Source organism: Nuphar pumila, chromosome 2 (genome assembly GCF_984573655.1).
Source record: "Nuphar pumila chromosome 2, dmNupPumi1.hap1.1, whole genome shotgun sequence".
Taxonomy (NCBI): domain Eukaryota; kingdom Viridiplantae; phylum Streptophyta; class Magnoliopsida; order Nymphaeales; family Nymphaeaceae; genus Nuphar; species Nuphar pumila.
This window is the reverse complement of record NC_143250.1, coordinates 27,753,234-27,825,322: the sequence shown is the minus strand read 5'-3', so window position 1 is coordinate 27,825,322 and position 72,089 is coordinate 27,753,234. Positions and strand designations below refer to the sequence as shown.

The following is a 72,089-nucleotide window of genomic DNA, read 5'->3' as shown; positions in this document are numbered from 1 at the left end:
TCACTGTTGATTAGATCTCTCCATCAATGTAGCTTTTCTGATGTCTCACAACTAAGATTTTTTAGTTTTATGACAACTAAACTGAGTTTCGCTATTTCAATGTATAGGCAAATCTCATAACAAATTTTGCTGAAATTGTAAGTTTCAATAAAACTGTATAGGCGAATCTCAGTTTTGCTAGCAACGAGTTTCGGTGAAATGGTGAGTTTCACTAAAATTATATAAGCTAATCTCAGTTTGGCTGAAATAATGAATTTTGCTAAATTGTATATGTGAATCTCAGTTTCACTAAAATGGTGAGTTTTCATTGTTTCATGTTTTAGTGAAGGGTAAATCGTTATAAATGCTCTCATATTCAGCCAAAATCAAGCGGATGGGTATTACGGTAATATTGTGATATCTTGGGGTTATTATGCCAAATAACATTATTCTTAGGGGTCGTAGGGTTATTTTTACAAAAATAAACAAAAGAAAGGAAAGGAATCTAAGACGTGTCTCCCTTCTGTTTCAAACCTACCAGTGGAGTAAGGATACCATACATTCAATCATGAGTGTTAGGATGGCAGATCAGGTGCAATCACATTGCGCTGCTGTTGCACTTGATCCGCCATTCATCTTTTGTAGCCCACAGCTGACATGCTGTATCCTAGAGATGGAGCGTGCTCAGGTGGAGCGGCACATTCAAAGTGTGCAATGTGATTGCACCATATCCGCCCTTGAGTGTTGGAGAGGTTGGATCTGGAGCAGTCACGTTACACACTTTGAGTTTGTCGCTGCACCTGACTGCCCTCCATCTCTGTGGTACAGCCTGGCAGCTGTGGGGGGGGCACAGAAGATGTAGGGCAGATCAGGTGCAGCAGAACGCTAAAGTGTGCAATGTGATTGCACCTGATCTGCCGTCAGTGTTGGATGCACCCTTTCCTGATTCTTGGATTCATCCAAATCCAAGTGCTCCGCTGGTGTAAAAATAAGAGATCCCTAGCAACCAACGACACCGCAATATGAAAACAATGACCTTCCAATCCACACACACACACACACACACACACACACACACACATATATATATATATATATATATATATATATATATATATATATATAGAGAGAGAGAGAGAGAGAGAGAGAGAGATGTTGCTGTCTTGTTGATCTTCTTAAGGATCAGAATGGCCAGAACCTGCTCCCTGCACAGAACATGAACAAAGAACAGAATATCCATCCGTCAAGAAAAGGTACCGACGAACCTCCAGCTAAGATTTCTTGCTGAAATGAGTATCCATACGCAGAGAGTCGATCTTGATCGTCCAACAGCGCGCGGATGGAATACTCATTTGAGCAAGAAAACTTAGAGCAGGAGTGGAGACTTCTGCAACCCTCCTCTGCCACATGCATGGTGATGAAACTCTCTCTCTCTCTAAATAGCTCTTCTGAAGGCTTCTACGGGGAGAGTCCAGATCCAGTTTATCTGATGTGTCCAAAGCTACCTCCTTTGACTTTTCGGTAGTGTTTTTTTTTCTTTTTTTTCCACTCTCTCTCCAGGAGTTATCCCCCAGCTTGAATATAAAAAATAGTAGTAAACACACACACAAAAAAAAGCAGGGATCCATATATGGACTTGATACAGATTTGTCAGGTCCGCAATCAATTTTTTGCGACTAAAAATTGAGAAAATATTCGGGTATCTACCCTAGTACAAACACATCTTGATGCAATTGGATCCAGATCCTTGCACTCCTGCAATCAAAAGGTACCTTTTTAGTTGTGCCCGGAACAACCCATTTTAGTCCAATATTCACAGTTCAATAATATCTTTCAAGAAGGTTCTCAAATGACGGGCCCATATCACAACCTGTCCATAATTCAAAATTTCAACTGGACAAGTATGTCTGGCCCTGAGCCTAAGTGGAACCCAACCTTCATTTTCAACTTGCTGCATGCACTTCAATTTGATCCTCAAGCACGTCAACCTAACGCCACAGAGGTAATGTCTAGGGGCATTTTCATGATTTGCTGATGCACCATAACTTGTCATGGACTAAGTAGTAACAAGTTTGCTTCCAGTCGTAAAGGCCAATTTCTGGGGGGACATTTTGGGCCTTATGTCCATGAAAGAATCGTCAGTCGAACTCGTGGTAGAAGGCCACAAAGGTAGCTAGCATGAGACATTGAGCTAACTGGGACAAACAAAACCCAATGTGGCCTTCAATTTTAGTAATCAATGACCACTTTTTTAGCTTTGGCCTTTTATGAAAGACAAAAATGTTTATAATAAGCTAGTAAATAAGGAGAAAGATATACTTGAATTAAAAAAAAAATACTAATATAACAAGGAAAATGTACTCACAAGTTCCTTAATCAAAATCTTGCCAATCAGGTTAAACCACTCAATATGTTACCACTCCACATGGCGCTGCTTGAATTTAGTTTGAGTTTTCCCAACTACTTGTACTTTTGGCTACATCTTTGAAAACGTGGGCTTCTACCAACCAACTACCAACAGCCATATGTTATCTAAGGGACTGTGAAAAGTGTTAGGTGTAAGAAGGAAGGGAAGAGAGAATTCAAATATGAAACTGGGTTGTTTTAGAGAAAGTGGTTTTGATGACGTGGAATAGTCCCATATTGATTGTGTTTGAGTTTGTTGTGGGCTTTATAAGCCACATGTAAACTCTTACACTTGTTCCTAAGAACAAGAGGGTGGGATGTCTACCACACACACACACACTCGTGCGCACTCGCCGTGTCGTGCCGAGCTGGGCCAGGCCGGCTCGGGTTCGGGTAATTGGCCCTTTAGGGCCATATCCAATGAAGACCAAAGTACCTTTTTGCCCAAAGTTTCTGTGGATATTTGGATTCTTTAACGGGTTATGAGAAATGATAACGGGTCATGACTCCTCGTAGTCTGTGCCCGTTATGGCTCTTCGAATTCCTGTAATGGATCTCGACTCTTCGATTTCCATTAATGGGTCACGTCTCCTCGGATTCCGTAACGGGTTTCTTCCACGCTTTGTAACTGTTCGTGGGTTATAAAAGCGTGGTTAGGGATGGGGTTACAACAGAACTGAGACGCTCTAATTTCTGAAGAAGAGGCTGCAGATTTCTCTTTCATTGTTGCTCTCTCTCTCTCTCCTGAGTTATCCCGAAAGGGGTTTTTCTGCAACTTCAGTTCGTAGAGGTTGTTTTCAAAGGACGATCCGTCGGAATGCATCGGTCTGATCGTTGTGGCTATTGTATCCTGGGGGAAGGACGTCGAACCCTGTTTTGCACTGTATGTGGAGGCGAATCTTCTCTAAGGGGAGTACTTTCGTACGCCTTAGCTTTTTACATAATCTAAACATGTCTTTGTTGTTTATATTATGTTCCTTGCATATGTTTATCTATTTGCTTGTGTCTGGATTTTGGTGTTATGCGGAACCCGACATGCCTGCTCCCTGTTTATGTTTCGATCTCCTGAAAATCATGATTTGTATTCTGCTGCATATTATGATTTCTATCATGTTTTATATCATGATTATGATTATGAAACTGTGTGATCCGAAAAACGATCCAACAGTCTTAGAGAAGATTCTAAGCATGTCGAGTTCTTTCGCTTTTGTACCAAAAGTGGACATGTCAGGGATGCCAGAAAATTTTGCCAGTCAGAATTTCAAGTGTTGGCAGCAACGCATGAAAATCTGGTTTACAATGATACAGCTGTTGTCTGTTCTGGAACTCGACTGCCCTTCAGTTTTTTATACTGACCCTGACCCTGACCCTGCTGCGGTCACTGCGGCGGTAGAGTGGAAAGAAAATGATAGTATATGTCGTGGATGCATACTGTTGGCTCTATCCAACACATTGTTCGATGCGTACTGTTTCTCGTCTACCACTGCTAAAGGCCTATGAGATCAACTTGACAAGAAGTACAATACTGAAGACCAAGGTCTTGAAAAGTACTCTGTTGTCAAGTTTCTGAAATATCAGATGGTAGAAGGCAAGTCGGTCACTGAGCAGGCACACAAGTTTCTGTTGTTGCTCCATAGTTTGGCTGATGTTGAAATGAAACTTCCTGAGAAGTTTTAAGTTATGACCATCGTGGAAAAATTTTCTAAGTCTTAGGTAGACTTTGGTATGTCTCTCAAGCACCGTAGAGGAAAGATTTCCCTGGATGATCTTATGGTAGCCATAGCCATTAAAAAAGAGCATAGAAGCCAGAAACATATCGTAATGCCAACCGAACAACCTAAGGTGAACATGATGACCGGATCTTTTAAGGGAAAGGGACAAAAACCGAAATCTGCAATGAAAAATCAGTTTAAACCTAAGGCCAAAATCCAGAAAATGGCAAAGAAAAAACCTTGCTGAAACTGTGGGCAGGTTGGGCACTAGGCTAAGGAATGTCCTTCCAAGAAGGCCAAAGCTCATGGGACCACAAAGGGAACACCTCAAGGCAACATGGTGACTGGGGTCGTTGGGACCAGTACTCGGTATGTTTCTGTTAACCTGCAAATCTATCACATTTATGAGCCAACTGAGTGGTTGGTTGACACTGGGGCTAATGTGCACGTTTGTGCTGATAAGTTTGTCTTTGTCTCATACCAGGCTGTTGTAGGTAGATCTGTGACTATGGGCAATTCAACGGCTGCAAAGGTGTTAGGGATTGGACGCGTGGATCTGAAGTTTCCTTCAGGACGAGTTCTATCTTTACACAAAGTGCACCATGTGCCTATAGTTAGAATGAACATTCTAAGTGGTTCATGTCTTGTTAGAGAGGGTTATGAATTTAACTTTAAATATAATAAAGTTGTTATTTTGTATTCTAGAACCTTTATTGGCAAGGGGTATTTAGATGATGGTTTGTTTAAACTTCGTGTTGAACATGTTTGTAGTGATAAATTAGAAAATGATGTTTCTTTTGATTCATTGTCTAATGTTGCATATAACATAGAATCATCTGATCTGTGGCATAATAGATTAGGTCATGTAAATTTCAATTATGTGAAACGCATAATGAACTTGAAAATGATTCCTGAGCATTCCATTGATAAAACTAAGAAATGTGAAATATTAGATCTGGTGCACACAAATATCTGTGAGTTTAATAGAGTGTTAACCAGAAATCATAAAAAGTATTTTATCACTTTTATAGATGATGGCACTAAATATTGTTATGTGTATTTGCTAAAATCAAAAGATGAAGCTTTTGATAAGTTTCTTATTTTTAAGAATGAAGCAGAAACACAAACTGATAGAAAACTTAAAAGATTGAGGTCTGATAGAGGGGGAGAATATATATCTAATAAACTTGATGAATATTGCAAGTCTGTTGGCATAGTTCATGAGTTTATTGCTCCATATTCTCCTCAATCTAATGGGATTGCAGAAAGGAAGAATAGAACCCTAACTGACATGATAAATACTCTACTTGGGAGTTCTGGATTACCTACCTATATATGGGGGGATGCTTTGAATACGGCTTGCCATATTCTGAATAGAGTTCCTCAGAAGCATAAGAATAGTAGCCCTTTTGAAGTCTGGAGAAATAGGAAATCTAGCTTGAAATACCTTAAAGTGGAGGGGTGTCTTGCAAAGGTACTTGTCCCATAGCACAATAGGAAGAAGCTGGGTCCTAAAATAGTAGATGTTGTCTTTTTGGGTTATGTAGAGAACAACTATGCCTACAAGTTCTTAGTAATTAAGTCTAAGATATCTAGCTAGGTCTGACCCAGTCTTTGTCGATTTATCTCTCTCTTTCTCACTCTTTTTGTGAGCTAAGTGTGTGAGGGTGCACATCACGAGTCGGTGCCACCTCCACCATTCTTGCTTCTCTTTCCTACTTGCTTTTACATGAACTAGCCTTGTCGTGACTGTACCAGACGAGGTTACTTGTCGGCCACAACCCAGGAGCGGCCTTACGTTCAAGCTTAACCTCGTCTACGAACAACGAGGTAGGATTGTATGTTGAAGACATCAATATTAATGTGTTAAAATTCATGCTTCGTATATAGTATGGTTACCCTCCATATGCCTTTCTAACTTCACGTGTGCACAAGTATGCTCACTTATGCCCTTGTCTAGCCTCCTTGTGCGAAGTGAACACGCTCTTAGACAACAGAGTGTTGATGCCACCTGCGTGTTGCTATGCTCGACATCAAACACAGAAATTGGGTCCCAACTCTTGGTTCACGTCATCTAGGCCATTGTGAAAGCTTGTATCGATGTCCACTTGTGTTTTCTTGTGACTATAACCTCGCTTATCTAATACATATACTATGTACTTTTTTCTGCAATTTATTTAGGTAGGCATGCTATTTCACACCCAGGCCATGCATTTATGCATTTGTTTGGTTGTGTATGCATTTGTTTGGTTGTGTATGCACTTTTTATATATTGCCATGCTTATTCTACGATTATGTCCATATCTATTTGGGCGTGTACACATTTTCCATACACTGCCATGCTTATTTTATGATTATGTGCGCATCTATTTGAGTGTGTATGCATTTCTCGTACATTTTCATGCTTATTCTACGATTATATGTGCATCTATTTAAGCATATATGCATTTTCGTACATTGCCATGCTTTTATGTAATACTTGTGTGTTATATGCGTAAACATAGTATATATTATATGCATTTATTTGGCACATACACATTTAGCGTACTTGCTCTGTTAGTAAATATAATTGCACAATAGTAGCATATATGTATAGGGTATACGTATGTGATTGATTCTAAGTGCTCAAGCACTTCAAATATTCCAATCCTACGCAAAATTATGTTTGGCGAAGAAATTCCTATTGAAGGGCTTTAATTTTTTCACGTAATCACTTAAGTCACCAGCCCGAGGCCTAATTAAGGCCAAGGCTTTCGATAAACCATGAAAGATGCAACATAAGCACAATGGTGTGAATCTCTCTAACAAACGTAAAATATTTTTTTTTTCGTTAAGGCATTACGATACCAAATTTTTTACCTCAATTGGTGAAGTGCTCGCATGAGCTAAGGATGCTCGAGCAAAGATAGCATGATTATGCCTTTGTATGAACATATGTTTTTGAAACTCAGCCCTAGATGGCTTGGTCTAATCCGCCTCAAATAAGCATGATACTCATAAGTGCCGTAGTGTCAGAGTAGTTAATCTGCCTTGAGCAGGCAAAGTACTCATAAGTGTTGTTGTGCCAGAGTAGTTGTTGCGTTTCTTTAGGCTGGTGCTCGTAAAGGTTGATAACGCCTGAGCAGTCGATTAAAGATGATCACATCATATGCATGCTTCTATGATTTGTCGTCTTAGGAGAGGTACTTGTAAATACCATTGTACCAGAGTAAGTTATCCACCTGAATGGGTGAGGCACTTGTAAAGGTTGAAGGTGTCAAGAGTGATGTATGCATGCATATAAACAAACGTAATGATGCTTGCGGCATTAAAAAAATAAGTCTGAAATTTTTGACAAGTTTTGGTTCTGAAAATCTAGGGCGTTACAAAAACAAAGGTGATGTGTGAGTGGATGATGGAACAACAAGTAGAACAAAGTGACAAATAGAACCTTCCAACCCAGTCTAGCCCACCATGGTAGTTGACCACTCGTCCAATCCAATTAATATTAATCCAATTGATAGCAGAATACAACATTAAGTATATACAACCCACCAAAGGAAACATAGTAGAGTAGGAAGGCCAATTCAATTATTGTGTTGCAATACAGATTATTATGCAGTATTTTTCAATTTTCAAGAGAAATAATAGAAATGAAAATTAGATTACAGTCCTACGATTGCCAATCCATTCCAAAGATCAACCATGCCATTTGTTGCATACTCTGTCAGTCACAGCCCATCTTAGTGATTCTAGAATTGCAGCATAATCACCTTGCTCACCCTTGAAAATATGATTATTACACTCACCCCATATCAACTTCCATGTTGTGAGGATCCAGAATCTCCAAACAAATTTTTAGCATTTACCATGAGAGTTCAAGTGTGCTGCACTCAACTCATCCCTAGGAAAAACAAAGTTATCCTAGTCTAAGCTCAGGTCCCCCCATGCTTGATCAAGCATGCATCGAATACTGCTACACTTTTAGAAGAGATGAGGGGCGGGCTCCTCTTCGCAATGACATAGAGAGCAACAACTCGACAAGTGTAGGCCATGTTGTTTTAGCCTTACTTTCTTATTAACTTTCCCAACCATAATTTACCACCCCCATAGAGAACCCCTACATGGTAGGTCCTCAACTCACAATGACTTCTTTGGGAGCCATTGCATCGAAGGGCAACCCAAATCACGATAAAACAATGAAGCCATGAAGTCACCATCACCAGCTAGTGTGCACAATCTGCCATCCTCTCGTTGCACCAATGATTTTTGTGATAAGTGTTGACCATTGATAAACCACAATGGTCATTGGATCTCTGTGCAATACAATGTCTCATGCACCTTCTTGAGCCACCTACATCTGTTGCACCGGTGAGAACTTACCTCTCGATGTCTCATACAAGTCAAGATAGGCATCACGAAGCCTACCATTGGCCCATAATCAATCTTGCCAAAATGAGGTGGAGCGGCATTAATCACCGACCTCCACTCAAATGAAAATATAAGAATCATCAAGCACCATCAACCCCTTCTAAACACCTGAACCCCTCTTCCATCGCTGATTTTCCAGCCAGTTCCAAGGCTAACCAATCAAATCATACTTTTGTGAGAAAATGATTGTGACCTGACCTTCCTTCTTACAAATTTTCTATAACCAATTATTTAAGAGTGCCTTGTTATATAAGTGTAGATTTAGAAACCCCAAGCCTCGACAATCAAGAGGATGAGCAATAAAAAATCAACTAGCCAAAGAGTTGGATCTACCCTCTACCTTACCTGACCAAATAAAACTCTATAAATGACAATGAAGTGTTTTTCAACCCTCTTTGACAACCTGAAAATTTGCAAAAAAATTGTAACACCATAGGGATCAGTGGCGTAGCTAGGATTCATGTGAGGGGAGGCAAACAGGGGTGTAGCAAAAAAATTTTGGTGTGATAGTTGGGGGTTCGGGGGCAACGGCCCCAGAAAATTTTTTTTTTGAGATAAAATAAAAAATGGCTACAATTATTAATAAAAATCCATTTCATATGGACAAATCAAACTGTTTGCTGCAGTCAGGGTTGGGCTAGTACTGGACTAGGCAAAAAAAATGGATAAAAATCTATTTCATATGGAATTAGGGATGGGCTAGGACTGGGCTTTAAAAAAAAAATATTGTTTCGGGAGGCATGACTAGGCTACAGCTCAGTCCTGCCCCTCCCCCCACCCGCCATATGTGATGCCATTAGCTCTTCGCCTTGAAGAGGCTCTCATGTGAAAATATTTGGTGTTGAGTTCCTCGGATTTCAACCAATGAGCCTTTGCTCGCTGCCAACATCTAATACATTTTCATGTGCTCCATTCGCTAATGTCGAGCACCAACCTTGGGGGCTCTCTTTTCAAAAAAAGTGCCTCAAAAACCTCAATACCTCCTTTCTTCTTATCTTGTAGCATCCGTAATTCAGATTCCCATGACTTGATATCTTTGAATTTTGCAAACATTTATTTTTATTCTAATTTATGAGCCTTCTCCTCACAAAAGCCATTTTAGATAGTTGCTTAAGTGCAGCCCACCTACCTATGCGTGCATGGAGCCCCACACCACCATTCATGCAAAAAATCAAGGAGTCCCGCCTCACTTAACCACCAAAGCTCAAAAAAAATATAACCCCATCCCCCAATTTAACTATATGTGGCATGATCAGAAATCGAAATCATATCAACAATGGCATGCATACCATGAAATTGTGGTAGCATAGACAAAGAAACCAAGTACATGTCCAAATGGTGCATGACAGGTGGCACTCTCTTATTGGACCAAGTGAAGTGAGCCTCATGCATTGTGAGGCCCGAGAGTTTGCAATCGTCAATGAAACTAGAAAATCTCCTCATATTATAGGAATATGCCTAATTTGAGTTTGAACCCTTCATTCTAAAATGGAATTTAAATCCCCTTCAATGCACCAATAATTTGTTAGAGCTAGAACAAAATCATTTCTCACTCTCTTGAGCTTTTTCCAAAAATCCTTTTTGAGAGAGCTTGAGCAGAGACATAAGCAGTTATAAGCAAAATAGGGGTAACTTACTTCTTGCTGGTCTAAAAGCAAACCCACAATCCTTCCAAATCTGATTCATGATAGTCCTATCAATCAAATTTTCTTAATACATGCCTGGCTTCTTTTGGTCAATGACACTCTATAGAAAGAGTTGTTTATCGCAACCACAAAGGCTGCTTACATTCCAAGAACCTTATTATAAAATATTGTGTCCCATGTGATCATAGACCCTGATTAGACCTCTTGTGGCTACGAGCACAACCTGCCCCTCTTCATACTCATCTCGGTTGTTAGAAACTAGTATGGTTATGCAGTGATAAGCACAATATGCAGAAACATAAAGAAGAACAAAAACTTTATGTGGTTCAGCATATCACTTACATCCATGGGGGAAAGGATTTTTAATATTCCTCATTTTTTATATTTTGTTCACTCTTTTGGTTACAAACACTCAGATAAATACAACAGTCTTGATATTTCAAGATAGCAACAGATCAAGAGAATGAAAGCCTTACCAAAGATAACTATGGTAAGTAACTAGGATAAGGATACAAGAAATCACAATATCCTAAACATAAGCAATAGTTCTTAAACTTAAGCAAGGTGAATTCTATCCAAAACTGCCAACAGTCTCCCCCTCAAGTTGGTAGGCAGATGTCAGTCTACCCTAACTTGCTTATGATATCATGATGCTTTTCTTTTCCCAAGGCTTTAGTGAATACATTGGCAAGTTGATCTTGACTCTTAACATGAGGAGTTTTAATAATTTGAGACTGAATTTTTTCATGAACAAAGTGACAATCAAGCTTAATATGTTTTGTCCATTCGTGAAATACTGGATTAGCTCCAATATAGATGGTGGCTTGATTATCGCACATTAGATCTATGGATTCATCAACTTTGATTCACATATATGATAACAGAGACTTAATCCATATCAGTTCACATGTTCCAAGGGCCATAGAGCGGTATTCAGCTTCAACACTAGATTGAGTAACAATATTTTGCTTCTTACTATACCAAGTTACCAAATTGCCCTCAACAAACACACAATATCCAGATGTGGATCTCCTATCATTTGGTTCTCCAGCCCAATCATCTTTGGTATACCCAACAACATTTAAATGATCATTTCTTTTCATCAAGATTCTCTTTCTTGTCGACCCTTTTATATATTTGAGAATTTTGTAAGCTACCTCGAGATGTGGTTCTTTGGGTTCATGCATAAATTGACTTATCAAATTTACAGCATATGTTATATCTGATCGAGTAACTGTGAGGTAGATAAGTCGACCAACAAGTCTTTGGAACTTTCCAACATCCACCACCGGTTTTCCATCATCTTTCCTTAGCTTGCTACTGGAGTCAACAGGAGTGTCTATAGGCTTGGTGCCAAGCATCCCAGCATCCTTAAGAAGATCAAGTATATACTTCCTTTGGCAAATAAAGATTCTTTTGCTTAAGTGGGCAACCTCTAAACCCAGAAAATATTTAAGAGTTTTCAGGTCTTTGATCTCGGATTTGTGATGAAGTCTCTTTTCACTTGCTCAATCAAAACTTCATCATTTTCTGACATGATTATGTCATCAACATATACAAGGATGATAGCAGTCTTGGATTTCTAAATAGAAACAAACATTGAGTGGTCAGCAAAACTATTTTTAAAACCCATTTCAAAAAGAGCCATACTCAACTTAGTGAATCAGGCTTGTGAAGACTACTTGAACCCATAAAGAGCCTTTTTTTAGTTTGCAAGCTACCCTTTCATGATTTTGAACATGATAACCTAGAGGTAATTCCATGTATATTTCTTTCTCTAGATCTCCTTGAAGAAAAGCATTTTTTACATCAGATTGAAACATTTTTCAATTCTTATTTGCAACCACATATAATAGAACTCTTATGGAATTCATTTTAGCTACATGAGCAAAAGTTTTATTATAGTCAATTCCTTTTATTTGAGTGTAGCCTTTTGCAACCAATCTGGCTTTATACCTTTCAATGGAGCCGTTGTTGTTATACTTGATCTTGTAAACCCATTGGCATCCTAAAAGTTTTTTTCTTTCAGGTCAAAAGACGATTTCTCAAGTACTATTTTTTTTAGAGCCTAAATTTCCTCGGCCATCGCTTTTCTTCAATTTGGGTCAAGGTTGGCTTCTTGAAAGGTGTGTGGTTCATAATGAGAGTAAACACTTAGGGCATAGGATGTGTAAGATGAAGATGGGCTTTTGGGTGAAAAATAATCTTGGATGGGATGAGAGGTGGAATATGTAGGTGAGATTGAAGAAAAATAGGTATAGAAGTCATTCAGTCATTCTGGTAATCTAGAAATGTGAGTGGATCTTCTAGTAGGAGCAACTATAGGGACATAGTTGACTTCATTGGTGTTTGGTTCATCAACAATGTTTGGGTTTGGATTAAGTGGACTTAAGAGATTTGTGGCAAAAATTTTATCATTGTTTTGAACATTAGGAAGAACCAGTTGGATAGATTTTTCTGAAGAAGTTTTTTCACACATTCCAATCTCCCCTTGCTGATGAACCTCATCAAAGAAGGTAACTATTTAATGAAAAAAACATTGATGTTCAAAGAAATGTACGTCTCTCGAGATGTAAAATTTGTTATGTTTTGGGTTAAAACATTGGTAGCCCTTTTTAACTATAGAATAACAAAAAAAATACATTTTACTGATCTGGGTTCAAGTTTATCTCTGCTTTTGGCTTGGAGATGAACAAACACTTTGCATTCAAATACTCGCAAGTGTGAAATGAAGATGGGTTTATTATAGACTATTTTTAAGGGCACACGTCCCTCAATCAAGGAGCTAGGAAGCCGATTTATAATGTAGCATGTTGTCCCAATCAGTATTCTTTGGGAATGTTTTTTTTAAACATAATTGCCCTGGCAACATTAAGTAACAACCAATTTTTGTGCTCTGTGACTCTATTTTGTTGTGGAGTCCCAGCGCAAGAATTTTGAGGTAAAATTCTATGTTGAGTAAAAAAACATCAATGGTGTCATTGACAAACTCATGTCCATTGTCGAAACGGAAGGCTATGATTTTCTTATCGAATTGAGTAAAGACAAGCTAATAAAATTCCTTAAAAACTCTTGAAACTTCACTTTTATTTTTAAGAAAATAAATCCAAGTTGCTCGCAAGTGGTCATCAATAAACGTAACAAAATAATTGTATCCCAAATGTGATGTCACTGGGGCGGGTCCCGAGACATCTGAGTGTATCAACTGAAGCATAAACTCAAACCTAATATGAGAATGGTGAAAAGGCAATCGAGTTGTCTTTGCATACTCGCAAGCATCACAAGCAACTGAAATAGAAGGTAAATGCGACAATAACATATTTTGAACTCTTTGCGAAGGATGGCCTAATCTTGTGTGCCACAACATGCTTAACTCTTTGGGGTTGTAGGCAACAAGAGCTTTATCACTATTATCCAAAAAATATAGGCCATCATGCTTTGTCTGTGTCCTTTGATCCTAAAAAACTACATTGTCAGACGAGAAAATAGCCAAGCAGTCATGACTTTTGATTATGCGACTAATTGATAGTAAAATGGCAAAAAACTTGGAATGTAAAAAACTTTTGAAGCAGCATATTCATCAAAAAATGAATTCTACTAATTCCCTTTACAGGAACCTTGCTCCCATCGGCAATGCATACGGATTTCTCCTTTGAGTACTGAATATCATACAGCTGAGATGCTTGACCAGTCATGTGGTCAGAAGCCCAAGTGTCAATAATCCATTTTTCAGACAAAGTCTTAGAAGCAAAACAGAAAATATTACCTTTGTATCTTCATGAGATGGGTCAGCTAGTTGACTGACAGCAAGATGGGCTTTATTAAGTTGTTGCAAGGCATTTGTGAGATCAATAATAGAGACTAAATTTTCCATAGAGGAGTCCTTTTTTTGATTGGCAAAACTAGTAGGCTTGGCTTTACATGTTTGGCCATGAAGATCCCAACATCTGTCCTTTGTATGACTAACCTTCTTACAGTAGTTGCAACACAATTTTGGTCTTTTTTAATTGTCTTTCTGATCAGTGACGGCGGTTGCAGTAGGGAGTTGATGTCTATGGCCATGATTAGCATTAAACACCATTTTCTTGAACACAAAATCAGTGGGTTATGAGGAGGGATTCATCACCTTGTGTCTAGTCTCCTCATGTTGAATAATCGAACATACATTATTGATGGTTGGTAATGGCGTTGATATGAGAATTTGACTTCTGAGGGAGTCAAACTCAAGCCTAAGTCCTACCAACATTTTAAAAAAATTATCCTTCTCTATACATTTTTTATGATCTCAGGATCGGCAGTGGAGGGACGGTACTGAGCAAGCTCGTCCCATAGACCTCGAAGGGCACCGATATAAGTATAAAACGGTTTTTCTTGCTGGTTGTAGAGAGCAATTTCTTGTTGAATTTGATAAATTTGAGCAAGATTATTTTATGCCCCATATGCATCGTGAATATTTTTTTATATCTCTTGGGCGGTCTCTAAAAAAAGAAAACTTTTAGTGATACTTGGATTCATTGAATTAAGAAGCCAAGACATCACTAAATGGTTTGAGAATTCTCATTCATCACAAGCAGCATCAGTTTTATCTGGACGAAGGATTTTTCCAGTTACATAACCCAACTTTCCTTTGCCATTAAGAAACAAGCTGGTTGTCTTAGACCAACTGAGATAATTTATTATATTTAATGAAACTGTGGTAATCTTAAGGGTGGGGTTTTGTTTTTGAACCATCATTTTTGCATTTGAAGAGTTTTGTGAGGTGACATTGGTAGAAGTCCCAGAGCTATCAACCATAACAGAAACAATAATTCAGAGCGGTACCTTGCGAATGGGCTGATGCAAAACAAGAATATGATCTTACAGAGAAGTTAGCTGAATACAAATTGCAATATGAGGAGAAGCCATCGCAGTAAACAATCATACGCTATAGAGGAACGAAGAGAGGAGCTTTGATACCATGTTAGAAACCAATATGGTTCATGCTGTGATAAGCACAATATGCAAAAACATAAAGAAGAACATAAACTTTACGTGGTTCAGCATATCACTTACATCCAGGGAGGAAAGGATTTTTAATATTTTTCATTTTTTACATTTTTTTCACTCTTTTGGTTACAATCACCCACACAAATATAGCAGTCGGGATCTTTCAAGATAGGAACAGATCAAGAGAATGAAAGCCTTACCAAAGATAACTATGGTAAGTAACTAGGATAAGGATACAAGAAATCACAATCTCCTAAACTTAAGCAATAGTTCCTAAACTTAAGCATGGTGTATCCTATCCAAAACCACCAACATCGGTGACAATGGCTTCACATGAAGAAGTTGGCAACTTGTGTTTGATGGCTTGTAAATCCCGTCAGAGCATAGATCAATCTTCAGACGGCTCGTCAGCTCATTCGGTGGCCATCAAATCTTCAGCCCGAGGCAACTCCACGTTCAGCTGGGCAGACCAACGCCAAGTGGGCAGGTGCACACACCAAGATCTGGCACGGGTAGCTGCAGCACCTCGTTCCGCCCTTCCACTCGTCCAAGTAGCTTTTAGACCGGCTAGGGGAAGGAGGCACTTAGGTCGCCGACCAGGGGTTCCAGCACACAGGTGGCGCCTTGCTGCTGTACCGTAACCGGATCCGGGTCCTGATAGATTTTGTTGTTAATTAACCTTCAACCGTGGCCAAGCTGTGATCAATCCCTAAATGGTGCAAGCGACTTAATTAATTAACCCTTGCAGGCATGCTTGATCTGGGATGCTAATCTTCCACTGTAGCCATACCAAATTTATACTTATTTTCATACTGGAAAATAAGAAATCCAGACTCATGTGACAAGCCAAGGACCTGAAAGCTAGGCTGAAATTTGGCCATACATGGCCGGAGCATGGCCTGGGTTCTGTCTGCGCCGGGTCCTATCGGGTTGGAACCACCAGATCGAGTCCTGCACATCTGAGACCCGGTTGACATCCACGTGTAAATGTTTCTTGTTAGTTTAATTTTTTTTTTTTGGGTCTATAACAAAAACCCAAAGGGTCATTTGTCCTTAATTGAGAACTCTAGGGTAGTTTTGGAATCGGTATTTGTTTATTTATTTTGATAGCAATTCTGAGACCAACAGGAAGGAATTGTAGGTGAGACCTGGAATGGTAGGTTGGTTGATTCAATCCAACGGCCACAATCACCTTAATTGTCAGATGAAGTAATTCTGATGTCATGATAATGCATTTATATGACGTCCTTTTTAATCAGATGAAGTAATTGTGATGCCATGATGATGTATGTACCTTTTATATGTGACTCGGCTGCTGATGACCATCCATCTCAACATTTCTGGATATGGACACCAGACCCATACGGAGAAATGCCAATATGAGTGGTTGTCAAGAAGGTCGCTGTATGCCTATCATGCAGCGACGCAGCATATAATATGTTCACTATATTTTTTACTCGTAGCAAACTTGATGATTGTGAATTACGCAGCAGTAATAGAATAGCTGCCTTTTGTTAAAATTAAATGACAGAAAAAAAAGGTCAAGGATCACAACCACAGAACCGGAAGTGTTATAGACGAGTCGATGTTGGAGTGCCCCAGGTCCAGGTCCAGGTCCGACCTGCACTGGGTCTGGTGCAGCTAGGTGATCGGGACCTGGTCATGGCCTCACTAGGTCTGACTTTCGTTTGACCTTACTGGGTCAAACAATTTTTGCTGAACCATGGCCATAGAACTGGCAAATAGGCATTAATGGGATGGGCACGGGTGGGTCCAGCTCTTTGTCCAACTTTTAAGAATCTTCAATGGATCTGGTATAGCTCGACCTAGCCCTGCTCATGTCCTCACTAGATATGATCATATATGAATCATGTCTAAGCTTATTGGTCTAAGGCAATGTCACGAATCTCGTTATCGAGGCTTTCTCAGTGAAAGAAAATAATAATTCGCGTCTGAGCTTGGTTCGGCTCATCATGACCTCATCATTTATGGCACATACAGCTGGTGAGCTGAGCCATGAGCAACTCGTTCAGCTTAAATGAGTCGAGAGCGTAAACACAAGGTGTTCAGCTCAACTCAGATGAGCTCGTATACATAAAAAAAGTGTATGTTTTTTTATGTGAAGAATACGATGTATAAAGAGAATGATGCATGAAAAATATACATGTAACATGTGAACTAAGTTGAATATATAAAACATATATTTTTTAAGTGTAATATATAGAAAATATATATTCTATGGAAAATGAAATTATCCGTACAGTACAGTCATTTTTCATATATTCTATATATAAATAACATGATTTTTTTTTTGCACGAGCCACCTCGTGTTCAGTCACCCTTGTTTAGGGATGAGCCAAGCTTGAGCTCAGCTCGGCTAAATACAAACAAGAGCCGAGGAAGAAGCTCAGTTGACTGGTAAATGAGCTAAGCCGAACAAGACTTGTTTGGTTCGTTCCGTTTGGTTACCAGCACTACCCTCTATCAAGGGGTGTAGCTAGTGTTCTTTTCAGACATAAAAAATAAACCTCATGGACTGCATACAGTTATTGGATTTGGATAGTTTCAACTGAATCATGATCCAATGACAAAGTGTCCGGCACTGCTGTATATTCACTTGTGAATTCTGACCCAGAGCAGGTGAGACATTGATGAGCCCGTGAATTTGATTCGTTCTGGTCATAGCACTGTAAATTTTTTACCTTCATTCATAAGCCCTTTTCTCTGCCATTGGGGCCTACTCTTTGCAGTCTTCAGGGAATCAGCTGGTCGACATCTGAACCAGAGTTGTTCATGGCCCAAAATTTATAATAAATTTCAATACTTTATCTCACAATCAAAATTCAATCTCCATTATGGCTCAATTTCAATCATCAATCTTTACCTCCGAACAGAAATGTTCAACTCTTTGTTTCTGCCAGGGGTTCGGGATTCCAAATCTCTCATCCAGGGTTTGCCTTTTGCATCTCATTTCATAGTATTTTGCATCATTTTGTAGCGTTGCATGCCATTTCATGACATTCCATCACATTGCATGTCAGTGTATCTCATTTTTGAGATCCAGCACTCCTGTTTTTTAAAAATATTTAATCCAGATTTGATTTTAAAACTTTTTTTTCAAAATCAATTCCAAATAGTTGGGTTTTAAATAGACATTTTGCCATTTGTTAACCCCCAGGATCTTATATTCTTTTATTCCAAAATATTTTCTTTACAAAACAATTTGAATTCATTTTAAAATCAATTTTTAACTGATCTCAGTTCTCAGATGAGACACATCTAGGTGGTGTCGCTTCTGGATTCCTTCATTCTTCAAATTTCTCAAATTTTCAAAGTCTTAGTCAGATCAGGACTCTACCTTTTTACTTTTTAAAGCTTTTTCAAAATTCTATTTTGTTTTTAAATCAGATGTAGTCTTGTCCATTGTCCATTCCTATCATTTTGGCCAAAATCTCAGAGTTTCAGTCAGATTAAGACTCTTTTCCAGAGTTTCAGTCTGATCAGGACTCTACTTTTTACCTCTATTTTTATCTCTTTTCAAGAAAACCTTTTAAAACTCTTTATTTTGGCCAAAATTTTAGAGTTTTGGTTGAATTAAGACTCTGCCCCAAAATCCTAATCAAATCAGAACTCTACCCTGATTTCATTTTCTTATTTCATTTTCACTTGTTTTCAAAAGTCTTTTTTAAAATCTCGTCATTTGCTTCTCAGAAAACCAAAAATTCTTAGAGTTCTAGTCGAATTGGGGCTCTTTCTCAGAGTCCTAGTCGGATCGGGACTCTGAACCTGACTTCAATTTCTATCTTTTTTTCACCTATTTTCTAAAATTCTCTCATTTGTTTTCTATAAAACCCTAAATTTTAAGAGTTTTAGTCGAATTAGAACTCTGTCCTAGAATTCCAATTGGATCAGGACTCCAACTTTGATTTCAGTTTTCACCTTGTTTTCATCTATTTTTACGAAAAAGCTTCTAAAATCTTCTTGTTTGTTCAAAATTCTGAGAGTTTTAGTCGAATTAGGACTTTGTCCCAGAGTCCCAGTTGGATCACGACTCTAGTTCTTATTTCAGTTTTCACTTATTTTCGCGAAAAGCTCTCACAATCTTCATGTCTGTTTTCAGAAAAAAAAAAATTAGAGTTTTAGTTGAATTAGGACTCTGTCTTAGAGTCCTGTTCTGATTTTTGTTTTGACTCCCATTTTCACTTGCTTTTAAAACCTCTTAGCCTGTTTTTTGAAAAAAAAATAATTTTGTAGAGTTTTAGTCAACTTAAGACTCTATTTTAAGAGTTTCAGTTGAACTAGGACTCTGACCCTAACTTCATTTTTCAGCTCATTTTATCAAATCCTGAGAAAACCTTTTTAAAAAAAAACTCATTTATTCATCTTTCAAAAATAGCAAAATTCTAGAGTTCTAGTCGAACTAGGACTCTGTCCCCGGAGTTTCGATTGGGTCAGAACTTTATTCTGATTCCACTGTTTGTCGCCATTTTCACTTGTTTTCGAAAATCCTTTCATCTGTTTTCTAAAAGAAGCAAAATTCTAGAGTTTCAGTCGAATCAGGACTTTGTCCCAGAGTCTCAATTGGTTCAAAACTCTACCATGATTTTATCTGTTACCTTTATTTTGCTTGTTTTTCGAAAGCAAACCCTAAATTTTAGAGTTTCAGTTGAACCAGGACTCTGTCTTAGAGTTTTAGTTGGATTAGGACTATAATCCTGATTTCAAATTTCATCCTATTTCCATCGATTTTTTAAAAAACTCTCTCAATTATTGTCAGAAAAACAAAAAAAAATCTAGAGTTTCAGTCTGATCTGGACTCTGTCCCAGAGTCTTAATCCGGTTAGGACTCCATTCTGATTGTTGTTTCTACTTCCATTCTCACCTCCTTCACTTATTTTTCAAAAATTAGTTCATTTTATAGAGTTTTAGTTGATTTAGGACTCTATTTTAGAGTTTCGGTTAAGTTAGGACTCTAACCCTGACTGCTTTTTCTGACTTATTTTCACTCATTTTGATAAAATCTTTCAAAAACTTCTTGATTTGGCTTTCAAAAACCTAAATTTTAGAGTTTTAGTTGGTTTAAGACTCTACTCTAGAGTTTCAATTAGCTTAGTACTCTATTTTCAAAACTTTTGATCTTCATTCGATGATTTTAACTCTATTTTAAAACCATTTCCAATCTTTATCTCAACTTTTTCAAAACTTTGATGTGGGGCCCACTCAATTAGGACTCTGGTTGATTAAAAACTTTCAATTTCAAAACCAATTCTAAATCTCTTTCTGAAATTTTTCATTTTCAAGCTTTAAAAAACGTTTTTGAAAATCAAGTGAGGCCCACTCTGGGTGGAACCACATTTGAAAGAGTCAAGGTTAGATTAGGGTTAGTCAGTGTCCTAATTAGGTTAGGAGTTTGAAAAGGTCCAAATTGATTTTTAAAACTTCATTTTAATTTAGTATTTTTAAAACACATTTTTAACTTTTGAATTTAAGCCTTTAAAGAACCAAATGTGGGCCCAAAGGGGTTGGCACCATATTTGAATTGATTTAGGGTTTAATTAGGACTTAGGTAGAGTTTGGGTTAGGTTAGGAGTTTTCAAAAAATCCCCCCCCCCCCCCCCCTTGTTGGTTTTAGATAAGATTTTGAAAAAGTCAAAGAGGGCATTAATTTGCCCTAATTAAGTGGGATTTCAAGAGGCTATAAAACGGGACCCAAAGAGGGTTGTTTTTTATAAGTTATTTCACTCACTCTCTCCCAAAAATTCATGCTCACCTCAATCCTTCGCCTCCTCCTCCATTGGAACCACTCCAAGGTAAGGTTTTCTTCTTTTTCTTTTATTTTTTTAGTGTTTTTCATGATTATTTCATGTATTTCACCATTATTTCACTATCTAAGCATGCTTTTCTTTATTTTTTTGGATTAAACCATGTGCTCCATGATCCAAGAATCTGATTTAATAATGTATTAGAGTGTTTTCATATTTTTAATGCATTAGAATAGATTAGAATCATATTTTTTATGGTTATGCCAAAGAAAAGAGAAGATTCGACGCCTCTATGGATTGAACCCCTCTTTCAAGGGCCAAATCAAAATTTATTTCATGCTTCCTGTTTTTTTTTTTTTTTCAAGCATGTGCATGCATATTTCCATGATTTGATACATTGAATCATGCCTAATAGCCTTAGCTTCAATTTTTTAGTTATTTATCATGCTTAAATTGAATTTATTCCATGTAATGCAATGTTAGTTGTCTATCTTGATTTCAAGCCGTATGTTTCTCTATTTTTTTCATCTATTTATGTTCATCATAAAAATTTAATTTTTTTATGTTATAACCATCCATTTGTCTTATATTTTCAATAAAAAAATTGGGTTTTTTAACGTTCAGTAACCCTGTTAAAAAAAATATAAGTTGAGAGTCTATCTTTGCAGGCTATCAAACTGGACACAAAATTAGGGTCGACGTGTCCCTATTATACCTCCTAAACGGGAACCATTTTACAAAACCCACAAAAACCAAAGTTGTTTTTATATATGTCTAATATTTACCCTGAATTTTTCATAATTTTTGCAGTACGTATGAACCGCTTTTCTGATTTAATAACGAGACTGATACAGAACCCAGGTTCTGTAACAGGTCTGTTTTCAAAAATAAAACTCTGACTTCCCGAAGTCACTCAGCCCTAACCCCAAGTTTTTTTTTAATGTTTTAAGTTTTGATAGAACCATTGAGATGTCTAAAAACTTTTCCCAAAATTTGGGAAAATATTGAAGAATTTTAGAGTTTGAAACATCAAAAATACCAGAATCTGTTCAAAAAGCCTATTTCCTGTTTTGAAAATTTTTATCTTCAATGTTTCAGTCATAAATCAAGTTTTATAAAAAAAATTCAAGTTTGTAAATTCCATCTGATTCCTAGGGATGTCAGGGATCTGTAGCTTCAATCTGAGCTCCATTTGAGCTCTTTTTTTAACCGCTTTTAGCCAAAACACTAAAACTGGTTTTTCTCCTTTATTTATTTTTATCAATAATTTAATTATTTTCATAAAATATCTTATTTTCTTAATTTTCCCCAAAAGTTTGCATAATTTCTAGATTCTATGATGTTCCTAAGGCTATTAGGAGTCTTCAAACCAGTTTTGAGATTTTTCTAAAATTGTTTTACATGTCAATTATGTATTTTATTAAAACTATTTCTTTGAAAACCTTAAAAACAAGGGCAAAATCATCATTTTCATTTGATATTTTCAGTTTTGGGTAATATTTTAATATTTCAAACATGTTATCAAACATGTCAACTACCTTTACAAATAATTTTATCAATTTTGAATGCCCCAAATTAAAGATATTTCAAATTTGTCTTAGAAAAACCCTGATTTCAAGGCCACAGTTTTGTTTTCAAGGGTATTTTGGTCATTTTTTCCCAATTTCAAAATTTAATCTTTCAAATAAAGTTTATTTTCATATCTTATTCAATCATACATGCATCCAACACTGTATTTCATAAATTTTCATTTAAGGAAGCTTTGAAAAGGCTTATATCCGGATAAATCCATCAATTTCTAGATATTGTTGGATAAATCTGAAAAAATTGACATTTTTGCTACTAACAAGTTTGCTAGTTTTGCAGGGACATTCAAGAGTGAATTTTATTTTATTTGTTTTTTCCTTTTTATGTAAATTGTAATTGTAAACATTGGAATAAGAGTTTATTTTTCCTACTTAGAATAGGATTGCATTGCATATAGTTTTATTTTTCAATAATGTTAATGTGTGATGGATGATGATTCATGCATATTCAAACTCACCATGGTCTACATGAATGGCACGTGCACTAGCTTCTAAGGAGTTGATAAACTCGATGGGTTTCGTATTTATGACCATAGTTAGAATACGAACGAAACTCAAATTTATCATCTTTTTTCTAAGCCATAATCGGCTTACACTCTTAGGCTATCTTCAAAAACCATTATATATTTCAAAGTTTTTTAACCATTTTTCTCTTTTTAGAATCAAAGAAACTATATTTAATACATATTCGTGACCATAGTCAGGGATATGTAAAGAATTTATTTCATCAAAGTTCTATAAGGCACAAAAATCTCTTTTTCAAATGATTTTCATAAATTCTTCAGAAAATATTTTTGCAAATTGCATTCATTCATTCATCTAGGATAGATTGCATCATAAAAATATTTCATAGAGCCACACACCCCTCCTTTTGATCAAATCAAGAATCTCATTTCAAAAAAATTGATTTCTCAAAGTTATCATGAAATTTCTTCAGAAATTAATTTTTTTCAAAACATTAAAGTTTCCTTTTCAAAAAAACGATTTTCAAGGGATTTCCAAGTGCTTTTCTAAATCCCAAAATTGATTTTTCAAGTTTTAATAACTTCTCAAAGTTCAGAATTCAAAGAAAATATTTTTTCTCAAATTTGTTAGATTTTCCTCAGAAACCAATTTTCTCAAGACCCCTTTATTTTTCAAAAAAAATTTTAAATACTTTTCTAAGTTCAAATCACGATTTTCCAAGTTATAATATTCTCAATTTCAAAGTTCAAAATCAGAGAAATCAATTTTCTCTAAGTCATTTTGAGTTCTCTCAGAAATCGATTTTTCTAAAACATCAAGATTTCCTCAGAAATCGATTCTTCAGAAATATTTTTTAAATGTTATTCACTATTTCTAATCACCCCTTTTCCAAGAATTCTCTCACGTTTGAAGCAAACATTACGTTTTTTAATTTGCATTTTCAGAAATTCATAACACATGTTTGATTCTTTGTGCATTTAGGAAATAAAACATCGATTTAGACAAGTTGAGCAAAGCAAAACACTAGATTCGTCCTTAGTTCAATTATCCTTAGTTATGGTGCCAGGAACGGTTAAACCTCGTACCGACAGGCGAGTCTCATTCTTCAGAATTATCCTGCATTTTAAAACGGAGGTGAGTTGTTTTCAAAAACTTCTTCAAAGGTCAGTTTGACTTGCAAAAGTAAAATTTTGAGATGATAACAAGCATCGTGTGTGAAAAAGGGCAGGCCTTGGACAAATAGTACACCATGTGGCACAATCATCAAATGCTTTCAATTACGGCCTCATCAAGAAATTGTTGCAGACTTATGGTATGCATGAATTAACCAAAACTCTCACCCACAGCGTCTCTTGCTGTGAGGTAGAAGCTGACAGAGTGACCTCAAGGGGTTTTACCAATCGAAGGCCAGCCAATGTGTGGTCTCTTGAATTATCAAAAGAAATTAACAAGGATCTTGTTTTTGAGAGGGAGATGCAAGGGTAGTTGTAGAGATATGAATACATACCTTTCAGTTTGTTGCGGAAGCGAAAAGAACAGCGGATCGATGATGCTTGCTTTGCTCAACGAGTTCGTGCTCTCACTTGGAGAGGACGATTATCCACAGACCAAATGCCCACTGATTCACTATCACCGTTGCTTCTTCTTTCTTCTATTATGCACATTTAACTACTGTGTACACACACAACAAATGTGCACAGTCGTTTTCCCTCTTTTGCACTTCAAATGTGCACAGCACTTTCCTCTTTTGCACAGCCAAATGTGCACAGCGCTCTTCCTCTTTTGCACAGCCAAATGTGCACAGCACTTTCTCTCTTTTGCACACAGCAAATGTGAACAGCACTTTCTCTTCTTTTGCACAGCAAAATGTGCACAGCCGTTTCCCTCTTTTTGCACTTCTTCTCTGTGTATTCAAAATGAGAGAGAGAGCCCAAAAAAAAAAGAAGGGAGGCATTGGTTTCTAAAACCGTCCCCTCCTTAAGTGGTGGGCCGGGTTCGGATCTCGCCCATCATGGGCGAACCCGGTACCCAACCCAACATTCTCCCGCTCGCACATGATGGAAAGAGATATAAGAAGAAAGAACACCAAAAGTGTTCATATGGTGAATAACATCAGGTATTCATACTGGCAAATGGACCGTGCGACCCGTGAGCTTAGGAAGTGGAGACATATTATGTACCGGTTAGTGTAACATAATAGTCTAAACCTGCAAACAATAAGATAACACAAGGTATACCTGCATAAGCCAAGTAAGAAGCTCACTGTGTCCTAGATCAAATACATTTTTCATATTCTAGCATACTGAATCCCTCTGCACATATAATAGTGCTAAGCTATGCTAGACAAGGCCTTTCATTTATGCCACATGTTTCATCATAAACCCAAAACATCCCCAGGATGCGGAAAAATAAGCTAGCTTTTAACATGTGCATAATCTGAAAATGTCAAATGATCTTCCTTTCCAACTCTTATTCTTTGAATCAAGATAAGTTGCTTTCTCAGACATGTTCTTTTAGACCGAATCATACATGGCTTTAAGCAACATGCTAAAGTAGCAACACTCATCTTTCCCCTTAAAATAAGGTTAAAAGTCAATAAGGACATCAAAATATATATATATATATATATATATATATATATATATATATATATATATATATATATATATATAAGGACTCACACAATGAAGAAGCAGGGACCATTCTTCATTTCCTTTTATGGTCGACTTATAGTCATGGTGTGACATACGTGGTATGACTCACGTATTACGGCAAGACTTTCTCACTCCAGTGAGTGTATGCATACACCATAAATTCTTTGTCGTACAGATTTTTATTAGTTCAGTTCCTCCCCGAGAAACTAACTTGAGTCCTTCAGGATGCACATTCTCATGCAATGTCTATCCAAGTCCTCAGATCTGGTCAACCAGGTTACCCTTGATATTTAGATATCAAGGTCGGTCTCTCCATATAGTTAAATATACACAAGACCTCATCCTAACCCGGTTAGGGCGATGCATCCCATATACGTATATATGGCGGATATCATAACTCATTGTACTCCTACTCTTTTGAGTTATAATCACATGATATCCCCAAAATCCGACATGCTTCTTAATTCAGCAATCCTGGATTTTGTTACATCTCATCTCAGCCCGTCCACAAGCAGCGTCTGAGGCGATAAATCCGTGTGAGGAGATTTATCTCAAACCTGGTAGCATACTCATATAGATGTGCAACATGCTATACAATGATCATAGAAAGAAAATATGAATAACATTAGCATATCAAATCTTACAAATACCCATAGATTTTACATGTTTAACATAAGAATCCCTATTGATTGGCTTAGTAAAGGGATCTGCCACCATATCTTGGGTATTAACATATGCCAAGGCAACCTTGCCTTTAGATACAATATCGCGCATATACTTGCATCTCGTATCAATATGTTTGGTTCTATTTTAAACTTGGGATCCTTAGCAAACGCAATTGCCGCTTGATTATCACAAAATAAAGTTACTGGCAGATTTGCTTCAGAAGAGAGTCCCAAATGTTTGATGAATCTCCTTAACCAAACACATTCCTGCACTGCGAACGATCCTGCAACAAATTCAGCTTCCATTGTGGACAAGGCTACACACGTCTGCTTCTTGCTACACCAAGATATAGCTCCATTGTTCATCAAGAACACATAGCCAGACGTAGACTTACGCTCATCAGGGTCCCCACCCCAATCTGCGTCAGTATAGCCTACCACACGCATGTTACCACCATGGTAACAAAGAACTGAATCTGATGTGCCTTTAAGATATCTCATAATCCTCTTGACAGCCTTCCAATGGGCTTGTCCTGGATTAACTTGATATCTACTCACGAACCCTACTGCATAACATATGTCAGGTCGGGTGCACATCATAAGGTACATAAGGCTGCCTACTGCACTGGAGTAAGGGACTTTGGACATAGCTTCTATTTCTTTAGATTCCTTTGGACACATCTTAAGACTTAAATCATTCTCTTTTGCAACAGGAGTATCTATGGGTTTACAATCTTGCATATGAAATCGTTCTAAGACCTTCTTTATATATGACTCTTGTGAAAGAGAAAGAAGTCTTTTTGAATGGTCTCTTTTTATCTCTATGCCCAACATAAAGCATGCTTCACCCATGTCTTTCATTTCAAAATGAATGGACAACCATTCTTTAATGGTTTTTAGAAACTCCAAATGATTACTAGCCAATAAAATATCATCCACATATAGAGTTAGAATCACAAATTTTGGACCTTGATGCTTAAGATAAACACAGTGGTCCTCATCAATCATAGCAAAGTTATTGCTCATGATAGTTTCATGAAACCTTAAATACCACTGTCTGGATGACTGCTTTAATCCATAAATGGATCGTTTGAGCTTGCACACTTTGCGCTCAAAACCAGCAGTAACAAACCCCTCGGGTTGTTCCATATATATTTCTTCATCCAGTTTTCCATTAAGGAATGCAGTTTTAACGTCCATCTGATGTAATTCTAAATCCATATGTGACACTATGGCTAACAAAAGGCGAATAGAGGTCAATTTGACCACAGGTGAGAATGTTTCATCATAGTCTATCCCTGTCATCTGTGTGTATCCTTTAGCAACCAAACGAGCTTTATATCGTTCGATAGATCCATCAGCATTTCTTTTAATATTGAGAACCCATTTGCTCCCAATAGGTTTTCTTCCTTTTGGAAGATTAACAAGATCCCAGACCTCGTTAGATGCCATGGATTTCATTTCCTCTTCCATTGCCTTGTGCCATTCATTCCTTTTAGGACAAGATAGAGCATCTCTAACACTCTTAGGTATATTATCATCTTGAGGCAAAACCACAAAGGCTTCCCCTTCGATTTGGAATCTCCGACGAGGAATTCTCTTTCTCGGACTCTTTCGAGTTGTCAGATCTTCATCAAAATCAATATCCACTTGAGTGTTACTCCCACTATCCAATAGTGGTATAGACACATCCTCTTGTGTCTCTAAAACATGATGATCAATCTCTTTAGATTGATCTTCATCATCCAATTCATAGAACTGGAAGTGACGCTCTATCTCTCCCCTTTTAAGAAATTCACTTTCAATAAATGTGGCATCTCTAGAATCTATTTCAGAAATACTCCCATCAGTATTCTCTCCTAAGAATACATATCCTTTTGAATGTTCATAGTATCTTATAAAGATACACTTCTTTCCCCTAGGACCCAATTTTTCATATTGATGGGAAAGATTATGGACATATGCAGCAGACCCCCAGGGTCTGAGATAAGCCAATTCTGGCTTTCTGCCTTTCCACAATTCATAGGGAGTTGAAGAAATAGATTTAGATGGTACACGATTTAATACATGAGCGGCAGTTAATAAGCAATCACCCCAAAAGGAAATAGGTAAATTTGCCTGCGCCATCATGGACCTGACCATCTCTAAGAGGGTCCTATTCCTCCTTTCTGCAACACCATTTTGTTGCGGAGTTCAAGGAGTAGTTAATTGTCTATCTATCCCTTTATCATCACACAATCCCTTGAATTGTTCGAATAGATATTCACGTCCACGATCTGTTCTCAAAGCCTTGATCCTACGATCAAGTTGATTCTCTACCATGTTCATAAAAGATCTAAAGCAATCCAATGCTTCAGATTTATGCGTAATTAAATACACATGGCTAAATCATGCATAATCATCAATAAAAGTGATGAAATATAAAGCTCCATGCCTCGTTGCCACATTCATTGGCCCACATATATCTGAATGAATTAATTGAAGAGGATAGGTTGCTCTAATTGCCTTTCCAAAAGGTAATCGAGTTGCTTTTCCAGCAAGACAATGCTCACATATAGGCATTTCAATCTTCGCATGGGATCCCAAAAGACCCTCTCGTGCGAACCTATCCATTCTCTTTTGCCCTATATGTCCAAGCCGAGCATGCCATACAGATACATCCACATCCATATTATTAGCAGTTGAAACAAGTAAAAAACATTCATCATTAACATTCAAATTAATAAGTTATGTGTCCAACACATAGAAACCATTCATCAAGAAACCAGAAGCAACTGAAGTTTGTCCACAAATGATGTCAACATTGACATCCCCAAACACAAGTTTATAGTTTAACATAGACAAAGCAGAAACTGAAATTAAATTTCGTCGAATCTCTGGAACATGCAGAACATCATATAATAATAGAGATCGTCTTCCTCGCAAATCCAATTTGCAAGTCCTGATTCCCTTGACTTCTGCTCTAGTGTTATTCCCCAGGAACAACCACTTCGAACCAGATGGCATCTTCCTATATTCGACGAAGTTTGTGCGGTCTTTGGTCACATGGTCAGTGGCTCCTGAGTCTACAATCCACATATGATTAGATTCAATAATTAGTGCACAACTACAAACATTTGCACAAAAAATAGGAGTCATAAGAAAATATACCTTCTCCTGCTCATGACATTCACGAGCATAGTGACCCAAATTTCCACACTTAAAGCATTTTGCATTTGCCTTATTTTTCTTGCTTCCACGCTTCCCAGAGCGCTGATAAGGCTTCTTTTCTTGCTCTTTGTCTTGTCCCTTCTTATTACCCTTCTTGAACCTTCTTGGTCCATAGAATTTCTTCTTAAAAGATTTTTGCTTTTTCGAACTTTCTGCCACATATGCCCTCATGCCAGATTGTTGAGTCGCTTCAAGGCGATCATTTTCCAGTTCTACATGACGGGCGATATCATCGAAAGTCTTAATACTTTCGTTATGAGTCATATTAATTTTCATATGTTCCCAACTGTGTGGCAGAGAACGAATCATAGCCTGGACCTGTTGTTCATCTGTAAGGGTATGCCCTGCACTATTGAGCTCTCTTATCATGTTTGTCATCTCCCTGAGATGCTGGCTCATAGTGTGCTGAGGGGACTTTCTGTATGAATCGAACCTGATGGTCAGCCTCCTTAGTTTTGTGGCTGATGTTCCCCCAAACTTATCTTTAAGGGCCATCCACATCTGTTGAGCAGTCTTATAATGCTCAAATTGGCACATGATGTCATCCTGCATAGAACATAGCATGGTGACACGCGCAACAGTATTCATGCGCTTCCATTTCTCATAGGTTTCCATATCCTTACGAGATTGTGCCCCAGTACCAATTTCAGGTCGTTCCACAGTATAGTTGAGAGCCTCCAAGGCCTCAGCCTCCTCCAGTGTAAACTGAATCTTTCTATGCCATATATCATAATTATCACCATTCAGTTTTTCAATTCGTGCCAAGTCCATTATTGATTTACTTGGTGCAGCCATGTCCTTTTAGATAAGAATAAAGAAATGCTCAAAAAAAATGTTATTCAAGCATGTTATGATCTCATCATTAGCACATCTATATGCAGTTATAATCACACGATTAGATAACATATAATTTTTCATAGGGTGTGGAATCGAAAGATCACTACGTTCACAATCATCTCCCACTTTCCCTAAGATAATTATATTCATCTAAACTGTATTATGACTGTTTGAATAAGATATTAATTTATGGAATAAGTACTTCCAAAGTACTTAAAAATTCATCGTATAATCAATATGATTATGTCATATTCATTCACATACATGAATAAAATATATAATAAATAAATAAAAAAATGGATTCATGAATGCCCGACTCATTCGTGGCTCCAACCATTTAGCTAAAATGCCTCGACCCACAAGGACCCTGGCCCTTCTAAGGTTCAAAAAAAATTTCCAGCCCGCATTGTAGTTCCAAGAACTCGGCCTGCGGCCTTTGCCGCAAGGCCGGTCATGCCGGGCTAAGCCGGCGGCCTATGCCGCAGGGCCAGGAGCAAACAAGTCTGCGGTTTGACCCGCAAAACCGGGTCAGGTTGGATGAGAAAGCTTGCGGCCTGTGCCACAGGGCCGGGTAAGGCTGGACTGAGCCTGTGGCATATGCTGCAGGCTGAGAAAAAATTGCAGCCATTGTCGCCACAGGTCCTGGGCAGGCCTGCGGCCTGTGCTGCAGCATTTAGCAGCCCTTCTGGCTGCAAGTTAGACCCATCATATTGGGTTGGCTCATGCCCAGCCCATGCCTCTATTGTTCCTCTTCATGAATCAACAAAAAAATAAATTCGCAAGCAAAAACGAACATCTAAAACCCGTTGCTTTGATACCAATGTAGAGATATGAATACATACCTTTCAGTTTGTTGCGGAAGCGAAAAGAACAGCGGATCGATGATGCTTGCTTTGCTCAACGAGTTCGTGCTCTCACTTGGAGAGGACGATTATCCACAGACCAAATGCCCACTGATTCACTATCACCGTTGCTTCTTCTTTCTTCTATTATGCACATTTAACTACTGTGTACACACACAACAAATGTGCACAGCCGTTTTCCCTTTTTTGCACTTCAAATGTGCACAGCACTTTCCTCTTTTGCACAGCCAAATGTGTACAGCGCTCTTCCTCTTTTGCACAGCCAAATGTGCACAGCACTTTCTCTCTTTTGCACACAGCAAATGTGAACAGCACTTTCTCTTCTTTTGCACAGCAAAATTTGCACAGCCGTTTCCCTCTTTTTGCACTTCTTCTCTGTGTATTCAAAATGAGAGAGAGAGCCCAAAAAAAAAAAAGGGAGGCATCGGTTTCTAAAACCGTCCCCTCCTTAAGTGGTGGGCCGGGTTCGGATCTCGCCCATCATGGGCGGACCCGGTACCCAACCCAACAGTAGTTGTATCTTTTTACATGTTCTGGTGGTTGTTGCTTATGTGACAGACTGTGCCCAAGTGGCTATGCCAATTTTCCTTGGATCTGCTTTTAGCTGTTTTACACGTGCTCTGCATCATAAAGAAGTCACAAGTTTCAATGCAAAAGGAAGCTGGGTTGACGGTCTAGTTGACAAAAATGCTTTGTAATCTGTCAAGATGCCATTAGTGGAAAGCATGTCTACTTACAGTGTCTTGTCCTATCCTATAGACCTCTTGCATGAAGAATTAGAAGCCAGAGAAGTTAGCCAACTAGACTTGTAAATGTGGCAAAGCTTGTGATAAGGACCATCACTTGAATGAGGGCGCTGTCAGCTTAAGGGATTAAAGCTAATGGATTAGAACAGATATATATACACCACACAGAGAGAGATTTTAGAAGAAAACAAGCACACAATGACATATGATTGCGTGGTTCGGCAAATGACTTACGTCCACAGGCGGCGGAGGAGCAGAGATTTTTATTATGTCAAAAGGGATTACAAATGTAGATGACAGCTCTCTTTTACAGAAAACCTAAAGCTGCACAGAACACTCAAACACAAATAAAGTTAAGTAAAAAAACCCTAAAAAAGTATTTATAAGACCTTGTTACAAACTGATTGGCCCAGTCCCTCAGCTACCACCAGACTTCCAAAAAATTCTTCATTATGGTTTCCTTCAATGACATGTGGCAAGGTTGTAACATGAAGTTCAAAGCACGTCTCAACAGACAAGCTGTAATAGAAGGTAACAAATAGTAACTTTGTGACTGGTGACCGATAGTAACTTTAGTAACGCCCTCAAGTTAGAGATTGGAGATCCCTAATCCCCAACACAAGGTGACGGGCACTGGCTGCTCCTACCAGACAAGTGGAGCTCCCATTGGTAATAGTAGTTTGTTTTTTAGTCTTCCATGAGATAGGGATATTACACAGAGAAAAGTGAAATACCTTAGGATGGATCTACAGGTCATGAGACAACTGGCCCATTTGGATTATAATATCCAATCAAACAAATGTCACTATTGGTAAAAATGCATAATTCCTTTGTTAGGAAAGGACTTTAGGTAATAAATCACGTGTATATGGTTGCACCATAGTTTGGTCTTGGTAATTGCTGCATCAATTAGCTAACATGTGAACTGAATGAGTGATCAGGTTGAGTAACCATCAAATAAATAAGACACCCAAAGGGCAGTTGATTTCGAGTTGGGTCATCAAGAAGTTCCCCTTGATATGAAAATTATGAGTTTGTGATTCTGTAGGTCTTGCTCCAAGTAAACCAATATCTAATAAAATATCTGAAGTATATACTGACAATGTTGGGAAGGAGATCATGCTACTTCAATACCCAAAAATACTTTACATGTCATAGATTTTTTAGGTGGAATAAGGTGCAGAAACTTTTTTAAATAAAAATCGTAGTCATTGTCGGCAATTATAATTATAATGTAACCGATATATACAAGGATGATAGTAAGACTGGATCAAACCCATCAGGTAAAGAGATTGAACATACCTAATGGTTAATTTGTTGAAACGATTGTGGGAGGATTGTTTCAAGCCATAAATAAATGGACTTGTAAAGCTTAGATGCTTGTTGCTTCAGCTTACTATGAAATTTTGGAGGAAGTTGCATCTAAACTTCCTCATGCAAATCATTGTGAAAGAATGCATTATTGATGCCAAGTTGGTAAAGATACCAACCATTTAATAATGATAGAACTAATAAACATCTCATGGTGATAAATTTTGGTGTCAAGTGTTGCCCTTGCTGCCAAAACCATGGAAATGCCATTTACGCACCTTTTTCGATGCTACGCTCAATGGCATTTCCTTGGCCTCTTTGTATGTGGGCCTTTGATGTCATAGGACCCATACATCTTTTGCATCCAATGGGCACAAATACATTCTTGCAGCTAACGAGTATTTTACCAAACTTGTTAGCTAGGGTTAGAGGGTAACATGTGACGTTATTCATTCACAAAAATCTTGTGTGATAATTTGTTGTTTCAAAAGACCTAGTTTTTTATGACACTCATTTAAAAAATGAGAATGTATTTAAAATTTGCAAAAAAAAAATGGCATTATTCATTATTTTTCTAGTCCTTATTACCCTTAAGAGAATTGAGCAACAGAAGCCACAAATAAAACAATCATTCGTATCATTGAGCAGACTACTGAGAAAGGTTGCAATTGACACTAGAAGTTGCATAATGGGCTTTGGGCTTACCAAACTACAATTCATAATGTGTTTCGATGGGACCTAGGTTCAGTTTTTAGGACTTAGGTAGGCTTGAGTTAGGTTTAGTGAAGTTGAAGGTCAAGTTTTGTTTTGGGTTCAGGTTTGGTTCTAAGAGGCTTTAAAAAAAACGGATTATCCTAAAATACAGCTCAATAAATGTTGCAAATTTAGGAAGTGGCTTAGGACACTCGGGAAGCTTAGGTTAAAATATTAAGTTTAGGAGATTCAGAGTTTAAGAGATAAAATTCTGCAATATTCTGGGTTTGTTTTGGATCTGGATTCTGTTAAGTTTCTAACCAGCCCTGAGAGAGTGAATTATTTCCTTCAGAATAAACATTAAAAAGAATCTCAAAATTTAGGATTAGGCTAGGGACAAGTTAGGAAATGTCTGAGTAAAATTTGCAAGTCTGAGTCTTTATGGTTGGAGAATTAAATTCAGGCAATTCAAGGCACAAGTTTGGATCAGGTCTATTTTTGGAATGGGTTTTGGGCAGAACAGGTTTCAATTTTAGATTTAATTCTCATTAATGGTGAAGAATTAGGTTTCGATTTTGGAGGGTAAGTTGAGGACACATAGAGGTAACTAAGATTAATTTTGGGGGTCTTGACTAGGTACATATTCGAACATATGTTATTTTTAAGTTGGATTATTTTCTTAAAATCACAGTAAACATAATATTATTTTCATATTTTGGTTTAGGAGAGGTTTAGGCTTAGAGTGGGGTTTAGAGAATTAGAGAATGGCTCTAAGGACTTATACAACTTGGGAAAGATGTCCTAAGATTGGAAAGAGGTCTGGTTCATCTTAGAATACTCAGGAACTACGTTTTGAATCTATCGCAAGTTGATGTAGTTCGCATGAGAACTAAGTAGATCTTGGATTCTACTTAGCAATTGAGAAGCTTCATACCTTTAGAGGGTTGAGACCATCTTAGTAACTGAGAAAGGAGCCCTAAGATAGGGTAAACGAATCATGAGATAGGGATTCCCCGGGGTAAGGAAGGATGGAAGAGTGCCTAGGGGCAAAGAGGGTAGAAGAGAAAGAGAAAGAAAGTCGACCTCCAAGAGGGGGATGATTTCTTAAGAGAGAGAGAACGAGGGCTAGCTTGATTCAATCTCATATCATATCTCAAAACACAAAAGCCAACTCCTTTTATTGGCTAAAAGAAGCTTCATAATAGTAAATACAAAATCCCAAGCACCCACACATCTAACAAAGCAATATTAACTGCCTAATCTAACTTAAGTGAAACTTTTTCCTCAAGGCACTTAAGAGGCCCAGCTCACAAGACCATTTTGCGCTTACCAAGGCCTATTAAAGAGGGCACCTTAAGGGCCACACGACTTTCATGGAGAGGCCTTGATGGTCCTTGGAGGGTGCCTATAGGGTGGGGCCCACATGCTCTCTTTAGACCTTTCTAGAGGGGACGCCCCATGTGAATCTCACTCATATTCAATGTTGCCCCTAGGGTGCGTCAAGGGTGAGTTCCACTTGTTGAGGTAGCTTGTATCCTTTGGATCTTGAACAACGGATTCTGATTGGCACATTTGGATCCAATTGAGAGTTAGAAACCTCTAAAGCTAGATCAGGGTCGCCCAAGACCCAATTATTTGGATCAGGAGCTAGGTCCGCAGAAATTAGGACCACATCAATTCATACACCCCAACCAATGTTATGCCTAAGGGAGTAACTGGGTTGGATATACTCGATTTGATTGACATCCTAAACCGACTAAACCCGACCTGACCTGGTTTTAATATGCCCATAGGTTCGGGTCGGATCCAAAATATGAACCCGTAAAAAAGCAAAAAACGGGTTGCGACTTGGATATTATAAATGAAGACCCAAAATCATTTGGACCTAACCCAAACAGTTCCACATAATGTAATACAAAACTAACCCAAACTCAAACCAATTATGCAGCCAAACATGTTCTACAATTGAACTGAACCAAACCCAAACCTGCTATGTATCCAACCGACCCGAACCCGAACTAATTATGTACCCAAACCCATTTTATACGTGAACCAACTCGAACTGAACCCGTTCAAACCTGACCTACCATTATTTAGAATAGTTAATAAGCTTCTCATTTGTTAACATATAATTTTCTTAATGAATAGCTAATTTCATTAATTTACGTATCTTTGATTGACGAATAATTAGGTCCAGAATACCAATCATATCGAGACGGAAGTTGAAACCTAAACCCATTAAGACACTACAAGAAAAGGGGGCTTTACTGGCGCAGCCATTGCGCTAGTGCAAGCCTTTACTAGCAAAACAGGCACCAAAAGTTGTGCCAGTAAAAGTCCTGCCACTGACTACTGAAAATACGGTCGCCAGTAAACTATTTTTACTGATGCAAATCTGTGCTAGCACAACATTGTGCCAGTGAAACAATTTCACTTGCAGAAACCTGCGCCATTGAAAAACCGTTTACTGGAGCAAACTTGCGCTGGTGAAACGATTTTAACTAGCACAAATCTACACCAATAAAACGATTTTCACTGGCAGTAAACTGCACCAGTGAAACCTGTTCTATGGGCCCAAACCAGTGCCAACGAAGCTGTTTCTACTGGCATAGAGCTGCACCAATGAATCCATTTTTAATATGCAATGTTGTGACAGTGTATAGTAGTTTTTTTCAGCCTTATTATTTGTCACAAATAATGAGGACTTCAATTAACAATTTAATTGAATGGAATCTTGAAGTTCACAAATAATGTGCACAAAAATTAATAGAATCCTCAACAATTTCATTGAATGGAATAATTAATGTCATAAATAATGTGAAAAAAATTTAGCAATTTCTTTGAATGGAATAATTAATGTCAAAGTCTACAAATACAAACTTCATGAATGTTGTAATTCATAACTTTGGATCCTTGAACTGTAGATCAAGATACTCAAGATATGTAAATAAAAATGGAACTTGTTTCTTGAATGCATCAGTCAACTGGGATACTTCAACAAGCACAAATGGCAATTCCATGATATCAGCCTCTTTACCATTAAGCTCAGAAGGCTTTTTCATACAAAGGCTGCAAACTAACTCAGATGAGTCTTCGACAGGCACCAACTTGCATCTTTCTCATTTTGCAACTGGGAAATTATTGCAAAAGCACTGGCTACTTCATTACACAGTCTATTGTTGTACTGCTTGCACCCTTTTGTGAGCCTATCACGAAGTTTAGCAATCTGCTCTACAGAACAGGGAAAAGAAAAAATCAGCAATGCATTGATAGGGATACATTGCAACTGGCAGATCTAGAAACTGATATTCTCATGATTTCAAGAAAAACAGAACATAGAAAAGTTAAAAAGAGGGAAAAAATGGGTCAATTTGAAAATTAGACAAACTTATTTCAGTTGTTGAACAAATATTATAAAATGCTGAAAATATGAAGTGCATTCAGTTGTTGAACAAAAATATTGAAAATATTAAAAATCTCAAGTGAAGAGGCTGTAACTTCCATTCAAGAGATACAAGCTATTATGGTTGCCAACAGCTTGTACCACAGGCACCCAATTATGAGAAGTAGAGGCCTCTTACTTGATTGCACACATCATAAATGAAGAAAGATACGGTTGATGTTTTCAAGATATGTATATCCTGGATTTAACCAAATAAAAATGATTAGAATTTTTTTGTCAACATACAGATTCACAGTTAGTCTATAACTTCAAAGGAAAACAAAAAAGTATGAAAAATCATATTGCTACTTGTTAATAGAAAAAGGATATCGATGCTTACTTGTCAATGAGGTTGTGTGCTTCATGACTCATCTCCTCAGGTATTTCTGGCCAAGGAATTCTGCGATTGAGTATGTTGTCAAAAAAAATCTGCAAAATAATAGTAACAGTTAACTCCAAAAGACCAGCAATAGGTAGTATAATCAAACATCTAAGAAACATTCACTTGCTGATGGTATTCTTGGCAGCAATTCTTTTGAAGAACTTGAAGATTCAAAGAACACTAGGGGAACGGATTTTCAAAATGAGAGAGAGAAATGCCTTTAACAAATACAGTTTCTCTTGTAGGCTTCTCATATCCGTGATGGATAATGACAAACAGCTAACAAGATCATGAATGGAACAATCCAAGCTTGTTCAGGTGTCAAAATTTGCTGATTTATATAAATTTAGTTTAATAGGAAATATGTAATGCTAAAACGTGAAAGACTGACAAGGCATAAGAAAATGAATTCAGGAAAACAACCTAAAACCAAAAAAAGGCTGCACATGAGAAAAAACAGGTGAGAAAGCGTCAGTAAAAGAGTAATAACAGAAGTAGACATTTCTCAATTTCTGGTCAGCCATGGGAGGTCACCAGAAGAAATCACGCCAGCTTCACACTCACTGACACATCTTGACCAAACAAAAGTAACCACTTTATTGCGTCTGATTCCACATGTTTGGATCAAATACTAAAAGTATTCTTGCATGTTGATTCTGGATTTATCAAGTCAGTGATGGGTCCAGCTCCAGCAAGGTCAATATAACAGTTAAAACCACCATTCAATTACTCCAACAAATTCAGTTCTAACAATATATAAAGAAATCATACTGCAGTTTTATCTTTTTTTAGGCCAAGTTCTTCTAAGTTACATGTTGCTAAGTGGCATGTCACAGATTAGAGAAAGGGCTGCTTCATTCTGGAATATTTATAAAAAATCCCATAATCCATAAAATATGAAATGAAAATGCCAAAACTGTTGTAAAGCTGGAAGTAAATAGAATATTTATATTTGCATTGAAGATAAATATTGAATATTGACATATCAGATTGTGCACATGATTCATATGGGATACCCTTTGGAGCTGAAAGAGTGGTACTTAATGCTCTTAAAAGGATATATGATGAGCGCTTTTGATCATCTTTTGCTTAGAGTAGAAGAGAATAGTTCACAGTTATATCACTGACCTGGAATCATCATCCAACAAGAAAGAATTGCTCACAACATTGTTTGAATCCTCAGTCATCATGACCCTCATGTTAGAAATAACCTGAAATAAGTCACCAAAGCAGAAAGTCATCCACACAGATCACCATGTATCAACATGTATTATATTTTATATTTCAAAGCAGTAGAATCTTATTTGTTGGCATAAATACCTGTCTTTTTTAATCCAACTTCTATCGTCCATGGTGACTAGTTGTTTCCTTCTTTCGATCACTAGCTTAAAAATTATACAAACAAAAGTCAAGATAAAAGATAAAAAAATCTTATTATACATATGTATAATATATTGATATATATAACTTATATAATATATATGTAACTTATATTAATATATACATCCAACTCTTGTGTTGATTGTGCAGAAATTGTGACACTTTTTCCTATAACATTTACAACTAGATTAGCAAAGATTCACATTTACTGATACAAGAATCAGTGTGTTTGTGAACTGCTTCCTTCTTAACCCCATTCTCAAACCCTATAGTTTAACAATTAAGGTTCCTCTCCTATGAAATATATCTTAACCCCATTCTCAAACAAGTTCTTATTGCCTAGATCAGCATGAAGCTACCAATTGAGAACGAAGACACACCTCATGTCCCCAGCTAAGTGAAAGGCAGACCACATCTAGCTATTGACTAATCAATTTTGACAATAAGAGGGAAAATCTATTATCAAATAAAATTTTGATCAACAGAGAAGAATAATTGGGTGGGGCTACCAAGTGAGACTAGTGTGAAATTGTCTACGAAGAGACAATACATAAACAAGCATAAAAACCTTATAAAAGAAGTGCACGAAAGCACTCTCACAACACTTGAACAAAATACACAAAAAGTGTATAAATAATAAACATGCAATAATGCATGTATTTCAATATATAAAAGCAAATGCTTGAGACTCTCAAGCTTAAGAAAATACAAAGGGGGAACACCCCTATTTATACAAGAAGGAAGGAGGCAAGAGGGGGCTCCCCAAAGGAGTCGTTGGGGAGCTCCCAACGGTCACAATTGTGACCGTTGGGGGCTCCCCAACGACTCTATTGGGGAGACCCCCAATGCACTTTTTGAGAGTGCAAAAAAGAAAAAAATAAAAATTAAAAGAATTACAAAAATAATGGAAAAAAATACAGCATATTCCAAATGGAATATGCGCAAAATGTAAAATGACAAAAATACCCTTTCGGGTAAAAAAAGATAAAAATGTATAAATATATATACTTATATATAGAGATACGTATACATATAAAATATGTATACGTATCTCTATGTATATAAGTATATATATTTATACTTACAATATTGATTTTGAGTGTACATTTTAACACCCCCCCTCAAACTTACGGTGTGATAACCGCAAGTTTGTCCAGAAGGAAATGAAATCTAGGCGAACAAAGAGCTTTTGTGAAGAAGTCCGCAAGTTGATACTCAGACGTCACGTATGGTAGATCAATGACCTTCTTCAAGTATTCTTCTCTGACATAATGGCAGTCCATCTCTATATGCTTTGTTCGCTCGTGAAAGGTGTGATTTTTGGCAATATAGATTGCACTTTTATTGTCACAACACAGCTTTGTTGGTTCTCGGATAGGTACTCCCATATCTTCCAAAAGTTGTCGAATCCATACAATTTCCATGGTAGTGGATGCCATGGCTCTGTATTCGGCTTCAGTGGATGACAAAGAGACTTTCTGTTGCTTTTTACATCGCCATGAAATCAAAGATTCACCTAGAAAAACACAAAAACCAGTGGTGGAGTGACGGTTACTAGGGTCACCTCCCCAATCTGAGTCAGTATAAGCAAGTAATTTTAAATCAGAAGAAGAAGATAGAAATACTCCCTTATTTATTGTGCCCTTCAAGTATCTGACGATGCGAAGAACAGCACTCATATGAACGGTTGTGAGAGCGTGCTGAAACTGACTGGCGATGTGTATAGCATGTGATAAGTCAGGTCTAGTAATACTAAGATACATTAACGAACCTACCAGCTGCCTGTAAGGGGTAGGATCGGTTAAAGGAACACCATCGTCAATTTTCATTTTTGCTCCCACAACTTCAGGAGTTTCGCATACTTTGTCATCAGAAATCCCGGATCTGTCAATAATCTCACAAGCAAGTTTAGACTGAGATAAAAAATAACCACGTTGCGAATAAGCAACCTCAATTCCAAGAAAATATGTCAGAAAACCCAAGTCTGACATCTCAAATTTTAAAGTCAAGACGGACTTAATACCCTTGACTCCTTGAACATCATCACCTGTAATTAACATATCATCAACATAGAGCAATAATATTACAATCCCTGCTTTAGATTTCTTAGTAAATAGAGCAGTGTCAGTATAGCATGAGAAGAAACCATTTTCCAACATTACACTGGTAAATCTATCATACCAGGCTTTGGGAGCCTGTTTCAATCCATAAAGAGCCTTTCGAAGCCGAAGAACTTTATTTTCAGGAATCTTCATGCCTGGTGGGGCATCCATATATACTTCTTCGTTAAGATCACCATTTAAAAAAGCATTTTTCACATCCATTTGAAAAATGTTCCAATTTTTAATAGATGCAATAGTAATGAGACATCTAACTGTAACCATTCGGGCTACAGGAGCAAAAGTTTCTTCATAATCAATTCCATACTCTTGCCCATACCCTTTTGCAACTAAGCGAGCTTTATACCTTTCAAGGGATCCGTCACTCTTAGTTTTAACCTTAAAAACCCATCGACAACCTATAGTTTTCTTTCCTATGGGTAGAGTTTCGAAATCCCAAGTTTCAGCCCTTTTAAGAGCATTAAGTTCATTTTGCATAGCTTCTTGCCATTCTATACATTTTTTAGCTTCTTCAAAGTTTCTAGGTTCAAAATAAGAATGAATGGCACTAAGACAAGTCCTATATCGGGGTGAAAAGGAATCAAAGGAGACAAAACGAGTTGGAGGTCTCCTATTTCTCTCAGATCTACGGTGATCGAGAACAGGAACAAGTTCACTATATTGATCAATAGCACTTCTAAAGGTGTCTTGGTTTCTACGTGAGTATGTTATTGGATCACTTGAACTCCTGCCTTCTTGTTGGTTATGCTCTTCGACATTACCCTCAATGTCCTCATCATGGTTTGATGATACATCATCATCACTAGATACATCATCATTACTAGACAATAAGTCAAAAAGGAAGGAATAATCAAAATTTTCTTGTTGCAAAACATTTTTTTCAAATCCACTTTCATTTTCCAAAAAAGTTACATTTCTAGAGACATATAACTTATCTTCTCGAAGATCATAACACCGAAATCCCTTTTGAGTTTCAGAATAGCCAAGAAAAGCGCAGGGGATAGCCTTGGGAGAGAGTTTGTCATTCTTATCCGTAAGTATGAAACACTTACACCCGAAGACTCGTAATCTATTATAATCTGGTTCAAGTTTATATAAAATCTCAAAAGGGGATATTTTTCCTAATAATCTAGAAGGCAAACGATTTATCAGATAAACAGAAGCAAGAGCAGCTTCAGCCCAAAAATTTTTTGGTATGTTTTGGGAAATAAGAAGGGTTCTAGTGGTCTCAATAATATGTCTGTGTTTTCTTTCGGCCAACCCATTCTGTTGGGGGGTTTTAGGACAAGATCTTTGGTGAATGATTCCTTGATCTTCAAGATATATTTTAAATTGGTTGGAGAGATATTCTCCTCCAGAATCACTTCTAAAAATCTTTATGTTACTATTAAATTGATTCTTGATCATCGAATGGAAAGTTCTAAAGCATGAAAAGACTTCATGTTTGAATTTAAGAAAAAAGATCCATGAATATCTAGAGAAATCATCCACAAAAATAACATAATAAGAAAAACCTCCTTTTGAGACAACAGGTGCCGGTCCCCAAACATCGGAATGAACAATTTCAAAGGGTTTTGATGAGAACATAGTTCTTTGCTCAAAAGGTAAACTTTTCATTTTTCCGAGAATACAGTCATTACAAGAAAAGGAACTTTTACATAGGTCTTTTGCAAAATGTAAGTAAGACAACTTGGTGATATTAGGATGACCAAGTCTTTTGTGCCACATGTTTATATCTTTGTTTCGGGCAACATTACAAAAAGATTTTGGAACTCGAAGAGATTCCATGTAGTATAAATCGCCTTTTCTAAAGCCTTCCCCAATCAATTTCCCGGACAGGCGATCCTGTATTAAACATTTATCACATGAAAATTTAATATCACAACCATGATCCGAGAGTTGAGAAACAGAAAGAAGATTTAAATTAAGTTTAGGTATAAATCTAATTTTTGGAATAAAAAAGTCTTGAGTTTCAAAATTACCTATTCCTTTAATTTCAAGAGAAGTTCCATCCGCAGTGGAAACAAAGGATGGAGAAGCATTTTTTGAATAATCGGAAAGTGAAAACATGTTTGGGGACATATGAAAGGATGCACCTGAGTCCAAAAGCCAAGGGACTTTACCTGGAATGGAAGAAGTAGACACGGCGGCACCGGATGTAGCTCCCTTGAGAAGAGGTTGAAGGGCTTCCATTATTTGGTTCAACGAGAGTGACCCACTTGATGATGCCTCTTCCTTTTGTGGTGCGCCGGTGGTGGCCATAGCTAGGAGCTTCTTCCATTTGGGACATACCGGCTTGATATGCCCCGGTTCTTTACAAAAGTGACATATAGTCTTGCTATAGTCCCGCTTCCCTCTTGGTCCACCATCTCCTCCTTGATTTTGGAATTTAAAGTGAGGAGGACGATAGGTCTTTACATTATTTCCGGGTCTTGATACGGCATTAACCTCATTATTTTCTTCATAATTACAAGGAACCATAAGAACACTTGGTCCTTGTTTACATAAATTCATACGAGTCTCCTCACCACTTAATTTGGTGAGAACATCTTCAAGAGAGGGAGGAGTAAATGAGGATAGAAGTGATGACCTTATTTGCTCAAATTCCGGTCTCAACCCATTTAAAAAATTGAAGAAACGATCTTCTTCAAGTTGCTTGTGGCGGAGTTCAATTGCCTCTCCACTCCATTTTGGTTCAAGCATAGAGAGCTCATCCCAAATAGAGGAAAGATCGGCAAAATATTCCCTAATAGACATTTCACCTTGAGTAAGGGAGAGGGCCTTCTTTTGAAGGTAATACTTATGAGATAGGTCTCTTGATGTATACATCTTCTCGAGATAATGCCAAGCTTCCGATGCCTTTTTGAATTTGATAATGTTGGCATTAATCTTCGTTTCTACGGATGCGAAGAACCAAGAAAGAATCTTGAAATTCTTCATTTCCCATTCGTCGTGTTTCTTTGAGTATTCTTCAAGAGCTTTGATCCTTTCCTCTCCCTCAAGAATCTTGATTTCACTTCCGTCCATTATGGTTATCTTGGGTTCCGGTTCCGGAATTGTTCCTTGCACATAACCCCACAATCCTTTTCCTTTTATGTGGGCCTCCATATTCCCGGCCCAAATATGATAGTTGGACCCATTCAACTTGAAGCCAAGGGCAAAGTGAGACTCTTTCTCACCCATTAAGACGTAGAGAGAAGAAGAAAAAAGGCGTACCAATACGATGTTTCCACTTCTTCTTAGCACAAGATCCTTCTAAAATATTTGAGAAGCAAGATCCACCACTTCAATCTCAAAAAATCCGAAGGCACGGTTTTCGAGGCACTCGAACAAAGGCGGATCTCACGATCTCCAATCAACAACCGAGCTCTGATACCATGTGAAATTGTCTACGAAGAGACAATACATAAACAAGCATAAAAACCTTATAAAAGAAGTGCACGAAAGCACTCTCACAACACTTGAACAAAATACACAAAAAGTGTATAAATAATAAACATGCAATAATGCATGTATTTCAATATATAAAAGCAAATGCTTGAGACTCTCAAGCTTAAGAAAATACAAAGGGGGAACACCCCTATTTATACAAGAAGGAAGGAGGCAAGAGGGGGCTCCCCAAAGGAGTCGTTGGGGAGCTCCCAACGGTCACAATTGTGACCGTTGGGGGCTCCCCAACGACTCTATTGGGGAGACCCCCAATGCACTTTTTGAGAGTGCAAAAAAGAAAAAAATAAAAATTAAAAGAATTACAAAAATAATGGAAAAAAATACAGCATATTCCAAATGGAATATGCGCAAAATGTAAAATGACAAAAATACCCTTTCGGGTAAAAAAAGATAAAAATGTATAAATATATATACTTATATATAGAGATACGTATACATATAAAATATGTATACGTATCTCTATGTATATAAGTATATATATTTATACTTACAATATTGATTTTGAGTGTACATTTTAACAACTAGCAGCTTGTGGCTCTACTCAGCTCAGACTCATCAAAAGCTTATTAAGGCTCATAATTTGACTTTCACAAGCTGAGCATGAAAGCAAGGTGTTAGATTCAGCTATGCTCGCATAGGCTTGCTTTTGTTATATATATATATATATATATATATATATATATATATATATATATATATATATATATATATATATATATATATATATATATATATATATGAGTTATGAGAACGTACAAAAAATACAAAATGAAACGTGTAAAATAAAGCTTTTGGGGGTATCTTTAATCATTTTTCTAAATTTGGACCATACAAATGTAATTTACATACATGATTTCATAAGGACTAACTCTTAGATCATTCTGTATAAGCAATGAAAAAATCTATTTTTCTAATTCCATCAATGCTAACTACATGCCCTATGCATAGGAAGAATGGCTCTAATCCTTGATAAGGCAGACATTAATATAAAGGGGATAAGAAAAAAAAAATCACATGAACATGATTGACCAAATAAAAAATAAAATTAAAACAAACAAAAAATCATTCCTAAACAAATTAATTGGTGAGCGACTTTCCACAAAAATCATGCTTATATAGAGACTCCTAAAAGTGTTCATCCATGAATTCTCTGAGCATGCTACACTTTGGTTTCCAGATCTAATTCTAAAACAAAATCTCAAGGAGGAAGAATACCTCTTCAAAATTCCCTTCATGAGATTCAATGGCAGAATAGGCCTAACTTAAAAGGTCTCTCACTCTGGCTCTGGTTGCACACTCAAAAGTTATTTCTGAACTGCAAGGGCCAACAAAACACTTATTACAGTAAGATCACAAAATGCATAAAATCATAAAAACAGGCACAACAAGCACAAAACAGAGGTTGGATCTGATGGTTGGATTATGGTTGGTTGGATTATGGCCATGTCAGATGCCATAGCCTTCAGTGATAACACTACCACAGTGGACAATCTAGCAGTTAAGAGGCACTACAATTGGAAATCCTATCTTAGCACAAAATAGGCTTCAAAAATTTTTAAAACTTTAGTGATTGGAACTTAGAACCTGAAAGGAAATACTGACAGTTTTTGACAGAAAGAATGAGACAAAGAATACAGTAAATCACCCTCACACAAAAATGAGAAAAATACTTTTGCTGATTTGCTTGTGAAACTGATAAGGAAGAAATTGTGTTTTCTATCAAGCTATACACATAGAAAAAGTATAAAACTGTGGATCCCCAATAGAACATAAAAAGAATGTTTGAATACAATTGGTTTTTATGGCTATAAAATATGAGGTTTAAGACAGAAGTTGACTCAAGAGTAGCAAACACTAACATTCTTGAATTCATATTCTAAAAGTTAGAGAGAGTATGTTCACATGAGCTAAGCCCCCTATGTTCATGCTCAACTCACTTAAGATAAACACATCTCCTCATGGCTCAGGTTTCCAGTTACAGGAATCAAACACAAATGAGTTAGTGACAAGCGTACTAAGCCAAACCACAAGCTGCTCGATTTGTTTATCAGTGTCAAAGTAATTAGGATAAATATTGACTATACCCTATAATGTGATACTCTCTAATTGAATAGGTGGAGGCTTTGACTACATCCTATGATGTGTATTTCTTCAGAATCTTCAGATCAATTTGAGTATATTTGATTGCTTTAGGAGAGAAACATGGGATTATTTTTCTGATGGATTGTATCAGTAGCCAATAATCCAATCTTTTTCTATTTTTTATTTTTGAAGTTATAGATTTTCACTCTACTATCTATTTTATAAAATTTCCTATTATTTTTTTTTTGTTATTACTTTGGCCCATATTCGAGTGGCATTCTGTTTCTCCTTTAATAGAAAATAGTGTTTTTGCCATATCTTTAGTTACTTGCTTATCTCATATGTGAGTTTGGTTCTTATTTTGGTGATATTCTTTTGACAGGGGACTGGAACATGTTTTATACTTCTTTATTCTGTTGAATTGTTGATTTTCATCACAGGATGTGCTTATACTTCGCTGTATCGTGATCTTCTAAAACTTTACATTCTTCAATAACATAATGGATATATCATAAATGTAGAAAATGAGAAAAGACCTCAAGGCTCATCAATGGAAAGCATGACAAAACAGACTTCAATAACACAATGGATATGTCATATATCACCTTGCCAGATCTATAAAATAGAAAGATCACTAAAGATGGAGAATCCTGCAACAACAAAAAAAACCATGCAACAAAAAAACGAAAAACCACCACTGAGAAAGGATTTTACCTCCACGTAGAGAGGAGGGGGCTCCTGCAAAAGAACCCTGCAACAACAAAAAAAAACAAATAAGAAACCTCAGCCCACAAAACAGAAACGTGAGCCCTTACAACAACAAAAATTTAAATGAAAATGAAATAGAAGGGAGGAGGGGATTTTACCTCGACGTTCAGAGAAGGAGACTCCTGCAGTCGGCCATGCAACAAAAAACAAAACAAAACAAAACGTCAACCCAAAACTAAAATGCGTGAGCCCAAAAATGAAATAGAACAGACATAAAATAGGATTTTACCTCGACGTTCAGATAAGGAGACTCCTGCAGTCGACCCTTCAACATAAAAAAAAAATGAAATGTCAACCCAAATATCAAAAACATGAGCCCAAAAATGAAATAGAACAGACATAAAATTAGTGATTTTACGTTCAGAGAAGGAGACTCCTGTGGTCGACCCTGCAACATAAAAAAAAGTTAGCCCTTAAATAAAAAACATGAGATCCAAATTTTTCTTTTCATAGGAGAGGAGAAAGATGGTGATATTGTTGATGAAGAACGGATGATTATGAGGGAGACGGACAAGGAGCAGGTTCTCGATCGACAAGGGAAAGAAATGGAGGGGATAATGAGGAGGAAGACGAAAAAAGGGGGAAGGAGAAAGAAAACCCTGCTAATTTTTGGGGGGGGAAACTGGAGGGAAAGTATACGCCAAATTTTTGGGAGGCTTTACTGGCGATGTGTTATGTTGCACCAGTGAAACGAAAGGCTTTACTGGCGCAATAGACCACTGCATTGGTTTCTTTTTTGGTGTTCTTTGGCATAAGTCAAAACAGCGCCAGAAAAGGAGGCATTACAACGATGCTAGGGCCATCGTGCGCCACTTAAACGGTTCTTTGGCGCAAGCCCTTGCTGAGCCAGGCGCTACCACCAACTTGCACCAGAAAACCTGTTTTTCTTGTAGTGTGTCTACAAATTTGTCATACCCGAACCCGTTAACCGGTATGGGTCTATAATTTTCATCCATACCAAGACACAAACCCAAACTCCAATCAAAATGGGTCAAGTCTAGGCCTAATTCTTATAGTCAATTAAAATACAAGACTATTGAAGACTCGACCCAATAATACTCAAACTGTTATATACTCGAACCCAACCCATGTGGATCCACAATTTTCAACCATACCTAAATCTGAACACAAACCAGAACTCGAATTAGATTGAGTCAAGTTTGGGTTTAACTTTTACTGATTCTGAATCAGGTTTGATAAGACCCAACCCAGACCGACCCAATTACAACCCTAGCAATGCCATTTGAGTTAGTGTAAGCAGCTAAGGCTGTTTTCCCTTACATGTGCAACTACCCTCTCTCAAGATTGTTGCAGCTCTCACCTTCGTCTCAAGTAGAGCATGATTTGCTTGATGAGAGGCAGCTCATAGCTGCAGAGCATGTTGAAGGATATAAAAGAAGGGTAGAGTGCCATTATGAAAGGTATGTAATCGAGCAATCCTTCAAAATCAATGATTTGGTCCTTGGGTAGATTCACCACACCACACCAATCCATACCCACTGGGGAAATGGTGGCCAAATTGGGAGTGACCATTGGTCATCAATCTAGTCTTGCTTGGCAACTCATATTGGCTCATTAATATTGATGGAATTGAGCTCCCTGACCTAGTCAGTGTTAGGTATTTGAAAAGATTTTATCCTTAAAATAGGAGCAAGAGCATTTTTTTAAATATTTTGAAATCAATGTTAAGTTTTACAGAAAGACTTAAATTTGGTCAATCCCATTTGAAATTCAAATGAATTAAAATACATTTGGAAAAGGTTATCCTCAGTGAAGCAAAGAATCTTAGCTCATCTAGACTGATGCAAAGCTTGAAATAACAAAGTTAGTGGAGTTCTAGTGAATCTTGAGAATACCAGTGTAAGCTCACAAAGGAATCTGATGTAAACTAGAAGTCCAATTTACTAGGAATCCTAACCAACTATGAATTATTTAAGAAAAACAAGAAATAAATTTGAAAATAACAAGAAATAAAAGAAAATTATAGAAAAATGCAAGAAAATAACTAAAAACAAGAATAATTGGAATAAAATAAAAATAACAATTTCTGGAATCCAATTCAAGTCTCTCCTAGTCTTAGAACTTCCAATTACTTATAGAGGAAGAATCTTAATCCTAATAGACTTAAACTATCATTTTTTATAAACATCAATCAAGAAAGCAAATCCTAATTCTACTATACTACTAAAATAGGATATGGATCAATTACTGAGATCTAATATCCATTACAATGACCCAAAATAAGAAAATATTCAAACTAAAATAATATGGATCTTAAATGATTAAATGAACCATGTGGACTTGGATACATGTTGATATGCTCTTGCATCATTCTTCCCGGATTGGAGAAGACTTGCCCTCAAGTCTGGATCATGCTTGCACTTTTTTAATCCCACTCAACTTCTAAAAGTGATGCAATCTCCAACGAGTGTGGATCTATAAAGCACTGATTTAGAGAAGTTAACGGTGATCCGACCCATTTTGTCGACGATCCAAATAAAGGGAACATACCAACTATGTTTTTCCTTGATGACTCGTGCAAACTAACTCCAAATGGATCTACATACAATACATGAGCCAAGATAGAAATATCCATCTACAAGTACTCTTAGATCCAATTATATTGGATAGGTCAAAGTACGTGTCACTTGGGTCAAATGGATATGATATGCTAAGAATATGGGTTGGGTTTGAGATGTTCACATTTGGATTTGGGTTAAATAAAAGGCCAAATGGAGTAAATTGGATTTTGTTTAATTGGTTTTGGATTTGATCCAAAAGAAAATTTGGACCAAACTCAGATGAATTGGGTAAAGAAGGGCTAGATTCAGGTTCAAAAGTAGTGAGAACAGGTTTTGGATTAAGAAACCAGTTTGAAAAGACTTGAAACAAGTCAGATAAACCCCTAAACCGGAATGGGACTGCTCTGAATCGACCAGTAATCCCTATGAAGTGGTTTGATTATGAGTCAGACCGGTGTGATTTGTTGCAACAGAACCAAACTGGTTCACAAAACGGGTTCAACCTATTAACGCATCGAGTGGCTTCCCACCCATTTTTAGGAAGCTAGTGGGGGTGTCCTCCCTTGCTAGGCAACTTGGCCAGAAACCCACACCCATCAGCGATGGGTGGAGGATGCCTTCTAGTGGGCATGGCTCTTGTCGGTCTGCCCCATCCGGTGTCAAGTCACTGGATGATGGCTAGCCGATGGAAGCATCTTCCCTCACCCACCCTTAATGAGAGAAGAGAAACAGGGGGTGGCAACTCACCACTGGTGGGTCAAGCTTCCACCTACTCGCCCCAGCTCGCTGAACAGCAACCTCTAATGGGTTGAACTTGCCTGATCGAAAAAAAAAAGAATGGGGAGGAGTGGAGAACACCCTCTTGACCTCCATGCCTACTTTCGGTAGGGGTCACGCTGGGTAGGTCGGTGGTGGTGGTGCAGCACATGCCAGCAATGACAGTGGCAAGATAGACAGTGGTTAAGGGGTGGAGATGGGAGGAGGGTTGGGTGATGGTGGAGAATTTTTTGTAACTTTTTGTTTGGTCAAAACCTTTAAAGAGGTCATTTTGAATATCAAAAATCATATTAAAGTCATTGTTAGTAATAGAATTTGAGGATTTTGACATGAAAAATATCTTGGTCCAAAATGGGGTGTCTATAAAATGCTCCTCTTTATTGTCGAGTGTGCGAAGCTCGATCAATAACAAAGAAGTAGACAACCACCTTTAAAAAAATCAAAATTTTGACTCTGACGAAGTATTTTCAAAAAAAAGATTTTGACAAAGACAAAAATATAGATGTCTTGAGAGTGCAAGATGATAGCTAAAGGCATTATAGCTTAACACGATGGTCTCTATATGATGCTTATTTATATAACTAGAGAGGTCTGACCAAACGAGGTTGGTTTGTAGACTAAGCTAGTACATTATTTCACATGGGAGATTTCTTTTGAAATCAGTGATTATGAGTAAAAACTCATGTCAAATGATGTCAGAAAAAGACCAAACAAGTGCCTTGTCGCTTAGAATTTCATAAAAGACGGTTGTCAAAGACAAAAACTTTTTTTTAAAAGACAAATAGAGACAAGCTTTTGGGTCTAAAGCATCAGAAAAGAACTTGAGATATTTTTAGACTTTTTTGAAAGACATGAAATGATTTTGCTTTAGAAAGGCACCTCTTAGGACAAGGCTTCTGTTTAGGTCAAAATTTGTGTGTTCATCAAGGTTTTCATATTGCTCCATCAATCAATAATACTTCCTAATGACCTAATGTCCATCTATCTACAAGATGATACTCAAATTGGAACATGGGTAGGATTTTCTAAGGGTTTTGACTATTTAAAAAAAAAGGTTAAAAAATGCAATATGCATGAAATACATGAATTTAATGGTGTATAAAATGTGTGAACAAGTGCATTAGAGAACACTCAATTGCATGAGAAAACATAAAAAATGCATGAGAAAATACACAAAAGACATGGGAAAATACTATGGAATATATGAAATGCATGAGAACAATTTCCAAAATGTGTGAAATGATCACTGAGTGAACTTCCTTAGTGAACTTATATAATAATGCAATCTTTTTGTCTTTCAGAATAAAGATGCTATATTTTTATGAATGAATGCATTTTTTGTAATTTTTATAAATGAATGCATGTAGAAATTGAGAAAATAGACAATGAATGAAAATTCGCATGGGGGTCCTAGAAGTGACTCAGGGGCCTCATGAACAAAAATATGCTAACAAAAAACGAAGAATTGCTAATGACAATTCTTGGGAAGAGATGTGTCGCTAGCGAACACTGAGGATCTTGGTGCCTTTGTAATATCTGTGATTTTTTTATAATTATTTGATAAATAAAGCTTAATTTTATATTTCAAATTTGGCTTGAATTTTCACTTGAATTTGAATTTCAATGTGAGTTTGAATCTCAAGTTAATTTGATTTGAATTTCATTTTAGGATTTAATTTCAATTTGGAGTTGAATATCAATTTAAGATTTAATTTTAATTTTAATTTTAATTTCAATTTAATTGAATTTGAATTTTAATTTCAATTTAATTGAATTTCAATTTAATTGAATTTCAATTTAATTGAATTTCAATTTGAATTGAATGTGAATTTGAATTTGGGATTTAATTGAATTTAGATTTGAATTGAATGTGAATTCAAATTTTGGATTTAATTGAATTTTGATTTGAATTAAATATTAATTTGAATTTAAAATTTAATTAAATTTGAATTTGATTTAAATTTGGACTTAATTTGGGATGGAGTTAAATCTGAAATTTATTTATACTATGTTTAAAGAAACTTAATCAAAGAGGTTGGGATGCCCTTCTCTTATGTGGGTCCCTCCTAATTACCTAGAAATCTCTAATTAGGCCTAAAGTCAAAAATGGCTATTAGTTTTCTACTTCATAAATAAGTCTAGTTAGCTAAAATGTTAATAAGTTTCTTTATTGTGTAGGAATTCAAATTAGCCTAAGATTTTTAAATTATATAAAATTTTTAATGAAAGTTTAATTTGGATATTAATCAAAGGAGTTTCCTTAACTAAATAGGAAACTCAAGAGAGGAGTTATAAGAAGAGGCCTCTAACCCTCTCCCTATCACACGCCCACCCATAATTCTCTTAGTATTTTTTTTTAGATTTCCTATTCTCTATTGTTCTCTCTCTCTTTCTTATTCCTCCCACATACCCTTTTTGGAAGGATAAGATGTTTGTGCTAGTGTGGTTGTATCTTGGAGGTGCACATACGTAAGAGAATGATTAGTTGGTGTTTACGCTTGCGAGATAGACTTTTTTCAGTTATTTTTTAATTTTGAGGTAGGTATACCGTAGCTTTGCGTGTGTATATGAGGCTAGATACATGAACATGTTGTGAATGATTCTCATATATATATCAACATGAATATTAGACTAGATCCATCTAGGAACTGATATGAGTTTGATCATAGAAGTTTTTATAAACCCTAAATCTTTTTCGAATATCAGTTTTGAGAAGAATATGTTCTCTTATGTAAAAATATTGGATCTTGTATTTAATTCATGATATGTATGTTATGTTTATGTTTTCAACATGCTTATATGTGTATATGCATGAATATGTTATGGTTTTGATTAATCAAAATAGTTGGACGCATGTTCTTGGTATTTCTTTACGTAAATCATGAAATTCTTGATATGTTTTCTTGAAAACTGCATGTTGTCTTGTTTATTTATTCTAACTAGCTTTAAAGGAAAAATTGGTTCTCCAAAATGGTAAACTCATAAATACTAAAAAAAATTGAAAATATTTCATATATATGAAAGCAATCTCAGAAAAAAAATTGGACTTACGGGTTGGGAGATACAACCTCTGCAAGTCGACACATAAATTTTATACAAGCTGCATGTTTTTGTAAAAATCATAGCTCCCAAAATTTTTAGGATTTATGATTGAAATTTTTATGTGTGTTAGTTTGCATATTGAAGTGCACAGAATAAAAATCTTGTGTGTCAATTCATTACAGTTTGGGATTAAAAATCATGTAAAATTTTTGAAGAAGTCTGTTAAATAACAAAAATAGCATGTATTATGTGATTTTTAACTGGAAAGGATTTTATTTTTTATTTTTTTAAGCTTGTGTCAGTCATACTAAGCTAACTATAGTGAAAATTTTATAATTTATTTCATTTTATATAATTGTTGACTGATGTAATATTAGAAAGACCTAACCAAACATGATTGTTTGAGAACATAAAATTGTTTGTGTTACCAAAATTGTTATTTCTTGTTCGAGAATGAGTTTAGGATGGAGTTTTTTCTTGTGTGCTTGTAACATGTTGAAGAATCTATAATAAAAATCTCTGAGCTTAAATCATTTTATGTGATTTATGATAGAATTTACACTGACAGTTAAATTTTTTCCTAATAGTTTCAAATTGGGAACTTGTGTTTAAATGTATATCATGATTCCTAAAGTGAACTAGATGGACATGACTTGGTTTTAGAGGTGAACCAGATGGACACATGACCTATTGGTGTAATGGATATGGGCCTAATAAGGCTATATGGTTGTGCCATATTTTATAAAATTAATTTGAATGTTATGTTGTAATTTTCTATTATAATGCTATAATGGGTTGCATGATATGTTAATGTGCAACATGGTGTTATGGTAGGCAACATGATGTTAGGATATGTAGCATAATATTATAAATTACAATATGATGTTATATTATGTTATTATGTGTTATAAGACATGGAATGCATGCATGCATGTTAATGCTCATGAATGAGTTTGTCGTTCAAGGAACCAATATTGAGCTATTAGTGCATAAATTTGATATATTGCATAAGATTATGTTATGATGTGATCACAGTTCAAAGGAACTAATGTAGTGTCATGAGTGCACAAATATATATTGTGTGGCATGTGTTGATAATATGTTGTAAGGCTTGAAAAGCATGCATGAATATAGGAATCACTCATGAATGAGCAAGGAGATGAAAAAGAATTGATGGGGTGCTAAATATGGCACCCCAGAATCTCTAACCTGAAATTTTACCAAAAAAATTGAAAATTTTTCTTTTGGATTCTACACAAAAAAAAATGGTGTTTTCACCTTTGGGGGTTAGACAACTCCAGGCGGATCACAAATGAGAACCATCCATGAAAAAGTGATAAGTCTAAAAGCCAAAACACCTGTATTTATATCAGAGTTCATGATATAAAAACTTAGGATCAAAACAATGTATAAACAAAATCTTCCAAATATATATTGTGTGGCTTTACACACTTATGTATAAACATGGTCCGTAGGGTTTCGCGAACCCTAGCTCTATGGTTGAGCTAGGAATTTATTGCATGAGAATCATACTTGCATGTAAATAATTATATATGAGCACAAAGTAATACATATGAAGCATGTAAACTATTGCATGCGATCATAGAATAATACATGTAAAGCTTGTTTTTACGTAAACTATTGTATGCGAACACGAAATAATGCATGCGAACCATAATTTCATCCATACTTTTTAAGAAGAGAACATGCTGGACAAAAATCTCATTCACTTAGATTATCCAGGTAGGAGTCGACTTTTGCATAACAGGAATCAACCCTGGCTATATAAATCCACATGTCATAGTCAAAAGTCAACTCTTACAACAAAGGAGTCGACCCTGAGGTCACAACATATATCAGGAGTCGTTGACTCATCATTTCAGGGGTTAACCCTCATTGCTCACTGTATAAGTAGGAGTCAACCCGTGCTTTACAGAAGTTGCAAAAATGATAGGTGTCCACTCTTACAACGAATGAGTTGACCCTCCCAGCTTACCAGCGTATAGATATTATAAATAAGAGCTGACTCATCAGTGCAGGAGTCGACCCTGATAATTTAAAATAAAGAGTATTATTAGCAAGGGTCGGTCGACCCTTGCTGTACAGAAAATACAAGAGTCTACTCTGACAATCCATGAGTTGACCCTTGTGAAGATAGAATTATGCAATATTACAAAGAATCGGGAGCCGACTTATCGCAAATAAAAGTCTACCCATTTAGGCTTTTAAATAGAAACTTGACAGCAGGGGTCAACTCTTGCAAAGCATGAGTCGACTCTCGAATGAGAGGATCTACTTTATTACTTCAAATCATGTATGCAAATCAGTTTAAACATATTTTGTAAAATAACACATAAAATTTATGAGCATTCTACATGAAATTCTATCTTGCAGTGTCTGTGATAAAGGAAGTGAGTATGTGTGTGTTTGTCGATGGTTTGAATATGGTGTGAAGGTTCAGTGCTCACGATGGTGTTGAGCACTCACTTGGCAAAATGTCAACAAAGAGGGTGTAGCAGAGGGTGACAGGGATGGTGTGAGAGGCAAGTGAGCAGCAGACATAGGGGGCATCAGCTAGTGGTGGTGTTGATGGTGGAGGGACCACTCTAATATGTGATTAAAATGTGAATTTGGAAAATTCTCTAAATCTACCATATGGATTAAATATCAATTGCATGAATTAGAAATTTAAAATGCAAAATTACACACAAATCACCACTCTAATATGGGATTAGAATGTGAATTAGGAAAACTCCTCAAATATAACATATGAATTGCATATCAATTACATAAATTATTATTCAAACATGAAATAGAAAATCAATTAAGCATGCTACACTATTTTATTATGAACTTAAACTATAAATTAGTGAAAACCTATAATTACTACACTATAGCATGCTTAAATTCTTTATATACCTAGAAATTTTTTTTGAAAAATAAATAAAATAGAGAGATGGTATCCTCCTCAAAAATTGGCAAGGAGAGGAAGAGAACTTTTTTCTCCCAAATAAGCAACCTCAAAAATCGTACAATGGGGGTAGCCTCATCCTTTTTCTTCCAAAACAGACTCAAGAGAGAGACTAACTTTACTTCTCAAAATGAGATGAGAAGAGTGGAAGAATAAAGGGTTATTTACAGCCCAAGGTGGTTGGTAGAGGTACTTAGGATGGAAACAAGTGGAATGTTGAGATGAAATTGATTATTTGGGTCAACTCTCATTTTAACAAGTGGAGGGTTGAGATATATAACCATTGAATGACCAAGATCATGCCACCTATGAATCAAGGAGGTTGGAGAAGCTTCTTGATTTTAATCTCTTTTGGAATCACATGTGGGTGGGTCCTAATAGAGAGATCAACCAAGGGGATTCTAGAGCCTTCCTAACTCCCTAGTTAGTCTATGGTGTGTCACATGTCCCTCCTCTAACCTTCTTAGCTCATTGCTTGACTTTGATCCCATTGATTTCTCCACTTGTTTGCCTAAATAGCTCTTAGCTTGACACATGTCCCACTATTAACCTCCTTAGCTCTTAGCTTAACACTTGTCTCACGTGACTAACTTCCCTATCTCTTAGCTTGTCACATATCTTACATGGCTCCTAATTGGATCTTGTTTTGACACATGTTCCACGTAGCTTTGCCATTTGCCTGGATATATGGCTGCATGTCATTTAAGAAATGTGTCACCTCAAGGTCCTTCTAGATGGATCCAAGTGATTCCAACCCCATGTGGGTCGATCCAATTCCAACGTGAATTGGGTTGGTTCACAAGATTCAATATGATTTGGATTGATCCAAAACCAGTTTTGATAATTCCTCAAAACCCTAATTAAAATTTAAAAAATTATTTTAATTCTTAGAACTATATTTAATTGCCTTATAATTTCTTAAATAAATATTAATTAATTTACTATCACCAGTTTAAATAAAAATTAGCAATTAAATGCTTAATTAAAAATTTACTACTTAACGTGAAATCTCAATCTAATTAAAAATTGTCAACCTTAATTGAGCTAAAATTTCACTTTTTATTTATTTAATAATCACTCAAAATTCTTAGATTTTAGAGTCTCTAACATCTTTCTCCCTCTTCTCTCTTCTCTCTTCTCTCTTCTCTCTTCTCTCTCTTTCCTCTCTCATGACACCTTTGGTCCTCTCTGAACTCCTTGCATATTAGGCCTATGAGGGTTGGTCGTTCAACCCCTCTTTGGAGCCCGAACTCCACCAACGCCCAGACCCTACATTCTACTTTGTTCGACGAGCCGAGTGGCATCTCCACATTGCAGATCGTGTGTTTGAATTTTAGAATGTGGAGCACAGCCTACTACAGACCTCCTCATAGATACCTCTACCAATCTTCCTTGGCTTTAGATTACCTTTTGTTGACTTCTTAAATCCCAAATCCTAAAATCGCATCCTACTGGGTGCTTGAAAACACCTAAATTTTTTAAACCAATAATCTTTGTCTGTCAACAGTCTTTCTCTGTGTTTAGCTTATATCCCCGACTCTCACACCAGAGCTTTTCAGTTCTGGACCGAAACTACACCCCAAATGCTTACCAGGCCTAAACCTTTCTTACCTAATTTAGTCATTTTGTTCTGTTTTTTTTTTTACCTCTCAAACTGCTAAGATGTACCACAACATAGATCTCAGGGTTACGGGTAGCAGCCGCAACACGTTTTTTAAAAATTTTCTAAAAAAAAAAGTTGTAAGTTTTTTCCTCATTGAAATTTTCTTGACAACACGACATATGACATTGAAAATGACCTCGATCCAAGACCCTAAAGTCGTTGAAGCATTGTTCTTTAGATATAAGGGATCATCTCCAATATTTTAAAGAATTTAATTTTTTCATGAAGATCTTGGTGAGCTAACGTGTAAAATGCTTGTTTGGAAACCTTTTTTATATCCCCATGTCTAGTGTCACCATGTAAAATCAAAATCACTCGTTATTCAATCTGCACCCATCCTATTTGCACTGTTATGGTGGAACTAAAATTAAAATAAATTTAGGAAATTGGAAAAGTATCAAACTATAGAAAGATCCCAAAACAGAAGAGGAAAAGGCTGGCTCTGATGCGATCCAGGACCCGGATCGGAATAGCCTACGCATTCAGGAACGCACACACCTGAGCTTACCTGACTGTCAGAATCTTTTACACTAAAAAATCTGTCGCAGGAAATATGAATTTGGCCAAATGAATCATGTCTAACTGGATATATTATGGATAATCCAAGGGAAGAAAAGCCCATCACTGAAACCACATTGGCTGGCCTCCGGTTGATAAAACCCTTGAGGTCCCTCCTGCCCACCAGGAAGTAAGCCCAGCTTAGACCTTAGTGATGTTCAGTCAACTTGGTGATGTCAAAAGAGTTGGTTATACAACCAACCTCGAGTTCTTTACTCATAAGACTTCACCAGTAACATTTAAGACTTCACCAGTAGCATTGGAAACTTCCTTCTTGTTTGTACACAGACATACATGGGTCTGGATCAAATACTGTGTCATTCTCCCAAACCAATTCAGACCATGGTCCGGATCTGACCAAGACCCTTATGTAGACTATGAGGGGCGTCTCTATCTGGAACCGTTCCTGGATTGGATTTGGACTTACATGTTCAGGCTCTTTTCATATTTTGATGTAAATTAGATGGACCTTAATTTTCTGATGGATGAAGTCCTCGATCAATTTACACATTTTGCATGTAAATACATCTTTTCAACTTATTGTTACTGATCTATATATATTACGATATCACATTCAGATTTCGAAGTCATTTGATTTTGGATAAGTGGTGCACAATCTAACTCTGAATCCAACAACGTTTGGTTCCACTTTATATATATATATATGTGTGTGTGTGTGTGTGTGTGTTCTACAACCTTCCATCCGGATGTTAATCAGTTCATAAAATTAGCATGTTGAAGTTCCAATGTCCCGAATTTTGGGTGTGTTTTGGATGGACTTGGGGGGATTTCCTTACAAAATAATGAACTTGTAGAATTGGTTCCCAATTCCACACATCCAAAATGCATAAAAAAAAAACTGAAGCCCAACAACAATGAATTTCCTCACATAATATCTTAAAGTATTCAAGTTTAAACTGTCATGTGACTCCTTATAATTTATTTTGGCCTTTCTGTAAATAAAAAAAAGAAAGAAAAAACAAGGACCTTGATGTGTTGCAAACTAATGACACTTATCGTCTCGCAATCGGACGCGGACAAACTAATGACACGTATCGTCTCGCAATCACAAACTAATGACACGTATCACAACTTTTAATGGCAAAGTATAATGCTAAACACCTACTAACTCTCTCTTAACATGACTCAATTCAGGGAATGCTGGTGCAACCAAATCAGCTAGATTCAAGGGAAGACAACTGAAGGTGCTGGTGCAGCCACATCAACGAGTTTGCGATGAACCGCTGTAGTAGGAGCTGGTGCAACCTGGCCTGAGCTCCGGATTTCGACCATCGCACGACGATCACTGGCCTCATGTGCCTCACATAGCTTCGGTAGGAACACACCTATGAATCAGAATCACAAGAAAGAAAAATAAGGGAAAGATGTGTAAAATAACATATAATGCACACACACAAAGAGGGGGTCTACTTTGCAACTACTGAATGTACCATACTATCTAACAGTTCAGTTGATCTTTTAGTATTTTTATTGAATGTTTTATGGATCTGTCCATACACATATGATCTCCATGGTTTTCTTTCCTTTTTTTCTAAATAATTGAAGCACATGCATTTAATCAAGAAATTTTAATGCTAGAAGAAGGTTTTAAAAGAATTTAAAACCAATGACCCATGGTCCACTAAATTTCATAATAAGAAAAAAGTTTTATTACAAATTAACCCAGGCTCATGCTTAGCAAATATTGGAAGATCTCCACCGAGACCCAGTGTGTAAACTGATGAATATAATCACCTCACCACAATGGACAGGACTAAGGTCAGTTCTGGATCCAGGTTGGCAGTACCAACACAGGGTGCTAAACCAATATGGCTTTGGAACCTTTTGAAGACTGACCTTGAAACCTCATTTCGGCCCACCGGTCCTGACTCACCTGATCGGACCTGAGATGGATCTAGGCCCATTTATGTCAGGATGGAGCTAGGGGCCCGAGTTGCTGGACCCCAACTCAGAATCAGGTAAACATTGGATCAGCATAAGAATCGGATCTAATCTGACCCAGTTCTATTTTGTTGTATTCATAAAGCAATAAAATTTTACCCATTTCTCTGTATATCTTGTCACAGAGGTTCAATCAGTTTGTATCCGAAGCCTATTGTGGATGAACATAGGATCCAAATCCAAAGTGAGACCCAACTTACTAAGAACCAGTGTCGCTTGGGGTTTTCTTGACAGAAGAAAGCCGTGAAAGATTTTTCTGATAAATTTCTTTGAGATATCATAGTATATATGATATGTAAGGATATAAAAATCAAGAGATACTCAATATCTATGTCACAAAGACACAGATATGAACCGTGACTCACTACATGTTTCAATTTAAAAAAAAAAAATAGGGTACGAGGGAACACAATTTTTTATTATTTAATTGATTATATTGTTTTGATATTTTAATAAATAAAAATATATTTATGATAGAAAATACCAATTTTTTTTTTTTAAAGTACAAAAAATTTATTGTTCACACTTGTCATGGACATGTCTTCTCCTTGTTTATGGAGTTTTGAAAAATGAAAACATCTCAGATAAGATATGGATATTGATATAGTAATGATTTCGAACGAAGGTTATTTCTGTGCTTGAATTTCATGCTGAATTACCTTCAGCAGCTGCAAGGTTGAAGTAGAGGTCCACTATGTTTGGGCAGTTCATGTAACATTGTGGGGAACAGAGTTTGTGGACAAACTGGGAGTCAAGCAGAGAGTCTGAGGAGATCCCAAGAGAGTTCCTGTCCACACCGCAACCGTTGATGCACTCGTCGCTTTCAATCCAGTCCCTTGATCCTCCTGCCACGATCTCGGACGATCGGCACACGTGTTCGGCCTCCTCGACGTTCATCGATTGCTTCTCCAGCACACATCGCTTGCCTGATGATGACACTGAGAACCCACACTTGTCCTTGTTCAAATTCTCACACACTATGCTTCCTGCAAGTCAAAGAAAAATGGACGACATTGGCTTTTGACTTTCTCAATATATAGAACCAGATGACTCCATAAACATGCAAGTAGAGGTGTAAACGAGTCAGCTACGGAAGGCTGGATCACATGGCTAGTCCAAACTTGAATGCATATTTTAAGCAATGTTTCTGGCCCATGCCATATATAGTGCTTTATCTATACCTTTTTTCCATATAGGAACGGGAAAACCACACCAGAGGGGTGTAAACCCAGGCGCACCCCTTGACCCTAGGGAGCCACCGGCTTCGGCTTACGCAACGAGAATAACGCCCGCAGGAATCGAACCCCGATTATATGCCGATACTAGATCCAGTGAAAAATGATTGAAAACAAACGATTTACATGTGAAACTTATAAACGGATCAGCTAAAAAATATTGATCTGGACCCTAATCCAAAAATTGGACCATATAAGTCGAAATCCAACTTGTATATACACTTGGACCTTATTTGAGTATTGAACACCCAAGAAGAACACGCACCGGGAACCCAACCTACATGAATTTGGCATCATCAGTCTACAGTTAGGCTCTAGAAGGGGAGACTTTTTATCATATCTCATTTATGTTAAAAACAGCGTAATCAGATTTAGATAGTTTTGGAATTTTAGGTGTTTGTGTTTGGAAACCACATACAGATCCAGTAATCTAAGTGGATCTGACTGGGTTTCACTCAATCTGCAAATTGGGTTTCACCCTATTCGGGGCGTTTGTACCTAACGTAAATAAGTTTCACCCTATGAGGGGCGTTTTTTAAATGCCCTTTTTCCTATGAAAGAGGCTCTCTTTCATAGGAAATTATAGGGTCTCTTTCCTAGAAAGGGTGGAAAATATATGGTGGGGCCCATATAATAAATGCAAAAAATCAGCGTTCCTATCAAAATGGCTTGGGGGAAGAGCTTTCCCTCCAAAGTGACCATTTCAAAGGAAATAATTCTTCCTTTCTTCCGTCTAATCGTTTTGCTTATCTTCATTCATAAAATAAAAATTTCTACGAATATCACAATGGCATGGTGCATTACAACGTACTGATATATGTGCACTACGTTTGAAAGTTTGGTAAACATTTCTATGGAAAATATGAATCTTTCTATAATATGAAAAACATCAGATGTACGAGTGAGAAAAATTAGGTGGACAATAGTTTCATATATATGGATGCAAAAAAAAAAAAAACATGGATATGAATTTGATGAAAACGTTTTCACTTGTGATTAGTTGTGAATAGCATGGGGAGTTTCTATTTTTCATAGTTCATACAGAAATTTCCCATCTTTTCCAATTCCGAACCCGGCCTCGGCGTCACCATGACTATGCATCTATCATATGTGTGCGTGTGTGCGTGTGCATGTGCATGTGCCTGTGTGTGTCTTACCATGCACATGGTGAACCAACAGCGCAAGTAGCACAAGAAGGTGACTCCATGACTTCAAATGAGAGGAATGAAAGGAGGAGGAAGCCATGGCAATGACTCTTAGGAATAGCAACAAGAGCAACAACTTGGACAAAATTGGTGCTGCTGGCTTCCTTTATGGCTGGTGGGTCTATTTATATAGAGAAGTAAAGCGGGTCTCCTCTCAAGTTGGACGAGGGTGCAGTCACAACTCGTCGGCCACGCTTAGAAGACTCTCTGAAACAAAATTCCACAATTTGGAAGAACATGGAAAATTTCTCCTTTGGCATTGACCATTGAGCTAAACCCTAATTTTTTTCGCACTTAAGGTCATACACGTCACACTTATGGAACGGCTGACTTGTTGACCGGTGTAGCCATTGTACCAGATCATACGTCTCGGCGCCTGTTTGGAGACTTGTTATGTTGAAAATTCGACAAGACCAAGACAACGTGCACAAAAGAACAATAACGGGATACTGTAGCTTTGCACCAAGAGGAAGGACTGCATGAGTGTGTGCTGATGTAGCTTGGGTGAGACCATCTTCTGTGATTCGTGTTGGGTCCTTTCTTTGGGTAGGATCTGACCATGGGAGGATGCTTATGATCCACGCACGCCTTGTGGGGGAACAGGTGTATGCCACGTGTCCCCTCTTGTGGTAAGTACATTCTCTGCCAAGTCTGGATCATGGGCAACATTTGCAGAACACGGCTGGTTCTGGAGATGGAACTCTAGCTAACAATCGCACGGTACGGGGGTTATCCATCGCACGTCTCCTCTTTCACTGTTTCTACAAACTTCCACCGTGACCACTGGACGTTCGGACTTTTGACTTGTCAGCAACCACCATCCGACGCAAACCGCCATGACTTGCGCACGGTTTCGCTTTCAATGTTGAATTCCAAAAGCATGGCACCGACCGGTCCCTGCCCGTGCTGTGTCTCGTGTTTGATAGGGCAAGGACAGTGCAAGCTGTGAACGACGCAGCGGTCCTGCACTGTAGTTAATTTTTGGTGGGACGCGCTGGGTGCGACCTGACAATTCAGGACAAACGCCATCGTGGGTAGGGATGGCAGTGGACAGGGGGAAAGCGGGGCCCCGCCTCGCCCCATTTGGACCGGGGATGAAGGGTATGAAACGGGGATGGAGGTGGGGACGAAGGTTAAAATCCATCCCCATTTGGGGATGGAAGCAAGGATGAACGTACCCTTTTCCCCTCCCTGCCCGTCCCTGCCACTTTTTCCCGCCTCATCCCCGCCCCGCCTCATCCCCGTTTGAACCGGGGATGGAGGACATGAAACGGGGATGAAGGCGGGGGTGGAGGTTAAAATCCATCCCAGCCAGGGATGGAGGTTCTAATCTTGAGGCGGGGTTGGGGGTGGAGACCTTGTCCCCCACCCATCCCCGTCCCACTGTCATCCCTAATCGTGGGGCGATTGTCCTGATAGCCAAACACGCACTAAGGATGCATCATTTGGCCTAGAAGGGTTCTGCTCATCTAGTAGCAACGGGTTCTGAACAAGTTGAACAAAAGTTTCAAGCATAGTAGCCAAACTCATCCTTGGCCATTCCTCAAAGAATTAGGCCATGTTTGGAAACAAGCAGATGGGATGGGAAGTGGCATTTTAAGAAGTAGCAGCTGCCAAATCCTGAATTCTTGACAGCTACCACTTCTTCCCACCCCAAATGCATTAACTCCCGTTTCAGCTACCAGTTTCCAAACAGCCACCACGTGGTAGTTTGGCCAACTTTTTGCCAATCCTAGATTCCAAACTGGCCCTTAACCTTTTTGGCAAATCACGTTTAATTGAAAGAAAACTGGTCAATCTTTGCATGCAAACTCTTCGTCAAATCGTTATTAAATAAATATAAATTTTAAAAATATAAAAAAAAAACTTATCTAATTGTCTTCTTAAAATTGATGACATTACTATCATAATTATACAATAAAATCTTACCAAAGTTGTGCTTTTCATAAATACGTATCAATTAAAGGCAAGAAAAACAATTTGTACAACTTATGATAGCAGTTTAACGTAATTTAAATCATGGTTACTTTTCACTTTATTATTCAACTTATAACTTAATATGATTTTACACCATAAACAAACAAAAAATATTTTCATTATTTTATATATTTAATTTTAATTTTTTATTTCTATTCAACATTATCCCTTTTTATTTTGATTTTTTATCATTATATCATAAAATAATAGATTTATATATTTTATAAACATATTCTCTCTCTTGATGATCCCATTTCTTTAATAAAATTATAAAAGATTCCCCCATGCCTCTCTCTCTCTCTCTCAATCTCTCTCTCTCTCTCTCATATTAATGCGCCCACTCTTTGGTTTCTATTTCCCTTCCTTGATATCTCACACTCTTTGTTCTTTATTAATGCTCCTAACGAATATGTTCCTTTTATCTAACTTTTGGCCATAGTTTTTTTTATTCGAAGAAACCGCTCTAGGCACAAAGACCTAGTTGTGCTAACTCAACTTACCGTACTATGGTCTTTATCCATCTCAATGTAAAACTCTGAGGGCATATTCATCAATAGTGAAGGGGGGGGGGGGGGGGGGTGTTAAATATGAAGGGGGGTGGTACATGGTTGGTGAGGAAAGAGAGGTGTAAGGTATGGCTATAAGGTAAAAAAATAAAAGAGGAAAATGGGGCAGAAAAGGATGAGGGAAAAAAAGGAATTGAGAGGTGATTGGTGATGGAATCTAAATGGAACCCAACACATCACTTGGTTCTTGAATTCATTCTTGGATCCAAAACCAATTCGGTTTAGGTGAGGGTTTAAATGAAGGAGGAGTTTAGGTCAAATTTATTTGGATATGATCCCCAAACTATATATATTTAAGAGTTTAACTACATATTTAAAATATATATTATTTATTTAATTACTTTGAATTGGGTCCATTAATACTACAAAAAAAGTTAATTAGCGACGAAAATTTACGACGAATTAACTAGAGAAAACTAGTCATCCTTAAAATTGGAATTAGTTGTAGAATTAGCGACGGAAACATTTTATCTCAAACATCGTCGCTAATTAGCGACAGATTCGCTACAAAAATATTTCGTCTCAAACTCCATCACAACTTCACGACGGATGAGTGACAGAATTTTTTTCGTCACTACTTTGCAGCGGTGTTTGAGATGAAATATTTTCATCGTTAATTTTCGATATAAAATGGCCGCCTAGGGCCCGAAATTCTCTTTCTCTAATTACCCCCAAATCAGCTTCCCCGTCCGAACGCTGGCCTCCTCTTTTCTTCCTCGTCCAAACGTCGGCCAACAACCGACCTTCCTGCGTCGTCGCAGTGGCCTCTCACCTCACCTTCTTCTCCTCCTTCCTTCCCCATTCGTGGCCTCGCTAGAGCTGTGTCGTCGTCAACACCCCTGTCGGTCGACGTTCCTCTTCCCTTCTCCCCTTCCCCGTCCGCATTCGGACAGGACCGGATGCCATCGTCGTCAACCATCGCTGGAGTCGCATTGTCGCCGACCTCCCAGCTTGCCGAAGGGCACCACCTTCTTCTCCTCTTTACTGTTCGCAGACGACTGCCCTCTCCACGTCTACACCTCCTTCCTTCCCCATTTACCAATCAGCCAGAGTCGCGCCGCCGTTGTGACCACCACCGCCTCTTCTTCTGTTTCCTTTCCCCGCCTTGCACGCAGTCGCTGCATTCTCCTTTTCGTTCGAGCACTGACCGGAAGTGGTGTTGTGACTCGTCGTTGTCGCCTGGGTCTCCTGTCGTCACCCTCATTCCTACCTCGTTCGGGTATCTATCGCCGGAGGAAAATCCCTCACCGAAATTCTGCCTTTTCCAAAGGTATAACTTTGTTAGACTTGCTTCATCCTTTATAATATAAATTAGCATCTTATGGTGCTTACTGCCCAGTTGTTTCCTGTTTTTCTTTGGGGCTTTATTAAAGCTTGTTTTTGGCAATAGGGAGTTGTTTGCACCGCGAAATGGACGGTGAAACTTTAATCAGAAGGTACTTGTTTTCATTTATTTGCATATATGAGTCTCTTTTGTTGTTCTCTGCTGGATCTTCTAGTCTGAAGTGAATATGGTTCTGATTAGCAACTTCTATGTGCAACAAATGCTTAAACCTATCAGTATTGAATGTTGGGCAATCGTCAATTTTTCTGCAAGATGTGATACAAGTCATAACTTCGCCTGTGTATAACTGTTTAGTTATACACTGTCAGTTTTATGCCTGAAAGATCAACTATGGAAGTTATACATCTTCTTAGACAACTTATTGAGAGAAATTGAGAGAGGAACAAAGATTTGCATATGGTTTTTATTGATTTGGAGAAGGCATACGATAGAGTACCTAGGGACGTTCTTTGGTGGACAATGATGAAGAAAGGTGTTTCTCTCAAGTACATTAGTATAATTAAGGATATGTATGAAGGAGTAGTAACCAATGTCCGCACTTGTAGAGGGGTGACAACCAATTTTCCTATAACGGTTGGGTTACATCAAGGATCTGCTTTAAGCCCTTTCCTATTTGCTATAGTGATGGATGAGCTTACGAGATTAATTCAAGAAAATGTGTCGTGGTGTATGTTGTTTGCTGATGATATTTTTTGATTAATGAGTCTAGAGTTGGGGTTAATGCTAAGTTAGAATTATGGAGACAGACATTGGAAGCAAGAGGTTTTAAGTTGAGTAAGAGTAAGACAGAATACATGGAATGTCGGTTTAGTAAGCAACGAAGTAGTGATGGGAGTGTAGTGAAGCTTGGTGAGCAAGAAATACCGGTGGATGATTGTTTCAAATATTTGGGATCTATCATTCAAAAGTATGGAGAAATTGATGGAGATGTAAATCATAGAATAAAGGTTGGGTGGATGAAATGAAAAAGTGCAACTGGAGTGGTGCGATTGTAGAATGCCATTGCGGTTGAAGGGAAAGTTTTATAGGACGACTATTAGGCCCGCTTTACTATATGGTACGGAATGTTGGGCTGCCAAGAGACATCATATTCAAAAAATGAGTGTAGCTGAGATGCGTATGCTGAGATGGATGTGTGGAAATACAATAAAAGATAAGATTTGGAACGAGGAGATACGTAAGAAGGTAGGCGTTGCACCCATTGAAAATAAGATGAGAGAGAATCGTTTATGGTGGTTTGGACATATTCGGCGAAGGCCTAATGATGCTCCAGTTAGAAGGATGGAGAAATGGGAAAATATATTAGTTAAAAGAGGTCGGGGTAGGCCTAGGAAGACATGGATGGAGGTGATAGGAAAGGATATGAATGCTTTGAACCTCACCGAGGACATGGCATTGGATATAAATGATTGGAGGAGAAGGATTCATGTGGAAGTCCCATAATGATTTTCTTTTTTGGTTCATATCGTCGACCCCAATTGTTTTGGGATGAAGGCGTAGTTGTTGTTGTTGTTGTATGTGATACAGGTCATCTTGCTAGGGAGCTTGTTAATACTAGAAAGAGCAAGGGCATTATAAGTTTTGGGAATATCTTTCTATTACTTTCATTTTCATCTTGTCTTCAATTTTTATGTTATAGCTTGTTTCATTAATACTAACACTCTTATTATCAGAATATTTTACCACCATTCGCCACATTTGAAGAGTATCCTGAGTTTCGAAATGCTCCACTTGCCATCAGAGTGGAAAAAATGTTTGATCAGATAAAATCAAAACTACGTGGACCTCCATAGTTCCTTCTTTGTATTTCATCTGAGAGGAAAAACTCATCTCTATGGTATCATTTCTTAATGCGATTCTTGAGAATCTTACCCTTGCCAATTTTATAAATATGTACCTACAGATAAATGTGGTTATTTTCTTTGATTTAGGGTCGTGGAAGAGGAAAAATCTCTCTGAATTGGGTATTGTGACCCAGTGTATGGCACCTTCCCATAAAATCAACGATCAATATCTCACTAATATATTACTGAAGATCAATTCTAAGGTACTTCAGTGTTTGCAATTTTTTTGTTTTAATATTTGATTATCTCTAGCATTTTGCTAAAATGACTTTTGAATTTTGTGTGCTTCAAAATCAGCTTGGTGGGATTAATTCCTTGCTTGCTATCGAGAAATCACCATCTGTTCCAATAATCTCTTCATCACCAACCATAGTTTTTGGAATGGATGTGTCTCATGGATCACCTGGTTAGTTTGATGTGCCATCAATTGCTGCGGTAATGTGTTCTCTCAATGATACCTAAGCTTTAATAAAATCCTTTTCTTTTTAAAACTCTCATATTGCAAAAATGTATATTATATATTGGTATATTTCATTATCTGTGTACGTTTTCCTCACTAATTGATGTTTATATAATGATTTTTTATTGGTTTTCACTTGTATCTTTTTATGTGTTCAATATAGCAGGTTGTGAGCTCTCATGATTGGCCCTTAATTTCTCGGTACTGGGCATCTGTTAGGACACAATCACCTAAAGTAGAAATGGTAGATTCTCTTCAAGCTTACTGCCGACAACAAAAGTGATGGGGGAATTATCAGGTTGAGTCAAATATTTCATGCGTTTACAGCCAACACATTGTTTATGACTAATTGGTGTTTAAGTTGTTAGTGTGGTTCTTTGCGGTTAGTTTTTAGATATTCAATTGCTTTATAGAGGGCCAAGGAGTGTTTGGTTTAGGCTGTTGAAATGACTTTTTTATGAAATGTGTGAAGTTTACCACTTTTTTTCACTTGTTCATTTGCTAAGATCTTGCCTACTTACATCTTTCTTTTGTCTAAAGTAAAACTTTTTGTGGGATATGTTGTGTTCAATCTAATTTTTTAATCAATATAATATTGCAATTTTTTTCCAAAGTGTGCAGCCAAACGGCTGCCAATACTTTATGTATTGGTTATGTTGCTTGGAGGTTACTATAGTGTATTCCTGAATTCAGTTTCATTGCTTGTTTGTTTGAAGAGAATTGTTGATTGACTTCTATCAGAGTGCCAAGCAAAGGAAGCCTGAGAAGATGATCATTTTCCGGTGCAGTTGTGCTACTTTTTTAATCATTAGGCAAAATGTAATGGTTAATAGTTGTACTTCTAACTTCATTCCATTTCATTTTGTTGACAATCAGGGATGGTGTGAGTGAATCTCAGTTCAATGAAGTCCTGAATATTGAATTGGAGCAGATAATCAAGGTCAATTTTATGTGTTTTTTTATTATTGTAAAAGTTGTACATGAGACCAATTGCTAGTTTGCTCGATAACCATTTTGTAGGCATGCGATTTTCTCGAATCTAGATACAGACCCAAGATCACTGTCATTATTGCACAGAAGAACCATCACACAAAGTTTTTCCAGAATGGACCTGACAATTGCTAGTTTGTTCGGTAACCATTTTGCAAGTGTGTATTTATTGTATTAATAAACATTGTAATATACAAGTTAACATGAATTACATTATCCTAAACATTGTAATTCTTAATTATTAATTCATGTTGTAATAATTACTTTGTAGGAGTTATACGAGCAGTAGATGGTAGAGCGATATGGCAGTGACTCCACTCAGCATCTGCCTTTTGATCCTGCAGCATGGGTGACTGCAACCGGTGAACCCAAAAAAGGTCGTGTGTTCGGGTTTGGGAGTAATATGAACACCACAACAGTTGTTGCCTCCTCCAGCCAGGGCTCTCAGAGTTCTCCCAAACGCATTAACTCTCACATCCGATTGACCCTGCTATTTCTTGGGATGGTGTCCATCAGCTTCTTCAGGACACAATGTGTGACTTTTTACATGAAGTCATTCCCAACCTTGTCCATAATGAGTTTTGCAACTTTTTTTGGGATAGAGGAACTTTGTATGCCTTCAACATGAACTCCGGTGCCCGTCAGGTACGTATAACGTTTATTTCAATACATATCTAAAGTTTCATGTCGTTAGATTTCAATACGTATATGCCTATAATATTTTATCTAAAGTTTCATGTCGTTACATGTACTGTTTGTTGGCTTCTGAATTCTGATAATGTCCTTCACTTTATTGCTAGTCTATGTGTCATTCAGTCATGTTACTTTGATTGCCTTAGATTAGGTGCATTGCATATAATTTATTTCATTATATTTTGTTTATCAATACTAACATTTTGGTTCTCTTGTAGGATGCTAGAGATGATCATCGTAGAGGAGTTGATGGAGGGGCAGATCGAAACAATAAAGAGGATGATGCTCTGAATCTTGGCGAGGAGTAGCTTCATGTGTTGAATTTGTTTCACGTACTTGTTGTTTCAAACAAAACTCTTTGTATATGTTCACCTACGTGTTGTTAAATTTGTTTCACTTATAACTTGTGTTAAATTTGTTTCACCTACTTTGTATATGTATTTTTTTGTGTACTTTATCTTTTATACACAGGTTATATAAATTGTATAACAAGATATTTTTTCTTGATATTTATATTTCAAAAAAATTTGTTTTATTTTTTAAAAATTTTGTGACAGATTAGCGACAGATATTATCTGTTTCAAAAACAGAATCAGTCGGTATTTTGCGACGGAATGTAATCCATCGCTAATCCATCGCTAAATTGGTGAGAAAATTTAGAGACAGATACGTATTCGTCATTAAATGTTTGTGACGGATTAGCGACGAATATGTATCTGTCATA

The 72,089-nt window shown here is 37.2% G+C and overlaps 1 protein-coding gene and 1 pseudogene across 1 annotated transcript; one reads left to right on the top strand and one right to left on the bottom strand.

Moving 5' to 3' along the window:
• Nucleotides 1–59,948: 59,948 nt before the first annotated feature.
• LOC149845095 (uncharacterized) lies at nucleotides 59,949–63,578 on the bottom strand. Its single transcript, XM_089997460.1, has 3 exons — nucleotides 63,443–63,578; nucleotides 61,710–62,036; nucleotides 59,949–60,434 (listed from the first exon to the last, which is right to left on the bottom strand). Exons 1-3 carry the CDS (start codon nucleotides 63,528–63,530, stop codon nucleotides 60,274–60,276), a joined length of 576 nt encoding a protein of 191 aa, XP_089853586.1. The 5' UTR covers nucleotides 63,531–63,578; the 3' UTR covers nucleotides 59,949–60,273.
• A 3,865-nt stretch (nucleotides 63,579–67,443) lies between these two features.
• LOC149845094 (protein argonaute 9-like) lies at nucleotides 67,444–70,807 on the top strand (annotated as a pseudogene).
• The last annotated feature ends 1,282 nt before the right edge of the window (nucleotides 70,808–72,089 follow it).

Coding starts and splice junctions, on each gene's coding strand:
- LOC149845095 (XM_089997460.1), bottom strand. CDS start 63,530: ATGGCTTCCTCCTCCTTTCATTCCTCTCATTTGAAGTCATGGAGTCAC. Junction 62,037..63,442: donor GTTGGTTCACCATGTGCATG/GTAAGACACACA, acceptor TTTGACTTGCAG/GAAGCATAGTGTGTGAGAAT. Junction 60,435..61,709: donor CAACCTTGCAGCTGCTGAAG/GTAATTCAGCAT, acceptor TCTGATTCATAG/GTGTGTTCCTACCGAAGCTA.